This window comes from Cetorhinus maximus, chromosome X, assembly GCF_964194155.1.
Source record: "Cetorhinus maximus chromosome X, sCetMax3.hap1.1, whole genome shotgun sequence".
NCBI classification, from domain to species: Eukaryota; Metazoa; Chordata; class Chondrichthyes; order Lamniformes; family Cetorhinidae; genus Cetorhinus; species Cetorhinus maximus.
The window spans coordinates 15,616,479-15,682,936 of NC_135917.1; the positions used below are offsets into that span (position 1 = coordinate 15,616,479).

The 66,458-nt window shown below is 44.4% G+C and overlaps 1 protein-coding gene across 1 annotated transcript; it reads left to right on the top strand.

Moving 5' to 3' along the window:
• The first annotated feature begins 12,714 nt into the window (after positions 1–12,714).
• On the top strand, positions 12,715–59,337 carry LOC144672610 (transmembrane protein 106C-like). The gene is made up of 7 exons (XM_078534429.1): positions 12,715–13,013; positions 32,505–32,568; positions 34,533–34,692; positions 39,040–39,180; positions 39,608–39,657; positions 41,995–42,048; positions 56,537–59,337. Exons 1-7 carry the CDS (start codon positions 12,815–12,817, stop codon positions 56,652–56,654), a joined length of 786 nt encoding a protein of 261 aa, XP_078390555.1. The 5' UTR covers positions 12,715–12,814; the 3' UTR covers positions 56,655–59,337.
• Positions 59,338–66,458: the final 7,121 nt, after the last annotated feature.

The following is a 66,458-nucleotide window of genomic DNA, read 5'->3' on the forward strand; positions in this document are numbered from 1 at the left end:
ATACTCTGTTCAAGTACCACATTCATCCAACAGTTGTGACCTTCCAGAAAGTATATCTACACCTATCCACCCACCAAAAGTACCACAAGCACACAATGTCCACCTTTTCTATATGAGAAGAAAGTGACCTTATTGATAAACCAGGTCTGCTGGATTTTGAGGGAAACTGAGACATTGATCAGGTGGATTCCTCACAGCTTCCCATCCTACCCAAAAAAATTACTTCCAGGGCTAGAAGACCAGGAATATCCAAGAGTTCAAGAACAAGAGACTCCAAGGAGTCATCACTCCAGAAGTAAGGAAGGACAGAAAAATCCAAACAAAAGAAAGAGGGCAAACTCAATAAACAAGATAGGGAGCATGCAAAATGCAAAGAGAGGGATAGACATGCAAAAGCAAATAAAGAGAGAGGGAAATGTGATCGAGAAAAGTGTAACAGTAAAGAGAGGAAGAAACAGATCAAGTCCAGATCCAGTGGTTGGACCAAGGGAAAGAAGGAGTAATAACCCAGAGGGATGACAATCAACAGAAATCTTATGTAGTACACACTTCAGGAGATACTCTATGTCAAAACCAGAGGAATCTTATTTCTATTCATCAAAGACGACAATCAGTCAATGCATTTGGAAGAACCAGATTTTCAGTCAAAAATTAATAAAGAACCAGATACTATAATTCTCAATGAAGACCATCCAAGTTAAGAAAAAGGAGTTCAGAGAGAGGCTACTGATCTACCAAGTCTAACAAGAACATGATCAGGGAGAGTTGTGAAGCCTCCTGACAGATTGAATCTGTGATGTCAGAGACTTGGGGAAAGATGGGGTTGTATGTAAATATGAATGTAAAAAATATGGACGAAGACTTGAAGAATTAGGGTTTGTAAGGGTTAATGTGTGGAACTGTGTAAATAGCACATCCCATAATGGCAATGTAAGGGTACACTGAACAGGAGAGGAGGGGGAGAATGTTCAAAGCTTCAGCAGTGTAACACCTAGTCACGGATACCTGTACATAGTACAGTTGTTTAAAATAAATAAACATCTCAATAATCATTCTGAAGCTAGACTAACCAACATACAACACCTGGGAGCAGCCTCAACACCTACATACTCAAGCACTCCCAGGTACCCGAGCTTTTCATCACCCCGCGTACCTTCAAGATTGGATTCTTGGTGACAAGGGCTACACATCAAAGAGATGGCTGCTGACAACAGTGAGAAACCCTAGGACAGAGGTAGAGAAGCGATACAACATCTACTACGTGGTGATCCAAGCCTCCAACAAACCAACTATAGGTCTCCTGAAGATGAGATTCAGGAGCTTGGATTGATCTGATGGCAGCCTTCAATGTGCCCCAGGAAGGGTCTCCCAGATCGTGGTGGTCTGCTGCAGAAGGAGAAGGCCCTGTCCAATGAGGATATAGTGGAGTGTGAGGCATCCCCAGGATGATGAGGAAGCTGATAACCAGTGGCAGCATCCAGAAGGACATGAGGGGCTGCATGGAGGGTGCAATGACATAGGCACAAGGAAGGCTCAGGAGGCACTCATACACGCACGATTCAGGTGACCCTTCCTGTTGCATTCGTCCTACTAACCTCCACTGTTGCCATTCACCTCAGTTACAAGCCAATGTTCTCTTACCCTGTGTCACCTGGTGCTTCTGGACAATCGAAAAGACAACCACACACGCTACAGAACGCTCCCAAACAGCCCCTGGGGTGAGCCATGATCCTCCTGCACTTCCAGAGGGCCTCCAACAACAGATGGAGATGGTAAGAAAACAAATAATGCCTTTATTACAAATGTATTCAGACACAAGCAGTAAGACCTTAACTATCTATTCACCCATGGCGTCCATGTGCAATTAGTGTGTATTCTTAAATCTTTTTCAAGTAACTCCACACAGTGGTGCTCCCCCTTTACTGTCAGCTGCAGTGGAGGCAGGTTGCTGATCTTGTTGCCCCCTAGCCTGGGATGATCTTGGCAGTCATTCTCTGACTGCCTCAGGCCAAGAGAGCCCCGGAATACTGAGGGGCTCTTGCACAGGAGCAGGATGCTCTTCCATTGTCGCAGGAACTTGAGGCATAGGTGTCACTGGCAGAGGGCTGAAGAGCCGCTGTCCGCACCAGGAGTGCCCTGAGAGGAGCCCCCAGATGTGGGAGGCAGTCACTCCTCCTCCCTCACAAGGCACACTTTTACCTTCCTCCTAACCTGAGATGGATGAGGAGCCGGTGACGAATCCAGCCGCGTCCCCCTCTTGCCTTGTCACTGCTGGATAGAGTTCATGGACAAGTTGATGGTATGCAGGTCGATGCGTATATCCAGCATCCCCTGACTAGTCTGCTGGATCTGGCTCTCCAGGAGAGTCAGCCATCTCTCGATGGAGGAGGCCACACATGCAGAAGAGAGGGAAATGGCAGCATTCATGACCTGGATGGAGTCCTCTAGTGTCTGAGCCGGGGTGTGCATACCCTCTGTAATCTCCGTCAGATCTTCACGCACCTCAAACTGAACTTCCAATATCTACTGCCTTACTGATGACTCCAAAGGCATGTCATCAGCCTGGGACTCAGCATGGGCCTAGCCTCCCACACTCCTCTGAGTGTTAGTGGCCTCGACTGTCACAGCCTCCGACAGCTGGTCAGGCGTGTGTGTGGTGCTTGAACCAGATTGTGACACCAAATTTCCTCACAAACACATGCCCACCAATGTGAGAGTATCAGTGCTGATGGAGGGTGCAGGCGATGATGTGATGTTGCACCTTCTGAGGAACAAGACGAGGACGAATCTCCCCAGGAGATGGCAGCCCTCTGTTCATGGGGTTGGCATTTGAAATAAAACAAAGGTGATGTATTGAATTACTATCTTTACTGGTCAATATACACATTGGAATTCTTACAGTTCCACAAGCTATAAGATTGGTCTTATCGGCAACCTCATAAATAGAGCCCAAACATTTACTCACCATGCAAGCTCGATGCTGAAATAGGGGCATCAAAGGCATCCTGCAGGATAATGGCTACCCTGATCAGATCATTTTGCGTTGTATATCACACAAACTCATGAACGGGCCTAAGGCCGTCACTTCTCACCCTGAAAAGTGCCCAGTCTACCTCAGATTACCCTGGAAGGGAAGGCATTTAAAAAATTTGAGCAACAGGTTTCACGCTGCTACTACACAGTAGCAACACGAGTGGTATTCACCACTAACAGGAAGCTGCCGTCAAGCCAAAAAGATGTTGTACCTGTCACACAAATGAATAATGTGGTATATGAATTTCAGTACCAGTGTGATGCTAGGTGTGTAGGCCGTACATCCCAAAGACTTGGCGGATTGTACCAAACAGCATGTCCCAGCCACAACAAAAACAAAATTACCTGGAAAAACTCAGCAGGTCTGGCAGGATCGGCGGAGAAGAAAAACTCTTTTCTTCTCCACCGATGCTGCCAGACCTGCTGAGTTTTTCCAGGTAATTTTGTTTTTGTTTTGGATTTCCAGCACCCGCAGTAGTTTTTTGTTTTTATAAGCATGTCCCAGCCGCTGTTCACAATGGGCAGGGTACAGACTGTACCCAACCAGCCCGTGCTTACAAAACTCAAAACACAGTATCCAGCATTAAATGTGATTCTGCGATTGGACAATATTCGCTAAATAATCCTCAGTGTGCTAAAAATTACGCTGACAACCAATTTAAGATTGTCAGTCGGACTCGCAATGTGGGAGAGCAGGAGGCCAGTGGGGGAGAGAGCGGGAAACCAGCAGGGGTTTGCAGAAGGCTAGTGGGGGTGAGCAGAGGCCAGCAGATGTAGAGCAGGTGGCTAGTGGGGGAGAACGGGTGGCCAGCGGGGATGAGACAGAAGGGATAGAGAGGGAGGCTACCAGGGGAGAGCGGGAGGCCTGCGGGGGAGAGCGGGAGGTCAGCTGGGGGAGAGCGGGAGGCCAGCAGGGGAGAGCAGGAGGCTAGCGGAGGAGAGCAGGAGGCTAGCGGGGGAGAGCGGGAGGTCAGCTGGGGGAGAGTGGGGGAGAGCAGGAGGTGAGCGTAGGAGAGTGGGAGACCAGCAGGGTGGAACGGGTGGCAAGCGGGGGAGAGCAGGAAGTCAACGGGGAGGCACTGACTTCTGGGGGTTAGACTCAGACTCAGATGTTTACAGCACAGAATGAGGCCATTTGGCCCATCGTGTCCACGCCGGTCAACAAAGATCTGACAACACTAATCCCATTTTCCAGCGCATGGCCCAAAACCCTGGGGGCTATAGCAATGCAAATGAATATCTCAATATTTCTTAAATGTTACGAGAGTTTCTGACTCAACCACCCTTTCAGGCAGTGAGTTCCAGACTCCCACCACCCTCTGGGTGAAAACATTTCTCCTCAACTCCCCTCTTATCCTTCTACCTCTTACCTTAAATCTATGCCCCCTGGTTATTGACCCCTCTACTAATGGAAAAAGTGCCTTCCTATTCACCCTATCTATGCCCCTCGTAATCTTATACACCTCTATCAGGTCCCCTCTCAGCCTTCGCTGTTCCAAGGAAAACAACCCCAGCCTATCCAATCTTTCCTCATAGCTCAGACCCTCCAGCCCAGGCAGCATCCTGGTAAATCTCCTCTGCACCCTCTCCAGTGTAATCACATCCTTCCTATAACGTGGTGACCAGAACTGCACGCAGTACTCCAGTTGTGGCCTAATCAGCGTTTTATATGTTCCAGCATAAACTCCCTGCTTTTGTATTCTATGCCTTGGCTAATAAAGGCAAGTATCCCATATGCCTTCTTAACCACCTTACCTACCTGCCCTGCTGCCCTCAGGAAACTGTGGATATGCACACCAAGGTCCCTCTGATCTTCAATACTTTCCAGGGTCCTACCATTCATACTGTAATCCCTTGCCTTGTTAGCCTTCCCCAAGTGCATTACCTCACACTTTTCCAGGATGAATTCCATTTGCCACTGCTCTGCCCACCTGACCAGTCCATTGATATCCTCCTGCAGTTTATGGCTATCCTCCTCACTATTTACCACCCAACCAATTTCCGTGTCATCTGCGAACTTCTTGATCATACCCCCTATATTTAAGTCCAAATCATTTATGTACAGCACAAACAGCAAGGGCCCCAGCACTGAGCCCTGAAGGCCCCCACTGGAAACAAACTTCCAGTCACAGAAACATCCCTCTACCATCACCCTCTGCTTCCTGCCTCTCAGCCAATTTTGGATCCAACCTGCCACTTTGCCTTAGATCCCATGGGCTCTTACTTTGTTGACCAGTCTGCCATGAGGGACCTTTCAAAAGCCTTGCTAAAGTCCATGTAGACCACATCAAATGCATTACCTTCATCAACATTCCTGGTTCCCTTCTCAAAATATTCGATCAAATTTGTCAAACACGACCTTCCCTTAACAAATCCATGCTGACTATCCCTGATTAATCCATGTGTATCGAAGTGCAGATATATTCTGTCCCTCAGAATTCTTTCTAGTAACTTCCCCACCACCGAGGTTAGACTGACTGGCCTGTAATTTCCTGGTCTATCCCTTCTTCCCTTTATTAATAATGGGACACCGTTAGCAGTCCTCCAGTCTCTCTGGCACCTCACCTGTGGCCAGAGGGGATTTGAAAATTACTGCCAGGGCCGCTGATATCTCTTCACTTGCCTCCCTCAACAGCCTGGGATACATCTCATCCGGGCCTGCGGATTTATCCACTTTTAAGGCCGCTAAACCCGCTAGTACTTTCTTTCTCTCTGTGCTAACTTCCTCTAATATTTCTCAGTCCTCCACCCTGATGTCTATACCTGCATCGTCCTTATCCATTGTGAAGACCGACGCAAAGTATTCATTGAGGACTGTACTCACGTCTTCCAGGTCCACACACAGATTACCTCTATGGTCCCTAATTGGACCGGCTCTTTCCCTAGTTATTCTCTTGCTCTTTATATATTTAAAAGACCCCTTTGGGTTTTTCTTTATTCTACCCACTAATGCTTTCTCATGCACTCTCTTAGCTTTCCTAATTTCCTTTTTAAGTTCCCCCCTGCACTTTTTATACTCCTCTAGGGACTCTGCCATATTGAGCCCTTGGTACCTGCCATAAACTTCTCTTTTTCCCTTAATCCTAACCTTTATGTCCCTTGATATCCAGGGCTCTCCGGACCTGGTCCCCCCTTTATCTTTTTGGGAACATATTTGCCCTGTACTCTTGCTATTTCCTCCTTGAATGCCTCCCATTACTCTGACACAGTTTTATTTCCAAGTAGCTGCTCCCAGTCCACTTGGGCCAAATCGTATCTCATCTTAGTAAAACTAGCCTTTCCCCAGTTTGGAACTTTTATTCCCGGCCCAACCTTATCCTTTCCCATAACTATCCTAAATCTAACTGAGTTATGGTCACTATCTCCAAAATGATACGCCTTCCACCTGCCCGGGCTCATTTCCGAATATTAGGCCCAGAACTGTCCCCTCCCTTGTTGGGCTTTCAATGTCTTGGCTCAAAAAGTTTTCCTGGATGCAATTTAAGAATTTTGCTCCCTCCCTACCTTGCACACTAAAACTATCCCAGTTAACATTTGGGTGGTTAAAATCCCCTACCATTACTGCCTTATTATTCTTACACTTCTCTGAAATTTGATCCTCTATCTCTTCCTGACTGTTTGGGGGCCTATAGTACACACCCAACAGCGTGTTTGTCCCTTTGTGTTTTTTGCTTCTGCCCATATGGCCTCATTTGATGATCTTTCCAGGATACCATCCCTCCTCACTGCTAGAATCGATTCCTTGATCAATATTGTGACCCTCCCATCCTCTTCTATCCTCCTCTATATCTCAAAGAACAACAAAGAACAAAGAAAAGTACAGCACAGGAACAGGCCCTTCGGCCCTCCAAGCCTGCGCCGATCATATTGCCTGTCAACTAAAACATTTTGCACTTCCGGGGTCCGTATCCCTCTATTCCCATCTTATTCGTGTATTTGTCAAGCTGCCTCTTAAACACCACTATCGTACCTGCTTCCACCACCTACTCTGGCAGCGAATTCCAGACACTCACTACCCTCTGCGTAAAAAACTTGCCCCGCACATCACCTTTATAGTTTTCTCCTCTCACCTTAAATCTATGTCCCCTAGTAATTGACTCTTCCACCCTGGGAAAAAGCTTCTATCTACTCTGTCCATGCCACTCATAATTTTGTAAACTTCTATCAAGTCGCCCCTCAATCTCCGTCGCTCTAGTGAGAACAGTCTGAGTTTCTCCAACCTCTCCTCATAGCTAATAACCTCCAGACCAGGCAGCATCCTGGTAAACCTCCTCTGCACCATCTCCAACGCCTCCATATCCTTCTGGTAATGTGGTGACCAGAATTGCACGCAATATTCCAAGTGTAGCCTAACCAAGGTTCTATACAGCTGCAGCATGACTTCCCAGCTTTTATACTCAATACCCCTGCCGATGAAGGCAAGCATGCCATATGCCTTCCGGACTACCTTATCCACCTGCGTTGCCACTTTCAGTGACCTGTGGACCTGTACACCCAGATCCCTCTGCCCGTCAATGCACTTAAGGGTTCTGCTATTTACTGTATAATTCCTGCCTGTATTAGACCTTCCAAAATGCATTACCTCACATTTGTCCGGATTAAACTCCATCTGCCATTTCTCCGCCCAAATCTCCAACCGATCTATATCCCGTTGTATCCTTTGACAATCCTCTTCACTATCTGCAACTCCTCCAACCTTGGTGTCGTCTGCAAACTTACTAATTAGCCCAGTTACATTTTCCTCCAAATCATTTATGTATACCACAAACAGCAAAGGTCCCAGCACTGATCCCTGCGGAACTCCACTAGTCACAGCTCTCCATTCAGAAAAGCACCCTTCCACTGCTACCCTCTGTCTTCTATGACCAAGCCAATTCTGTATCCATCCTGCCAGCTCACCTCTGATCCCGTGCGACTTTACCTTCTGTACCAGTCTGCCATGAGGGACCTTGTCAAAGGCCTTACTGAAATCCATGTATATAACATCCACTGCCCTTCCATCGTCGATCATCTTTGTCACTTCCTCGAAAAACTCGATCAAGTTAGTGAGACACGACCTCCCTTCACAAAACCATGCTGCCTCTCACTAATAAGCCCATTTGCCTCCAAATGGTAGTAAATCCTGTCTCGAAGAATCTTTTCCAATAATTTCCCTACCACTGACGTGATATCTTGTCTGAATACCCTATAACCAGGAATGTTGAGCTGCCAATCCTTCCCTTTTGGCCAAGTCTCGATCATAGCTATGCTATCATGCTCCCATGTGCCTATCTGTGCCCTCAGCTCGTCTGTCTTATTCCTCAGGCTCTTTGCATTAAAATATATTCCATTTAGCCTTGCTAAACTCACTTCTTTCTTATCCAGCCTATTTCCCCTGCCTTCCAGACTCACTTACTAGCATTTTAACTTCTAATTCCATCTCAGCTTCTCTCCCCTCTAAACTACTTTTCATGATCCCATCCCCCTGCCAATTTAGTTTAAATCTGTCTCAACAACATTAGCAAACTTCCCCGCGAGGATGTTGGTCCCGTTCCTGTTCAGATGTAACCCGTCCGACTTTTACAGGTCCACCTCCCCCAGAAACAGTTCCAATGCCCCAGGATTCTAAAGCCCTCTGTCCTGCACCATCTCTCCAGGTACACATTAATCTGCTCTATACTTCTGTTCCTATACTCGCTACTGTGTGGCACTGGGAGTAATCGGGAGATTACTACCTTTGAAGTCCTGCTTTTCAATTTCCTACCGGACTCCCTGAAGTCTGCTTGCAGGACCTCATTTCTCTTTCCTCCTGTGCCATTGGTCCCAACATGGACCATGACCTCTGGCTGTTTACCCTCCCTCTTCAGAATGCCCGTAACATCCTTGACCCTGGCACCTGGGAGGCAACATATTATCCTGGAGTCATGTCTACGGCTGCAGAAGCGCCTGTCTACTCCCCTCACTAACAAATCCCCTACCACTATGGCACTTCCACACTTCTTCCTCCCCCGCACCTGAGCAGCTGGACCACCCACAGTGCCATGGCCTTGGCTCTGGCTGGCCTCCACAGAGGAACCGTCACTCTCACCATTTTCCATGGTTGAAAAACGGTTTGCGAGCGAGATGCATTCGGGGGGGTTCCCTCACTACTTGCCTGGTCCTCTTCTTCTGCCTAGCGGTCACCCATTCCCTCTCTGCTTGCAATTCCTTAAGCTGCAGGGTGACCATCTCCTGAAATGTGCTTTCCACAAACCTCTCAGCCCTCGTGAATGCACCGTAGTGCCCCCAGCTGCCACTCAAGCTCCAAAACCTAGAGCTCGAGTTGCTCCAATCAGTGGCAACTCCTGCACGCATGGTCATCCACGTCCTTTTCAAACTGAGATCCCCGCCACTCTCCGTGTCCTTTTCAAACTGAAGTCCCCGCCACTCTCCGCACCCTTTTCAAACTGAAGTCCCCGCCACTCTCCACACCCTTTTCAAACTGAAGTCCCCGTCACTCTCCGCACCCTTTTCAAACTGAAGTCCCCGTCACTCTCCACGCCCTTTTCAAACTGAAGTCCCCGTCACTCTCCGCACCCTTTTCAAAGTGAGATCCCCGTCACTCTCCACGCCCTTTTCAAACTGAAGTCCCCGTCACTCTCTGCACCCTTTTCAAACTGAAGTCCCCGTCACTCTCCACACCCTTTTCAAACTGAAGTCCCCGTCACTCTCCGCGCCCTTTTCAAACTGAAGTCCCCGTCACTCTCCACGTCCTTTTCAAACTGAAGTCCCCGTCACTCTCCACACCCTTTTCAAACTGAAGTCCCCGTCACTCTCCGCACCCTTTTCAAACTGAAATCCCCGTCACTCTCCACACCCTTTTCAAACTGAAGTCCCCGTCACTCTCCGCACCCATTTCAAAGTGAGATCCCCATCACTCTCCACGCCCTTTTCAAACTGAAGTCCCCGTCACTCTCCGCACCCTTTTCAAAGTGAGATCCCTGTCACTCTCCACGCCCTTTTCAAACTGAAGTCCCCGTCACTCTCCACACCCTTTTCAAACTGAAGTCCCCGTCACTCTCCACACCCTTTTCAAACTGAAGTCCCTGTCACTCTCCACGCCCTTTTCAAACTGAAGTCCCCGTCACTCTCCACGCCCTTTTCAAACTGAAGTCCCCGTCACTCTGCACGCCCTTTTCAAACTGAAGTCCCTGTCACTCTCCACGCCCTTTTCAAACTGAAGTCCCCGTCACTCTCCACGCCCTTTTCAAACTGAAGTCCCCGTCACTCTCCATGCCCTTTTCAAACTGAGAACTCCGCCGCTCTCCACGCCCTTTTCAAACTGAGAACTCCGCCGCTCTCCGTGTCCTTTTCAAACTGAAGTCCCCGTCACTCTCCACACCCTTTTCAAACTGAAGTCCCCACCACTCTCAGTGTCCTTTTCAAACTGAGTTACTGGGGCTAATTTATAGAAGTTTAAGGTTAAGAAGGGAGTGAGGCAAAAGACGGGAAATTACAGGCCGATTAGCCTGACCTCGGTCGTTGGTAAGATTTTAGAGTCCATTATTAAGGTTGAGATTTCAGAATACTTGGAAGTGCGTGGTAAAATCGGGCAAAGTCAGCATGGTTTCATCAAGGGGAGGTCATGCCTGACAAATCTATTAGAATTCTTTGAGGAGGTAACGAGTAGGTTAGACAAAGGAGAGCCAATGGATGCTACTTGAGAGCTACTTGGACTTCCAGAAGGCCTTTGACAAGGTGCCGCACAGGAGGCACAGTAAGATAAGAGCCCATGGTGTTAGAGGCAAGGTACTAGCATGGATAGAAGACTGGCTGTCTGGCAGGAGGCAGAGAGTGGGAATAAGGGGGTCCTTCTCAGGATGGCGGCCGGTGACTAGTGGAGTTCCGCAGGGGTCAGTGTTGGGACCACAACTTTTCACTTTATACATTAATGATCTAGATGAAGGAACTGAGGGCATCCTGGCTAAGTTTGCAGATGATACAAAGATAGGTGGAAGGACAAGTAGTATTGAGGAGGCGGGGAGGCTGCAGAAGGATTTGGACAGGTTAGGAGAATGGGCAAAGAAGTGGCAGATGGAATCGTGGGGAAGTGTGAGATCATGCACTTTGGTAGGAAGAATAGAGGCATAGACTATTTTCTAAATGGGGAGAGAATTCAGAAATCTGGAGTGCTAAGGGACTTGGGAGTCCTAGTTCAGGATTCTCTTAAGGTTAACTTGCAGGTTGACGCGGTAGTTAGGAATGCAAATGCAATGTTGGCATTTATTTCGAGAGGACTAGAATATAAAAGCAGGGATGTGCTGCTGAGGCTTTATAAGGCTCTGGACAGACCACATTTAGAATATTGTGAGCAATTTTGGGCCCTGTATCTCAGGAAGGATGTGCTGGTCCTGGAGAGGGTCCAGAGGAGGTTCACGAGAATGATCCCAGGAATGAAAGGCTTAACAAATGAGGAACGTTTGAGGACTCTAGGTCTATACTCGATGGAGTTTAGAAGGATGAGGGGGGATCTGATTGTAACTTACAGAATACTGAAAGGCCTGGATAGAGTGGACGTGGGGAAGATGTTTCCATTAGTAGGAGAGACTAGGATCCGAGGGCACAGCCTCAGAGTAAAGGGAAGACCTTTTAGAACAGAGATGAGGAGAAACTTCTTTAGCCAGAGAGTGGTGGATCTATGGAATTCATTGCCACAGAAGGCTGTGGAGGCCAGGTCATTGAGTGTACTTAAGACTGAGATAGATAGGTTCTTGATTGGTAAGGGGATCCAAGGTTACGGGGAGAATGGGGTTGAGAAACTTATCAGCCATGATTGAATGGCGGAGCAGACTCGATGGGCTGAATGGCCTAATTTCTGCTCCTATGTCTTATGGTCTTGAGTTATTAGGGATAATTTAAAGGAGGTCATGAGCATACCCCCATGGCCTCCTTTAAATGAACCCCATGACCACCTGGGAGGTGAGAGGGACTCAGCCTCTGGGTGATGAGAGATGATTGATAACCAGCCTCAAGCTGTACCTGAAGAGGTCGTTGGATGCCGTCTATCGATAAACCACTAACAAGCAGTGCGGAAGGGGGGACCCTCAAGCAAAATTTCTCATTGAAAAATCGCTATGCTTTCCTGCTTGTGGCTCTGGGTGAAAACAAAATCTCCCACACTTGAGGTACGTTTGCTGGTTTAAAATCCAGCTGAAAATCTCTATTGTTGGAACCCAGTGTGTCAATGAAAATAACTGAGGTTGTTAAGGTTGGTCTTACATTTGCAGCGGTAAAGTTAGTGTGGAATTGAGGACTCTGGCTGGGATCTTGTGACAAAAAAAGACTTGGTTCAGTTGTTTTGAAAAAACCGAAACGTCATTGAAACACAAGTCTGGTTTGTGACCTGCTGTGTTCAGTAAACCGGGGTTGTTCACTGTGACTGGACATGTTCTGGGACATGTCACCACATCGCTTCCTACCTTCATCGGGCCCTCCCCCCGGCTCCTGCCATTGGTCACCCAACATGTCAATCACCGAGCCCCACTTTCCCCAAGCTTCCCCAAACAGTCAAAATAAGGCACAACATACAGGATCGCCCATTCGCCTCGGCTAGTCGAGGTAACGGAGGATGGAGCTTCAAGCACTGAGGAAACACAAGCTGAAGACGACGAACTGGAGGATCAGGGCGTACACGTGGACGAAAGTCACGTCATCGCGTTAAGAGCCGGGCGCGCGCGCGCGGAGCTTCCCCCCCCCCCAGTAAAAGGGCTGACGGGACACCAGCTGTATAAAGAGCGCGCCCGGCGGCGGCACGCGCGCAGTGATGGGTTCGCAGTTTTCAGCTCGAGCTGGTGGAGACCGTCTGGGTAGGGAGCGCTTTGTGAACACGGAGAGTAGCGAAGACTTGCTGGGGGACGGCGATGACAGACAGGAGGACATCGCGCGGTTCCCTTATGTGGAATTTACCGGCAAGGACAGTGTCACCTGCCCGACCTGCCAAGGCACCGGCCGCATTCCGAAAGGTAACGGAGGACTGGAGGAGCTTTAATCACTGGCGGCTGAGGAACCGCACGTGCCCCCTGACCCCCCCCGGGGGGGCTGCCTTTCAGCACCGGGTCTAACGGCCTCTCAGCTCCGCCAGTGCAGATTCTAAACACAATACTCCTAGTGGCTAAAGCGGTATGTTGTCGCTGGACTACATGTGGGGTAACACTGGATGTAGTTAGCGCTGCTGCTGCTGCACTTTTGTTAACCTCCAAACATGTCAGCAGTAACCTAAGCGAGTTGCTGTCCCGCTCCTGCGGGTTCAAATCCCTCCCCTGACTTGTGCATAACAATTTCGGCTGACGCAGTACTGCCGGGGTGCTGCGCCTTTCCAGATACTATCTTTCGGATGAGACTTTGAATAGGGCTTTCTGCCCTCAGACAGAAACGATTGCATGGTATTATTTTCAAGAAAAAAAGTTCTTTCTAATATGTGGGTCAGTGTTTACCCCTCCACTGAGATAATGGAAACAACAGGTTATTTAATATTACTGTTGTACTTTGTGCAAATTGGATGCTGTTTCCTAAATTGCAATTCAGTACACGTAAATGTACTTGTTAGCAATAACCCTACTTGTGTTATTACCCCACCATGGAACCTTGACTTTAACTCTGGTATCTCCTATTTCATATTTTCTGTTTCATCAGGATTTTGTGGAACCCAGGTCTATGTGGCTTGAGTATTGCCTGAGTCTATGTGCATATGCACATTTTCACTGCTTCTACAGACCTGAACCCATCAATCCATTTCCACTTTTTTTTGTTCTTTGTAGCTTTGTTTCTCTTCTCTCTTCCCCCCCCCCCCGCCCCCCCCACCTATCTTCATGCCTCCTTTCACCTCTCAAGTACTCTGCTCTCCCAAATCCCTACCCCAATCCTTCAGTACTCCTCCACCTTCCTGCTCTCTTGCTGTCATCCCAGGCTTGCCTCCCTCTTAGTTAACCTTCCCTCTCTGACACTCTTGGCATCCTCTGGCAGGCTTATCAAGACACTGGCTTATAAGCAGCAACTGCCCCATCCCATTCTCTCATTGACCTTCCTGCCCAGTGTCCCTGCTGGGGGCCAACCTTGCTAATCTCCTTCCAGTCCAACTATCCCCTCCTGTTGCTGACCCTGTGAACTCTGGCAGTGGATAAACTCATTGCCCCTCTCAGTATCACCCTCAAGTGTGTTCACTTGTGAACGAGGCCCTTGCCATCCATGGAACTTATTGTGGGTGATTGTGTTGGCATCATGACCCTAATGGCTGAGGGGTGATGACACCTTTCCCTTAATGAAGCCTCCCTGCCTAGCTACATATTTCATTACTTCCACTATCAAGACTGATGTGGTGGCGGTGTGGCACTTATCACCAGAATGCACCTTGGCTTGACTTTCTCGTCCTATGATCAACTCACCTTTTTGCACCCCTCTCAGTCAAATTCATTGTTTTCTACTGCCCTCCCAAGTACAATAAAAAAAATTCTGATTTCATTATTGCTTTCCTCCCTCAGCCTCTGCACTGAATGATTTCTCACCCTTGGTGATTTTAACCTCCATCATGTTCTCTCTCCTTTTGAGTTCACTGCCCTCCTATCCTCTCTAAATCTTTCCTCCATAAACTTCCCAACCCAAATTCATGGTCACCCCTTGATCTTGCCATCTTGTGTAGTCTTGCTAGTCCCACCATCTCAGTCATGGATAAGGCTATCTCTGTCTTGTATCATACTCAACATACACGTTGTTTCCTTGCCTTCTCTTTTCTCTGTCCCTGGGTGAAAAAACTATCTCCCAATTTAGTTGCACTTTCAAAATACTAACTGCCTAGCCTTGGCCTTTCTGTTTCTGCAGCTACTGATTTGTTCTCCTGCACTGTCACCCCTACCTCTGCCCTAGTCCAAAATAAAACTCTTACTTTATTTACCCTGGCTGTTTTTTTCCCCCTACCACAGCCCTCCCCTCTGTTCACTAAAGCCCAAGGGATGTAGACCTGAAAGGCTATGATGGACAACTGGTTTAGCCTCCACCACCAGATCTAGCTGGAAGATGCAAAACACTATTGGGTCCTGCTCTTGTCTGCTAAAACTGCTCACTATTGCAGGATCATTCTGGAATGCAAAGATAACCTGTGGCGGCTTTTCTCCATTGCAAACTATTGTCTTAACCCCTTTCCTCACCCCCTTCACTCTCGCCTCCAGCAATAAGTATGAGGAGCTCATGGACTCAATCTTGGCAACAATCAACTGCATCTGTTGCATCCCTTCCTTCCACTTGCCCCCCTGTTTGAACTTTGCCTGAAGTTCTTCCCTTTAGCCCTGAACACTTTTTTTCTCTGAGCTCATCTTGTCCATGAGACCCACTTCCTGCTTCCTTGACCCAATTCCCACTACACTGCTGACCACCCAGTTTCCCCTCCCTGCCCCCATGTTCGCCGATATTGTCAACGCTTCTGTCGTTCCTCTTCTTAAATCTGCTGTTAACACACTCTCTTCAAAAAAAATAAAATACCCACCATCCTTGCAAACTTACTTTCCCATTTCTAAATTCCCCACCTCTCCAAAGTCCTTGAACATGTTGTCACCTCTCAAGCCTGTTTCCATCTTTCCCAAAACTCCATATTTGAATCCCTCCAATCAGGTTTCTGTCCTGCGCAGCACTGAAATAGCTATTCTCAAAGTCACAAATGACATCCAATGTGACTGTGACAAAGGTAAACTATCCCTTCTTGACCTTGTCTGATGTCTTTGACATGGTTCACCCACTATCCTCCTCCAGCACCTCTGCAGTTGTCGAGATGAGTGAAACTTCACTTGCATGGTTTCGTTCTTATCTATCTAATCATATCCAGAGTATCACTTGTAACGGCTTCTCTGGCAGCCCCTCCTGTTTCTCATCCACATGCTGCTCCTCAGCAGCATCATTGGAAAGCAGTGTTGGTTTTCTAATGTATGCCGGTGACACCCAGCTCTACCTCACCACCACTTCTCTTGATTCCTTTCTTTTTGCTAAATTATCAGACTGTTTATCCAATGTCCAGTACTGGCTGAGCAGAAATTTCCTCCAATTAAATATTGGAAGGTTGAAGCCATTGTTTTTGGTCCTTGCTCCAAAGTCAGTTCCCTAACTACTGACTCCATCCCCCTCCCTGGCAACAGTCTGACACTAAACCAGTCTGTTCACAACCTTGGTATTATATTTGACCCTGATGCTGCTGCTGAAGCCCTCTTCCATGTCTTTGTTGCTTCTAGTCTCCTGGCTGGTCTCCCATATATTCTACCTTCTAAACTTGAGGTCATCCAAACTCTGCCCATGTCTTAACTCACACCAAAGTCCCGTTCTCCTTCCCCGATCACACCCCTGTGGTTGCTGACCTACGTTGGCTCTTGGTCAAGCAACATCTTGATTTTAAAATTCTCATCCTTGTTTTCAAATCCCTCCATGTTCTCTCCTCTATCTCAGTAATCTCCTCCAGTCCCACAACCCTCCAAAATATCTGTGCTCCTCTAATTCTGGTCTCTTGAGTGTCCGAGTTTAATTGCTCCACCATGGGTGGGTGGGGGGGCATGCTTTCAGTTGCCTACACCTCTCCATTTCACAACCTTGCTTTCCTACTTTATGACACTTCTTTGACCAAGCTTTTCGTCATCTGACTTGTAGCTCTGTGTTGCTTGGTGTCATTTTGTTTTAAAGCTCCTGTGAAACACCTTGGGATGTTTCGTTACGTAAAGATGTTACATAAATTAGTTGTTTCTGAAGCATGTTCCCAACCTGAGAAGTCTCTCTTTAAATGCCTTCCTAAAAGTGTGCGCTGCTAGGATGTCTGTGCAGTGCTCTTGCATGTGCTTTTTTTCTCTTTAGCTAAAGAGTTTATCAATTACACATAGAAAGAGACATGTTGAAGCCTTTCATTTGCACTCATCAGAACACTTCCTAAGAATACCAACATAAGGGGAAACAACAATTTATATGTATTCTGGCTGGTCTCCCACATTCTACCCTTGGTAAACTTGAGGTTGTCCAAAACTTTACTGTTGTTGTTTTACCCCTTTTTATATTGGTATTCTTGTGAAGTGTCCTGATGAGTGCAAGACAGAAAGCTTTGACATGTCTCTTTTTCAGCAATACTCAAGTGCTGTACTACCAAATGATTAATGACATGTAGATTAGAAGTTAATGTGTCACTTTCCTATCTTTGACAGAGGTTTGTTTAAATTTGTTTAGCAGGCCTCATTTTTTTATTTGGTTTTGCATATGAGCTGCAATTAAGTTGAAAACTGCTGTGCTCCACCACTTAGTCCAGTAGTATGCTAGAGAGGGTGGGCTAGGAACATGCAATAGCTGGCATTTAGAGTACTTCTTAAAATTTAATAAAATGTCCCAAAGCACTTGAGTATTGTGAAACAAAATTTGACACAGCCATATAAGGAGATGAAAGCAAAAGACTGTGGATGCTGGAGACCTGAATTAATAACGAAATGCTGGAAAAACTCAGGTCTAGAAACACCTGCGGGGAGAGAAACAAAAATGATTCTTCTTTGGAACTGAAGGCTCTGTTTCACTTCACAGATGTTGCCAGACCTGCTGGATTTTCTCTCCTCCTCCTCCTAGCGAGGATCAGTTAATGTTTTTGCGTCAGCATGGCTCTTCAAAGCTCTGAAGAGTCACACAGACTCGATGTTAACTCTTTCTCGCTCCACAAATCCTGCCAGACTTGCTGAGTTTTTCCAGCATTTTCTGTTTCAATTCAAATCCCTGATGTACAGATTTGATTTTAGTTCTATAAGTTTTATTCTTGAGTGGCTTCCAGAGATGGATAAATATTATTTCTAGAGTAAATTCCTGCAGTTTGTTATACTTGTAATATTTGCTGACATCGCCATGCTGTTATGTAGTGAGCACTGCTGTCTCCAGGACTCTCCTCACTGTTGCACTGCTAGTAAATGTAAATGCTACCTGTTTTTTTTATTCCTTGCCCCCCTTCCAGCTGCCTGTAAACAGACTGGCAATGTTTGCTGTTTTATCGACCTTCCCCAGCCATCTGGGAGGGCCTGTAGCCAGAAATTCAAACTGTAATGCATCACTTAAACAATTGCAAGTTGCTGCTCATTGTTCTGTGGCCTATGCCTTGTGGTGCAAACAGGATGCAGATTACATGACACTAAGATCGTCAACATTGTGCTTATTGGAAGTGGTTACCTAGTTATTTAAGTCAAACAGCAGCTTGTAGGTAGAGGCAGCAAATCCAGGTATCATCAATTTTCCCTGATGACTGGACATGGGAAAAGACCTGCAAGGAGGTGCCCAGAAATTGGACTTCTGGAAATGTAATCTGTTTATCATGGTGATGTTAGCTTTGCATTTTGAACTTGTTAGAGCTGCTGCAGTAACTGTGCATAGCTTCAACACTGGAATTAGTTGATGCAAGAGCAGCCCTTGTGTATCTGGTTGAGGTGTTCAGTCCTATACTGCTCCACTCCTGATCTGGTAGATGACTGGTTGAGTTGCACTGCTCCAAAGCGGCACAATTCAGTACATGAGGGTTTTGTTGCAGTTATAATCATATTAAGGCAGAAGATTATCTTGACCTTAGTTGCTTGTTTTTAATGTCTGGTGGAAAAACATTTTTGTAAAAGCGGCTTGGCTGTTGCAACTTGTACTATTTTAAATGAGCTTAAGGAAATAATTCCTTGTTTTGCATGTTGGAACATTTTGTAGCATTTAGAACAGTGGTGGGAATCACTGGCTAGAATTTATTTTTGTTGCCGTGTTGTAGCCAGTATATTGGGTGTCTGGACAAACTTTAAACGTTTCAAGCAGCATGAGCAAACATTGATCTTATTAATGGAGTCAGGTGTTTAGTAATTTGAATTGCAGTTTGATTGAGACTTGGCACTGCCTATTGTGTGCCATTCTGCTAACTAGTGAAGTTACAAGGAAGTGTGACCTTACCAGTAACCACAAATGCAGAAAGTGTTTTGCAACAAAATGATTCCATCAAATGAAATTTGTCCTTTTTAAAAAGCTTCACTGCTGCACTATTTCCATTTTAAAAGAACCTTGAATGTTCTTTTTTAGTCTTTTTTTTAAACAAGTGATTTTTTTTTTCTATCTCAGGGCATTTGAAGGGAATAAAACCTGAAATGAGAACACACTATTTCAGCCAACACACCATGTATGATGTATGTTGTCATGGAATTTTGTCCCTTTTCTCTCTCTCAACCCATAACTTGACATAACTTTTTTCCAAATAACCCAACATAGAAAAAAGGGGTGCTGGTATTTTACTGAAACATCTACAGCATGTGTTGAGGCTGATGGGCATGTTTTACTAGTGGTTCAATTTTTGCATAGGATTTGAGAAAATTAAATTCCATAGATCCCCAAAGATAATTGAATAAAACTGCAGTCTTTATCTCTGCACCCTGATATGTGTCTATCTCCCCTGAACCACCTCTCCAGCCTTACACAAGTAACTAATATTCTTGTGAAACGTGTTTGGCTAGATCTGTAAACTGACGTCCTGTTCTTGCTTACTCAACTGTTAAGCAACTGAAGTTGTTCACTGAGTGTTATTTCTGCACTTCTGTTGTGTTCTGTGGTTGAGGAGATTGGTCTATCTGTCTGTCCTTTCTTTTGTTTTAAATTTTCTAGTGCTGTTCACAGTTCAAGTCAAAAATAGTGCTCGCCATTCTCTCTCCCCCTGTCCTCGTATTCCCTCACGTTCAAGGGCTGTAGAAACTTGTGTATGTGGTGCACGTCCTGCCTGATCATCAGTAGCTTGGTTTTCAGCCTCTCTGGCCAGCCAGAAGTGTTTGCTGGTGTTCCAAGGTCACCCCGGAGGGCAAGGCCTGCCTTTTTTAAGCTCCACTTTTTTTTTCTCTACAACCAACCATGATCTCCACACCTTTTTTTTTCTCTCTGCTGACCCTGAGCATTATGCCCCCAACCTCTCTCTCTCTCTCTCTCTCTCTCGCCCGCCCCCAAATGCAAGTGCAGAAATTTCTCAAGATGTGATAGCATTTGTGCAGCTGTTTGTTGCTATCTCTCCTTACAAGTTCTCAACCATTTCTGATCTTAATTCCCCTGTCTCGGTGCAGCATGGTGTTTGTCCCTTGGTGCTCTGCTTGATGCTGAATTTGAAATTCAGTGTCGATTCAGCACCCAAGACTTTCTCAGCATGAAAATAGTATGGACAAGCAGGTGGGGATCATGACACTGGGAAATCTCCCTACTCGCGAATCCCGCCTGGGGGAAAATCTGGTCCTAGAGGTTACTAATAAATTCCGGTTACAAGGGTTTAAATCCACAAGATTGCAAAAATGCAAATTAAAATTCAACAACTTGTCTTTATATATCTCATATTTTTTTGATGTAGAAATTCTCAAGGCACTTCACCAGAAGCATAATCAGAGTGTCAGCCCAAAGGAGGATATTACAGGGTGACTAAAAGCTTGGTCAAAGAGACAGTGGGCAGAATTGGAAGAATGCAGAGATCTTCGAGGGTTGTAGAACTGGATGAGATTACAGACCAAGGGAGAGGTGGGACTGTAGAGGAATTTGAAGACTGTGAATTGTAACCTGGTTCCTGTAATAAGAGAATATGGGGTGATGGGTGATTTAGAATATGGGTGTGAGAGTTTAGGTGAACTTAGCTTTTTAAATCCCACCATAAACTTATCTATAAAAAAATGAAGCTTTTAATGTTGTATGGATACAGGTGTCACTAGCAAAGCTAGCATTTATTACCCATTTGGGTTCTTGGGTTTTTTGACCCAGTGACTATGAAGGAATGGTGATTTTTATATTCAAAATTGCCATCTGGTTCGCCCAACATGGGGTTTCATTGTTTGTGAGCAGTTGTTTCACTGAGGGTTTCTGCTGATATAATGGTGGATTTTGGCACTGCAGCAGTAATTCTGCCCTGTAAGCTGTCACTGTCCTTCATCTCGCTTGATGTTTGAGAATGTAATCCATTCATTTGAATGTAAGGAACCTTGGGATGTGGCAGGAAACTGCCAGGAACCTTGCTACATAAAATAGGCTTGAGTGAGGCCACACAATGCAGAAGATAGTGGTATGAGTGTGCAAACATGTTCCTCAAACTAGCAAATACATGGCTTTGGAGGGAAATCATTTTGCTTTAATTATGTTTGTAGAAAACCACCCCAGGCTGTAGTGACTATACATACATAGTGCATTACTGGCTTAGTTGTTTAATCGCCAGGTTTGCATTCTGAAGTTCGAACCACGTCATATTCTCAAGTTCATTCTGAAGGGCAACTATATGGTACCCAATCCTCTGCACACCCCATGACTGACTGCAGCTACCTCAGCCTCCCAAAACCATTTTAAATGTGAGGTGTTCATTCCTGGTTTCTTTTAACCTCCCAAGGTAAAAGACTATTTGTGCATTTTCCCCTGCTCTAACTTGGGATTGCTGTCTGCAGTTTTTGCTCTACTTTCTCCCCCTTGCCACTCAAACTCATCTCTTGCTTGAGACATGCCTCCTGCTCTCATTTCTTTGTACCCTCGCTTATTCTGATTACTGCATTCCCTTTCCTGGCCCCTATGCAAACTATCATTAGTGGTTGCCTTTCCTCTATGCTCGATCCAAGTATCCCTTCCAACTGTTTCACTTACCACTTAGATGGTCCTCCAATGTTGCAACTTTCCAACTCTATACTTGCCCCTTGCAAACCTGGTTTGTGTACCACTCGTTCTAGCTTTTGCCTTTATCGCTGAACTGAAAAGGTGCTCTAGTCAGTCTGACTAGTTGTGGTTTATTCCCTTTGCCCCTCTCCATTTTTCTGGATACCTTGAAGTGACTGGAAAAGGAGGAAGACGACCCAGGGCTGTGGTTCATGTTGGACCAACTACTTGAAAAGGAACAAGGCGATCCTGCTGGAGTAGCATCAGGAGCTAAGTGAAAAGGCAGGATTTATTGCCTAAGCGATGTGTAAATTTCCATGGGGTCAATTGGCTTAAGGACGTGAATATATGTTTGAAGGTGTTTGTGGAAAGGGGGAGGTTCCATTTCGTAGGACACTGGCATCAGTGTTGTGATAGAAAGGAACTGAACCACTGGAATGCACTCCACTTAAACCAGGCTGCGACCAAAGTCCACCTGAAAAGGTCTGGAGGGAATAAAAACTTCAGGGATTGGGCAAAAATAATTTCCCTAAAGAAAAGGGTGAGAGTGAAGGCCAGATCATCAATAGTGTTAAAGGTAATATAAATGCCCTGGTTCAAAAAATATTGGAAATTGTAACAAATTTACACCCTTAAATTACTTCTGTTGTAATGTTAAAATGTGTGGAAAGCAATATTATGGCCTCTTGCCCAAATAAGAATTTATACGTTATATGCACTTGGCATAAGGAATAAAACAGGTAAATTTAAAGTGCAAATTCAGTTTAAAAGGTGTGACTTCATGGCCATTACTGAGACCTGTCTACAAACTGGGTACGATAAATATATTAGGTCAAAATAAAAGCAAAAACTGCGGATGCTGGAAATCCAAAACAAAAATAAAAATACCTGGAAAAACTCAGCAGGTCTGACAGCATCTGTGGAGAGGAACACAGTTAACGTTTCAAGTCGGTATGACTCTTCAACAGAACTAAGTAAAAATAGAAGAGAGGTGAAATATAAGCTGGTTTAAGGGGGGGTGGGACAAGTAGAGCTGGATAGAGGGCTAGTGATAGGTGGAGATAGACAAAAGGACAAAGAGGTGTTGAAGGTGGTGATATTATCTAAGGAATGTACTAATTAAGGGTAGAAAGCAGGACAAGCAAGGTACAGATAGCCCTGGTGGGGTGGGGTGAAGGAATCGAAAAAGGCTAAAAGGTAGAGATAAAACATTGGAGAGACCAAACGTAGACTGGGTGACCGCTTTGTAGAACACCTTCAGTCTGTCCGCAAGCATTACCCAGACCTCCCTGTCACTTGCCATTTCAACACACCACCCTGCTCTCATGCCCACATGTCTGTCCTTGGCCTGCTGCATTGTTCCAGTGAAGCTCAACGCAAACTGGAGGAACAGCACCTCATCTTCTGACTAGGCACTTTACAGCCTTCCGGACTGAATATTGAGTTCAACAATTCATGAACTCTCTCCTCCATCCCCACCCCCTTTCCGATTTCTCCCCCCCGCCTTTTTTTTCCAAATATTTTATATATATTTTCCCACCTATTTCCATTATTTTTAAATACATTTCCATCCGTTGTTTTATCTCTACCTTTTTAACCTTTTTTGATTCCTTCACCCCACCCCACCCCCACTAGGGCTATCTGTACCTTGCTCGTCCTGCTTTCTACCCTTAATTAGCACATTCCTTCGATAATATCACCACCTTCAACACCTCTTTGTCCTTTTGTCTATGACATCTTTTGGTTATCTCCACCTATCACTGGCTCTCTATCCAGCTCTACCTGTCCCACCCCCACCTTAAACCAGCTTATATTTCACCTCTCTTCTATTTTTTCCTTAGTTCTGTTGAAGAGTCATACCGACTCGAAACATTAACTGTGTTCCTCTCCACAGATGCTGTCAGATCTGCTGAGTTTTTCCAGGTATTATTTTTATATTAGGTCAAAAGATGCTTAGAAAGGGCAGGGAAATCGGCAATGGAAGCATCGATATTGATGAAGGACACTTCTAACATTAGAAAGGGGGATATTGTAAGAGGAAGCAAGCAGTAGAAACACTCTGGTTACAATTGAGCAATAGAAAAGGATACAAGACTGGACATTGTCCACAATTCTCCTGATAGGAGTAGGGTGCGTAACAATGGAGGTTGCAAAAAGTACTCCATATTAGGCTTGTCAGCAAAATTGAAACCCATGGGATTAAAAAGGAAAATAGCAGCATGGAAAAAAAAATTGGCTAAGGAATAGAAAGCTGCTCTGGGGAATGGCAGTATTTTCTCCAGACTGGAGAGGCAATGATGTTCCTGAGGGTTAATACAAGAACCACTGCTCTTTTTTTTGATGCACATTTAATGATTTGTGGGTACAAAGCATACATTTGAAATTTGCAGATAATGAGAAACTTGAAATTGTAGTAAAGGGTGTGAAAGATAATAGACTTCAAGAGGATTTAGACCAGCTGGTAGAATGGGCAGACATAAGACAGATGAAATTCAGTGCACAAGTGTGAGGTGGTATGTTTTGGTAGGGAGAATGAGGAGAGGCAATACAAGCTAAATGGTACAGTTATAAAGGGGGTGCAAGAACAGAGAGACTTGGTGTTTGTGCATGAACCTTTGAAGATGGTATGATAGCTTAATGAAGCAGTTTGTAAAGATATGGGAAACGTCATTGACCTAAGCTGTTGCCTCTGTTTTTCTCTCCATGGAAGCTGTTTAGCCTTCCAGCATTTTCTGTTTCTATATGCGACCCTCGGCTTGTAAATGCATGAGTACAAAAGCCAGGAAGTTATGCTCAACCTATATAAAACTAGTTTGACACCAGCTGGAGTATTGTATCCAATTGTGAAGTGAAGTCTTTGGAGAGGGTGCAGAGATTTACGAGAATACTTCCGGGGACGAGGGATTACAGTTGCATGGTTAGACTGGAGAGGCTGGGGTGGTTTTCCTTGCAGCAGAGCAGGCTAGGAGATTTGATTTTAAAATCGAGGGGTTTAGTTCCAGTTACTGAAGGATCAAGAACCCGAGGACATGAGTATTAGCCAAAAATCCAGGAGCAACATGAGGGGATTTTTTTTTTTTTAAAATGGAGTGAGTGGTTAGAATTTGGATTGCACTGCCTAGTAGGATGGTGGATGCAAATTTAATGTAGCCTTCAAAATGGAATTGGATGAATGGAGAACTTTTAGGATATAGGGAGAGATTAGGGGGAGGGGGTGGTGACTAACTGGCACTCTTTGAAAGAGTGCTTTGCTGAATGGTCTCCTGTGCTGTGCCATTTTATGATTCTATGAATTGAACCAACAACAGAACAGCAAGTAACAAACCTGGATTAGTCAACTCTAACAGTAAGGGAACTGCTAGTTAAGTGACAGTGATGTGGTGTTTGAGATGGAGAAGGGTAAGTCACAAGTTTTATATAGAATGGGTACAGCACAGGAGGAGGCCATTTGGCTTGCCCTGTCCATGCCAGCTCTCCAAGAGCAATTCAGCCAGTCCCAATCTGTCTTTTCCTCATAGCTCTACAAAATGTTTTCTTCACATAATTATCCAATTCTCTTGAAAGCCACACTGAATCTGTATCCACCACACAGCCATTCATTGCATTCCAGATCCTAACCACTCACTCTTTTGAGTTTTTCCTCATGATGTTATTGTTTTTGCCAGTCTCCTTAAATCCATGTCCTTTGGTTGTTGATCCTTCCACCAATGGGAGCAGTGTTTTTGTCTACCCAGACTCCCAAATCCTTGTAACCTTCTTTTCTCCCAGAAGAACAGCCCTAGCTTCTCCAGTCTACATAACTGAAGTTCCTCATCCCAGGAACCATTCTTGTGAAAATTTTCCGTGTCCTCTCTAATGCCTCAGTTTCTTCCCTAGTGTGATGCCCAGAACTGGGTGCAATATTCCAGCTCGGGTCAAAGCAGTGTTTTATACAGGTTTATCAAAACTTCCTTGCTTTTGAACTCAGTGCCCCAATTAGTAAAGCTTAGGATACTGTATGCTTTTAGCTCTCTCGTGCACATATACACCCAGATCCCTCTGCCCCTGCACCCCTTTTAGCGTTGTACCTTTTTATATTGTCTCCATGCTCTTGCTGCCAAAATGCATCACTTGACACTTCTTTGCATTAAATTTCACTTGCTGCTTATCTGCCCATTTCACGAGCCTGCCTTTTTGAAGTCAATCATTATTCTCAGTTCACAATACTACTTCCAAGTTTTTTGCGATCTGAAAATTTTGAAATTGTGCCCTGTACATCCCAGTCTGTCATTTAACATACTGCAAGAAAAGCAGTGGTCCAAGTACTGACACCACCTCCCAGCACCAGCTCTGTATCTAAGGAGGATTGGAAGATTATGGCCTCTGCAATTTCCACGCTCTTTCCTAATTATCCTTGGATACATCACATCTGGTCCTGGTGACCTAACTAAGTACTGCCAGCCTACCTAATACCTCTTTTTTTCAATTTTTAGTCCGTCCAGTGTCTCAACGACCTCTTCTTTCACTATGGCTTGGGCAGCATCATCTTCCTTGGTGAAGACAGATGCAAAGTATTCATTTAGTGCCTCAGCCGTGCCCTTTGCCTGCATGTGTAAATCCCTTTTTAGGTCCATAATTGGCCACACTCTTACCTACCACCCTGTTACTATTTATATGCCGACGTAAAACTTTTAGATTCCTCTTTGTTATTTGCCAGTTTCTTTGCTTGTTCTCTCTGCTCTTGTTTTTCTCTTCCCCTCTGAATCTTGTATATTCGACCTGATTTTCAATTCTATTATCCACCCAACATCTGTCATATGTACCCTTTTTATTCTTCATCTTACTGTTTTATCTCTTTCATCATCCAGGGAGCTTTGAATTTGTTTACTGTACCTGAACTATCTCCCCTTTTAAAAGCAGCCTATTGTTTACAGTTCTGTGAGGGCAGTCTGAGACCGAGTGAGTATATTTGGGAATTTGGTTCAAAGTGGGAATTCGGTGCATGGGGGAGAGGAGTTTTAGGTAAAGTTTACTGAATGAAGTAGTATGCTGAGTGGGGAGGAGGAGCTATATTTTCCTTTTCCAGTTTCCAGTATTTGATTTCCACTATGGCAGCAGAAGAAACAGGTAAACCAGTAACTGGTATTATTAGTTTTACCAGTATTGTAAAGTTTACTGGCAGTGCCAGGACCTATTGGGAGGTGTAGGCTTTATTAATTTAACTAGCAATTATTAATTAACACACGTTGAGATGGCAGGGCTGGTGATGTGCTGCGATTGCAGGATGCGGGAGTTCCAGGGCAAACACATCTGCAGTTAAGTGTTTGTGGCTGCAGGAACTTTGGCTCTGAGTTATTGGGCTGGAGTCTGGTTCTGCAGATACTCTAGTACATCAGGAGGGGGGAAAGTTGCCTGGACACTTTATTCCAGGAGGCAGTCACACTCCTTAGGATAGGGTCTTCTGATTTGGTCAGGGACAGGAATGTGACTGCAAGTGAGGCAGGTAAGGGGACCCAGAGGGCCGGAGCCTCAGCCCTTACAATTGTCCAACAATGGTTTGAGGTTTTTTCAGCTTGTTTGGATGAGTGGGGGGCTGCAGGGTGGATGGGCTAGCTGGTCATGGCACCATGGTACAGGAAGCCATTCAAGTGGGGGGAGTTACAAGGAATGTAGTGGTAATAGGGGACAGTAAAGTTGGCGGGATTGACACTGTTCTCTGCAGCAAAGAGCGTGAGTCCAGACAGCTGTGTTGCCTGCCCGGTGCCAGAGTTCAGGGCTGGAGAGGAACCTGGAGGACGAGGACCCAGTTGTAGTGGTCCTTGTTGGGACCAATGACATAGGCAAGACAAAGGAGGTTCTGCATAGTTATTGAGGAGCTTGGCACCAAATTAAGAAGCAGAACCTCAAAAGGTAATGATCTCTGGATTATTACCTGAGCCATGTGCAATTTGGCACAGGACAAATCGGATTAGGGAGATGAAAGGCTGGTGTGGGAGAAGTGGGTTCTGGTTCATGGGGCACTGGCACCAATACTGGGGGACGTGGGAAAAAATGAACTGAGAACATGCATAGAAATAAATAAGAACGATTTGAGCCATGACAAAGGTTTGGCTGCAGGAGGACATGGGTTGGGACCTGAATATTCAAGGGTGTGACACATTTAGGAAGGACAGGAAGCAAGGAAGAGGTGGAGGGGAAAGGGCAGCAGACACTGGTTGGAGTTGTTTATCGGCCACCAAACAGTAATGGTAATGTGGGGCATGGTATTAATCAGGAGATGAGAAAAACTACCAGTGTCACTCACCTAATTTAAAGGTAAGAGAAAACCAAAGGCCTAATAGTCTAACATCTGTTGTGGGAAGTTAATGGAACTTGTTACTTTGGGTGACTGAACGCTTGGATGACCAGAGAGACAGCATGGATTTGTAAAGGGCAAGTCATGTTTAACAAACCTAGCTGCATTGTTTTGAGGGGGCAGTTGACGTGCTAGATGCTTGAGGGAGTGGTGTGGAAGCATGATGAGCTTTGCCATGAGGAGCAATTGAGGCAGAAACTCCTTTTTAAAGGAGAAGTGGATAAATGTTTTGAAATGGATAATGCAGAGCTGTGGAGAAAGCTAGGCTGTGGGATTAGTTTTGGATTTGTCTAGCAAAGAGCCAGCACCAATGTGATGGGTCAACTGGCCTCTTTCTGTACTTTAATTATGGCCATAATCTAAATTGTAGAAGTTTAATGTCCAGTTGGGTTGGCTGTGGCTCAGTTGGTAGCTTGAGTCAGTAGGTGCTAGATTAAGTCCCACTTCAGGGCTTGAATACAAAAATGGAAGCTGGCGCTCCAGTGCAGTACTGAGGCAGTGGTGTACTGTTGGATGGGACATTAAACTGATGCCCTATCTGCCTGCTTGGTTGGATATAAAAGATCCCATGGCACTCTTTTGAAGAACGGCAGGAGTTCTCCATGGTGTCCTGGCCAATATTTACTCCTCAGTCAACATCTCAAAAACAGATTACCCGGCCATTATCACATTGCTGTTTGCGGGAGTTTATGTGCAAATTGGCAGCTGTGTTGCCTGCTTTACAACGGTGACTGCACTCCAAAAAGTACTTCATTGGCTGTAAAGTGCTTTGAAATGTCTGGTGACTGTGTGAAGCACTATATAAATGCAAGGTTTTTATTTAATCTCTTGAACTGCATTGCATAGCTGTTCCTATCGATTCAATTCTTGTATTATATGCTTTTTAAAAAAAATCTTCAAGCTTTCCAACTTTTACACTGATGAAAGGTTTGATACCCCAAGAGTAAGCAATAGTAAATGGTTTTTGCATTCTGCAGAAAAAAAAGAATTTGAGATTAACAACTTGACGACTTGGATAAAACAGATTTCCTTTAGGAGGGTTTTCAGATGATAAATCTAGTTGACTTTCAGAGAGAAGTGGAGGCCAGAAAACTTTGGCATCATTTAAGAATTTGAATTGATTCTGCACTGGAGGGAAGATGGGGGTTGGTGGACAGGATATTCTCAATGTCTGAGACAAATGCCCACCCTCCTCCATAATTTTGATCTGTTTTTTAGTCCCAGCCAACTTGCTGTTAAACTGCTCTTAAAGATATTTTAAGGTAGTATCACCATTACAATACATTGTGTTGTGCTGCTTTAATTGCTTTGGCATCTAAAGGAAGTATGCAGCATTAAATGTCATTAGTTGGCAGCTCCAACACTTGATGTGTTAAGGGAATCCCTATCCAATACTTTGAGTTTCTTTGCCAACTTTCCATAACACAGCTGGTTTTGAGATACTACATTTCAGCTCCTTACATACTGTCCAAACTCTGGCATAAATTTGGGCCTCATCCCTCTCCACTTCATGCATAACATCCAAAAACCCCTGAAGTGAAATTGCAGCCTTGATGTGTTCAATATAAAGTAGAACTAGGTAATGGAAAATAGCAACTGTTTAAGTTGGGTCATGGCAACCCATTTTGAGTCCTGTGAACTGTGTTGTTTCCTACTTTCATCAGGAATATTTGCTGAGATTCTCAGTTAACCATGTGATATGGTTATATAAGCTGCAATTAGGTAAACTATTCAATATACTTCAGTTCAAGGCAAAAGATACAAATGTAATTGTTTTTGCCCCTCCACCACAAAAGGGAAGATAGCATTGCAAAAAATGAAGCATAAGAATTCTGGTTACACATAGCTGGCCAGTGCAAACTCGTGAGTGTTCAAGTAAATAATGTTTTTAGGTATGTGGGAATTAAAAGACAATAAAGTCAAAGGTCAATCTAATTCACCTTGTACCACCCTGGCAGTGTAGTTATGCAAACAATAATGTTGTTGCATAATCATGGTTATCTTAATCAATCAACATGAGACAAAGGTCCAAAGTCACTGGTTTCTTCCAAACATGCTACACTTGCCAATTGTTCATTGTACCCTAGATACCAAAACTTACACCACCGCCCCACCCACTAGCTTCCCTGTGCTACCAGTCAACCAATTGTATATCCACTGTCAAATGTTTCTGCTTTTGTTTTTAGACTGTGATCAGTGGGGTTTATCCACTCAGTGCATACTACAGTCAACAGATCTTCCAAGTTGTCTGCAATGAGTGTACCAAAAGGAATTTATGCATTTGCAACCCAGAAATTGACTCAGCTGTTTCCTTAAATCATTAAAATCCTAATTTTGGTGGTGATGACTGATTACCAACATGCAGAAGTGTTTGAAAATCTTCCTTAAAGGGAAGGTCAACTGGAGGTGAAAGGTACAAAGACCAACATAACATCACAGATGCCAGTCTTTGGCCAATTCAATTCATTCCACATGATATCAAGAAACAGCTGAAGGCACTGGATATTGCAAAGGCTATGGTCCCTGACAACATTCTAGCAATAGACTTCCGCTCCAGAACTTGCCATGCCCCTAGCCAAGCTGTTCCAGTGCAGCTACAACATTAGCATCTGCCCAGCAGTGTGGAAAATAGTCCACAAAAAGCAGGACCAATCCAACCCAGTCAATTACTGCCCCATCAGACTACACTCTGAATGTGGTATCAAGGCGCCCCAGCAAAACTGGAGTCAATGGGAATCGGGGGAGGAAAACTCTGCTGGTTGGAGTCGTAACTAGCACAAAGGAAGGTGGTTGTTGGTCAGTCATCTCAGTTCCAGGACATCACTGCAGGAGTTCTTCAGGGTAGTGTCCTAGGCCCAACCATCTTCAGCAGCTTCATCAATGACCTCCCCTCCATCATGAGGTCAGAAGTGGGGACGTTCACTGTGCAATGTTCAGCACCATTCGCAATGACTCAGATACTGAAGCAGTCCCATATCCAAGTGCAGCAAGACCTTGACAATATCCAGGTTTGGACTGACAAGTGGCAAGTAACATTACCTGGCATTGTTGGAGATGGTCATTTACACCATACAAGTGAGAATCTAATCATCGCCCCTTGACATTCAGTGGCATTACCATCACTGAATCCCCCACTAGCAGCATCCTGTGGGTTACAGTTGACCAGAAACTGAACTGGACTAGCTATATAAATACTGTGGCTACAAGAGCAGGTCAGAGACTAGGAATACTGTGGCGAGTAACTTACCTCCTGAATCCAAAGCCTGTCCATCTACAAGGCACAAGTCAGGAGTGTGATGGAACACTCCACTTGCCTAGATGAGTGCAGCTCCCACAACACTGAAGCTTGACACCGTACAGGACAAAGCAGCCTGCTTGATTGGCACTCCATCCACAAACATTCACTCCCTCCACAGGGAGTGCACAGGGGCAGCAGTGTGTACCATCTACAAGATGCACTTCAGGAATTCACCAAGGCTCCTTAGCACCTTCTGAGCCCACAACTGCCACCATCTAGAAGGACGAGGGCAACAGACAAGTGGGAACGCCACCCTGGAAGTTCCCCTCCAAGTCACTCACCATCCTGACTTGGAAATATATCGTCGTTCCTTCACTGTCGCTGGGTCAAAACCCTGGAGCTCCCTTCCTAACAGCACTGTGGGTGTACCTACACCACATGGGCTGCAACGGTTCGAGAGGGCAGCTCACCACCACCTTCTCGAGGGCCGTTAGGGATGGGTAATAAATGCTGGCCCAGCCAGCGAAGCCCACATCCCATGAGTGAATTTTAAAAAAAAAAACTTCTGGTGGATTAAGCTCCTTCAAATGAAGACCTGCTCTGGGTACAATTGTCTAGTCTTTTTTTTTCCATGGAGTTGTTTTATACTAATGCAATCAAAAAAGGAAGTCTCCCTTTCCCTGTACAGCACTGACCATTTGAGATGTTCATCAGTAATTTGTCACTCTTTCCCTGACACATCTGAAACAATGGAAATTATTTGACACAAGTTGCAAGGAGCAATTCTGGGTGGTTTTTTGTTCCATGCTAGACATAATAAAAGGGAGAAATTGTTGAGGGGAACAATTGCCGCAAAGCACTTTTTAAATCATACTATCCTGATAATGGAACTGCAATATTTTTTTTGAATAGCCTCTGCACATGATAAAATGTAGGATGGCATGTGTTACAGAATCTTGTTCTTGTGGGTGATGTCAGGAGCTAGACAAGTTTTAAGCAATGGGGAAAAGTTGAAACATTCACATTAAATAGTAGTAATATCTGCCTTTCTCCAATCCCAGACATCATTCCAGTATTCGATTTCTGGAAGATTTGTGCCAGAGTTGCTACAGTTTCCTCCTCTAGTGCATCCTCCGCACACTAAGCTATAAATTGCAGGAGACATGTTAATGATTGTGGGTAATTCAGCTGGCAATTTCTTGGTTTGTCCTCTTCCAATAATGTTATAAGTTGAACTTATTAAGCTCTTATATTTCCTTTGTTTTACAGGGCAGATAAATGAATTGGTGGCCCTGATCCCATACAGTGACCAGAGGCTGCAGCCACAAAGAACGTAAGTCTTTGCTCCCATTAAAGTAGCTTGTAAATTTTATGTCGCCATTACATTTTACTCTGCTTCCAGTCTGTCTGAAGGGTTGAAAGTAGCAGTACTACAAACTTTCTCTCCACATCCAAGTTATAGCAATATGGTAGAATTAGAGTCAGCTGAGAACAAACTAGAAACTGCACTAATTTCATGCTCTAGTCCCATTCAAAGCTTTAAGTATTTTTTTAATGGGAACTTGTCTATTTGTATGGTTCTTCACTGTGATATTTGGTTGCTAACTGTTATAGTGCCTTTTGTAGTAATTCATTGCGTTGGATAAATGTGTCCTGTGAGCTTAGTTAATACAATCCTGTGATTAGCTAGCAGTAGATATGAATGATGGTAGCATTCAATAATAACAAGCTTTATTTTTAACAGCCCCATAATGTAGAATAATATTCCACGGTGTTTTGAGAAGCATAAAAATACTCAGCACAAGGGAGATTACAGTTGAGTTGGTAGTTTTTGAGGCTGGCTTTAAAGGTGGGGCAAGGAAATGAGGCAAAGGTGCTTTTTTTTAAGGATATGGAGGGTTCATAAAATGCATGGAAACAGTGAAGACTTTGTTATGAATTGTAGGATGATGGTTGGGAGGTTGCATTTTAAAGAAGACTGGATTTGGAGGCATGAAGAGCGTACAATGCAGTGAGATCAGAAGGAGGGATATTTTGGAAAAGTTGATATTTTATGGCAGATGTTGAAATAAATCATTGAAGGATAGACTAATATTTAGTTGCATTGGGAATGCAGTAACTGAACTGAGTGATCAGCTAGCACCGGGTTGGGAGGCAATTCAGAAGAACTACCTTGACTAGAAATTCCTTTAAGGAAAGGGAAGTGGATGAATCTTGAATGTTAGTTTGGCCGGAGAAGAGGGGGTGACTGTGCTTTTTGTTTTGAGGGATTTGTCTGTGAAGGAGCCCTGTGAAGAGAACAGGGGTTTGGAAAGAGGATTGAAGAGCAAGAGGTGTTTATTTTGTGAAAGATGTGAGCTTTGAGAAGGTGGTGTACAGGCTGGGGTGAGGGGGCATAAGTGGAAAGTTAGTGATTAGGAAGAGATGGTGTATGAAAAGAAGACATGATATTGGTAACTGAAGCAGCTGCATGGATGATCTTCAGTTTCATCTGGTATTAGAGAGGAAAAGGTTTGGCAGAGGTGGTCCTTCTTGGAGAAGGATGATACTGAAATGGTGACATTTTGCTGAAATGAGAATAACTAATCGACTGGGATTTTTCCCTGAAAGTTGACTGGAGACTGTGACGCACTTTGAATGTCAAGTGAACAACTTGGATTTGTATGAAGCTGTTTTGGTGGTTTCCAAGTCTGTTTGGCCAGTTGCCTGATGTCTAGAATTTTCAGGGAAATACAAGTATGTGGTTTAAGTAGTTCGTGCTGGATAGTGGTCCTGGTTCTCTTCCCGTGTTGAGTGCATGAATGCATTAAACAAGGCCGTTTTGGATAATTCACTTTGTCTTAAAGGAATGAAATAACTCTTCTGCAGGAAGAAGACTAATTTAAATTGCATCTTCTAGGTTCAGTAAATGGAATTTGCCTTTTTAAGCATCTCGTGCCTGTTTTCCTGCTCTAGACAAAAACTGATAATTGTATAGCTGACCAGTGATGCTGAGCTTGTAGATGATGCTTTGAAATAAGTGGATTTAAATATCCCTTCTGGAGACATGAACTAGGTTTGAAGAGAGTACCGTATAATGGAACAAAAACAGAAAATGCTGGAAAAGCTCAGCAGGTCTAGCAGCATCTGTGGAGTGAGAAACAGAGTTAACGTTTTGAGTCCATATGACCCTTCTTCAGAGCTGAAGAGAAGTGTATTTTTTGTTCCAGCATCCACAGTATTTTGCTTTTACCGTTGTGTAATGGAAACCTTTTAAAACTTTATTGCATAAACCAATGTCGTCTCTTGTATTTACAGGAAATTGTACGTCTTCTTATCCATATTCCTGTGCCTGTTCGTGTCCGGACTGGTTGTATTCTTCTTGTTCCCTCGGTCAGTGGTTGTGAACGATGATGGAATCAGAGTGGTTATAGTGAAATTTGACCACAATAACTCCAGAGTCTTCATTGACATGACAGTAATGAACTTCTCTTAATATATTGAAACACTTGTATTTGGTAATGCTTTCGGTTATTCATTTTGAGCCATATTCCTATCCTTTCCACATACCCTTGTTTATCTCTGATCTAATACCCTTCTTAAAATGATATAACCTGCACCTCAGTTTTTATTTCAAATGCCCATTGATACATTATAACCTTGTCTGTTTGGGCCCTAAGTATGCTGTATGTTATGATTTAAGATGGGCCTCATAGTTAATTTAAATTGTTAGTAGTCCTGTTTTTAATGGGTATGCTGCCAGTTGAACTCTTGGCCATTTGCTGATGTGAAGAGATGTAATTTTTATATTTGAAAATACCTATTTGGGACTCTTGTCTTTTGTCAGTATTTGGATTTCTCATAGGAAATGTTCTGGTGAATCAGGGATTCGACTTTGAATTGCCCAAAATGGGTCAATAACTCGGTTGAGTAAGGAGCAGAGCAAACCCTACACAGAAAATGGGATGTGGTAGAAATCTGGAAGGACTATAAGGAATAAGATGTTTGGGGGGGTGCAAAAAGAATGTTGAGCATGCTACAATAAAAATTATTTTCCAGCATCAAGGAACTTGATAAACACCTTTTTTTATTTGCACCTTTTCACATCTTTAAAAGGTCCAAAGCACTTCAGTGAAAGAATTTGCGTTTTTGACCTGCTGTCACCATTGTAATGTATACAGGTTGGTGGAATGGGCAGACTAGTGGCAGATGAAATAATATAATGCAGATGAATGTGCAGTGATGTATTTTAGTAGGAAGAAAGAAGAGAGGCAACATAAATTTAAACGATACAGTTCTAAGGGATGATGAGACACCTTGGGGTATATGTGCACAAATCATTCAAGGTGGTAGGGCAGACTGGTTAGGAACATAAGACTTGGGAGCAGGAGTAGGCCATTCAGCCCTTAATGCCTGCTCCACCATTTGTTAAGATTGTGGCTGATCTGATTGTGGTCTCAACTCCTTTCCTGTCTGCCCCCATAAATGACTCCCTTGTCTATCAAAAATCCAACTAACTCGGCCTTGAATAAATGCAATGACCCAGCCTTGCTGCTTTTTGGGGAGGAGAATTCCACAGACTAATGACCCTTGGAGAAAAAAAAACTCATGTCTTTAAAAATAAGGGGTCTCCCATTTAAGCTGTCCCATAGTTCTAGTGTCTCTCATGAAGAAACATCCTCTCTGCATCCACCCTGTTTATTTCCCTCAGAATTCTCTTTTGGTAAGATCACCTCTCATTCTTAACTCCAATGGGTACAGGCCCCACCTGTTCAACCTTTCCCCAAGATAACCCCTTCATCCCAGGAATGAGCTGAGTGAGCCTTCTCTGAACTGCTTCTATGTAATTGTCTCCTTATTTGGAAAAGGATATCCAAGCTGTATGCACTACTCCAGCTGTGGTCTCACTAAGGCCCTGTACAACTGCAGTAAACCTTCCCTACTTGTATATTCTATTCCTCTTGTAATAAACACCAACATTCATTTGCTTGCATGCTAACTTTTTGTGATTCATGTGCCAGGACGCCCAGATCCCTCTGTATTGCGGAGTTCTGCAGTCGCTCTCCATTTTAGTAGTATCCTGCCAAAGTGGACAAGTTCACATTTCCCCATGTTTTACTCCATCTGCCAAATTTTTGCCCACTTGCTTAAGTTATCTATATCTTTGTGGCCTCTTTTACCTCCTCATGACAACTTGCTTTCCTACCTAACTTGGAGTCATCTGCAAATTTAGCTACAATACCCTTGGTCCTTTCATCCAAGTCATGAAAATATAGATTGTAAATAGTTGAGGCCCCAGCACTGATCCTTGTGGTACTCCACTATTTACAGCTCGTCAACTTAAAACAATCCATTTTTACTTTGTTACCTTTTAGCTAACCATTCCTTTATCCATGTTAGAATGTTGCTCCCTATACCATGTGCTCCTTTCAAATGCCTTTTGGAAATCCAAGTACACCACGTCTACAGGTTCCCCTTTATCCACCTTGCTTGTTACTTCCTCCAAAGGACTCTAAATTAGTTAAACACTCTTTCCCTTTAACAAAACCATGCTGATGCTACATTGTTGACTCTACCTGATCCCGTTATGATTTTTCTAGCATTTTCCCAATGACCAGTGTTAGGCTAACTGGGCCTATAGCTTACTACTTTCTGTCTCCCTCCTTTCTTGAATAGAGGTGTTATGTTTGTTGTTTTCCAATCTGCTGGGACCCTTCCAGAATCTAAGGAATATTGGAAGATTATAACTAATGCCTCTACTGTCTTTGCAGCCACTTTTTTTCAGACCCTAGGATGCAGGCCATCTGGTGCTAGGAGCTTGTCTGTCTTTGGGTCCAATTTTCATAGTACCTTTCCCCTAAGCAATGGGATCCTGGGCTTTATAAATGGAAGCATAGAATATGAAAACAAGAAAGTTATGGTAAACTTTTGAAAAGAAAAATGCAATGGTTTCTCCATTGGAGTATGTGTCTAATTCAGGGCACCGCACTTTAGGAAGGATGTGAAGGCATCAGTGAGGGTGCAGAAAAGATTAAGAATTATTCCAGAGATGAGGGATTTCAGTTATGAGCGTAGATTGGAGAAGCTAGGCTTGCTCTCCTTAAAGAAGAAATTTGATAGACTTTAAAATCAAAGTTTAGACTGAGTAACTGTTTCCTTTGGTAGAGAGGTTGAGAACCAGAGGGGAGAGATTTAAGGTGATTGGCAAAATGAGACTGTTTGTTTGTTTGTTAAAACAGGAATGCGCTACCTGAGGGGTTGGTGGAGGCAGATTCAGTTGTGGCTTTCAAAAGGGAATTGGATATGCACCTGAAGATAAATTGGCAGGGTTAGGGGGGAAGAGGATGGGGGAATCGGATGGCTGAATTGCTCTTGTGATAGCAAGTGGATAAGGACACGTCTGGCAGATTGGCTACAGCGCACGAGTCAATTCTTTCTAATGGGGTTTTATCTTGTATAACCTTCTTAAAATTTTTACTGTAAAAGTACAGGTTACATTTAATGTAACCCAGCAATAGCCTGGGTAACCAGACTGCAAATGGTTTTTCAATATTCAAATGGTATTGTGCTATGCCAATACTGTCTGCTTTATTTCTAATCCATTTGGCCAAACTATGTTGGATCTGCTTGAAAATGACATGATGTCATTGCTTCAGAGCAAGCTTTTTACTGATGTGCATAGCATATAAGTATATAATTACCAGTGCAAAACTTCAACTTATTTGGAGAAATGCATTACTGCTTTGTACCCCACCGAATAAAAATCTGCAAAGTTACTTTTCTATGGATCAGTCAACATTTAAGATGGTAATTAATAGTTGCATTGCTTTTGACTATCCATGATCTCAGGCTGAGTTTGCCAACTTTTAATAACACCTTTCATAGCCTCCCAAAGTGCTGCACAACTAATTTGAGTATTTTTTGACTTTTTTTGGTCTAAAAAGTACCTGGATCTGCACCTTAAGTGCTGTAGGCTGCAGGGCTATGGGTCGGGTGCAGGAAGGTGGGATTAGAAAGGGCACCTGGGTGTCCACAGGCTGGCATGGACAAGATGGGCCGAATGGCTGCCTTCTGTGCTGTAACTTTTCAATGGTTCAATGCTGCAGCCAGTTTGCACATAAGATCTATAAGGAGCAAGTGGGAGAAATAACCTTGTTTACCTTCATTTTGTGTTTAAGTAGGACCTTTACCTGAACAAACAAGCTGGGACCTTGCTTTTAATTGGAGGGAGGGGAAACCCCCACCAAGAGATTGACATGAGGGCAGGACCCTATTTAAATGTTGCAGGACAGTCTGTCTGAAGCTGACCAGGCTACTGACATCAGGGAGGAGGGAGGAGCCTTTGGAAACTTTGGAGCTGAGGCAACTGTGCTGGGCAAGAGCTTCAGTGAACACTGTTGGTGTGGGAGAAGCCCAAGGATCCCTTGCAGAGCCTGTGGGAAGAGTCCCTGCTTGGCCTAATGGTCAAAAATTTCACAGTTGATCATGATTTAAATATGATCCCAGCCTCTGATCTTTCCCAGTTTGGGAAATTTTAATGAGGGAGGAACGTACCTTTTTTGAAGTTGCACTTCCCACCTTTTATTTTTCTCTCTACTTTCTCCCAGGGTGTGATTCTGAACACTCTGCTTATTGCAAAACACCATGCTAATTGCTAGTAAAAGTGATAACCCAAGTACTGAGATCAGGGTAAGTGGGTCTCCAGCAGCAGAGAAAGTAGTGGAAATGATGTTTCCACCACTTTTACTGCTGTTAGTTTGGAATATTTAACCATTGGCAAGAGTCTTCTCTGATATGAAACCCAGTGTTTTTTGTTGTATTTCAGAGTACCCTCAACATTAGCAATTCCAATTTTTATACTGTTTCTGTGGATTCACTCACCTGCCAGGTCCAGTACATGAAAACTGTGATTGGAACAAAGCAGCTGAACAACATTTCTGTTATACCACCTCTAAGTGAGAAACAGGTACTTGTACTGCACATCATATTTTGCCTTCCCTTTTCACATTCTTGTGCTCTTGGTTATGTAGATGCTCTGTACCCATATTGTGACTCTTGCAACTTAAGCAGTCTTTATACCTTTGCGCAAAGGGAAAAAAAATAGCAAACCGGGGGCCATCAACTATGGATAACTAGAGACAGGTTATAGATCGTTCCAGGAAATCTTTTTGGTTTCCAGTTAATGCTAGAGGTTTGTGCCTCTTTGGAACTGGATTTGGCTGGACCAGCTGTGTTCACACAGCACCCTAGTAGCTGGTGAGGAAGATTTTCAACTGGTTGCTCGAGGTTAGATTTCAAGCCTAGCATCAGAAGTGAAAATAATATTCAACTTGCTGCATCAGCTTTTCAAATAGCATTCAAATTGCAGTTAATTGTTTCTGAATTTTTTTCAGGTGAACTACACTGTTCGAATGGAATTTAGTGGACCTCTAGAATATGTATAGTAAGTTTTTCCTCTATGTTTTGGTGTCCTAAATGCCAGCAGCATTATGGTGTGCTAATCACTATTTATTCAGTAAATTTGTGCTGCAATTGAATTTTTGGATACTAGTCGTTGCCTGTTCTATGATTAAATGACAAAACATCTTCTAAGAGCTCTAGTTTGAAAATGTTATTTGCATATTGAAATAAAAATGCAGCTTGAACAATGCACTACATGCTGGGGGTTGCTGTTTGTGTTGATGTTGCTGGGCTTTAGTGAGGTTTTACTAATACCATGTTGCCTTCGCCTAAGTACTCTGAGGCTTTATTTCCCTATGAAAAACTTCAAATAATTTATTTACAAAGACCTCTGGGTAAGCACTAGTATTCAAGACAGCTGGGTGCAGAATAGTCTCTCTTGGAGCCACTTGGTCATCTGACTACTGATGTCACAATTGAATCATTATTATCATAGTCTTATTAACCCATTACTCTACGTCATTGACCATAACTTAACCAGACTAACCTTTTAAGTACCATGGCTACAAGTGCAGGTCGAAAGCTAGGAATTCTGTGGTGAGTAACTCCCTGCTGACCCCAAGCCTGTCTATCATCACAAGTCAGAAGTGTGATGGAACACTCTCTTGCCTAGATGTGTGCAGCTCAAGGAAGCTTGACATCAGCAAGACAAAGCAGCTAGCTTTATCAGTACCCCATCAACCACCTTAAACATTCACTGCCTCTGCCACTGATGCCTACATATACAAGATGCACTGCAGCAACTCATCAAGCCTCTGCTAGCACCTTTTCAAACCTGTAACCTCTACCACTTAGTAGGACAAGGGCAGCAGATAGATGGGAACACCACCACCTGCAAGTTCCCCTCCAAGCCCCCCACCATCCTGACTTGAACTATATCGCTATTCTTTCACTGTCACTGGGTCTAAATCCTGGAACTCCTTTGCTAATAGCACTATGGGCTGTAGTGGTTCAAGAAGGTGGCTCAACACCTTGAGGGCAATTGGGGATGGGCAACAAATGCTGGTCTTGTTGGTGATGCTCACATCCCATGAAAAGTTTCTTTTTTTTTTAAAAAAAAATCAACTGGTTCAATTTTTTTCTTGAAGCTGTTTGTAGCTCTAACATTTCTCAAATGAAAGCTGCTGAAGCTACTCCATTTGTTGCTGCACGTCACTGGGGGTGGGGTGGAATGTTGGAGATGTGAGAATTTGTCTGCCATACATAATACATTATGCTTTTCTATTGAAGAAAATGAAATTCATTCATTTTTCTCCCCTTGGCTTGTGTGCATGTTAAAGGTTTCTAATATTAAATCTGAAGTGCCTATAGTTTGGGACTAGGTGTTTTGGTGCAAGGTTGGTGGTAATTGGCCACTGTCTAATGTTGTAGATGTATTGCCAAAATTACATTTGTGCAAATAAATAGGACTTTGATTAAGAAATTAAATGTTTTGGAGATCGTTGGGATAAAGTGGATACTGATGGTACTTTAGATGTACACCTTGAGGGGGAAAAAGTATAATTTAAACATTTTTCTCTCTTGCTCCACTGCCTGGATTTGCCAAGATCACCCAACATGAGCCTAACACTATATCATCTAATTGTATGTGAACCCACTGCCAGTGTGGTGCAGGTCATAATGTAAATCATGGCATGGTGCATGTTGTTGCCATTCTTGGGACCTGAGCACTTAGACCACAGAGACCCATTAACAATGTTATACATTTAAAAAAAAAAACCTACTGATTCCCACTTCAAATTTTTTTTTATTCCCTTTTCCCCCAATTACTTAATCCAATTTTCCTCTTTTTAACTACTGTAGTATTTTGGTCTTTTCCTCCTTGGAAATGGGAGGAATTCTAACTTTATTTTTCTAGTTAATCTTCTAAGTCTGTGCCCTCTTAATTTTTGCTGGTCAGTGAGAACAAATTTCGCTTTTCCAATTCTGTTCTGAATTTTGAAAAACACTACTTTCCCTGCCCATTCCTCTTCCCCTCCCAGATTCTACACTTTTTTTTCTGAACTACTCCTGCCATTTGTTTTTTGACTCTAACTTGCCCATCCTCCTGAATTTTTCTATTTCCTAGTTTTCTAATTGCAGTGCATTACTCTTGTGCTTGAAGTTAGATGGACTAGATGTATACTGGCGTACTTAATCACTTTTACTTATGAGGGCATTGAGCTACATTCAACTGTAAATCAAAACTTGTTAGATGAGCTGTGCTGCTGCTGTAACTAATGTTTTACTCTCTCCATTACTTCCAGTTACCATGCTGAAAGGAAAATGCAGTGATGACTTTTTGACATATTGACTAAAGCAGTTTCTTTTTTCCCCACAGTACCTTTTGCACAATGCCATCAATCAAGGTCCACAATATTGTTGTCTTCTTGCAGTAAGTCCTTTTTAAAATGTATTTCACTGGTTGGAACAGAGACTTTATTTTTAAAAGTGCAGAATGGTTTTTGTAAAAATGTTCTGAAGGCATATTTAAAATTAATTCTGTTCTAAGATTTTAAAATTAAAATCTGATATTTCCCAATAAAAGGGGCTCGCCATACTTCAATCCCATTTTGCTGCTTTTTTTAAATTTTAGACTCTAGAATGGTTGGTCAAAGGTAGCCAAGGAGCAGACATTTATTAGAACATTTTTTAAGTGACACGGTGAATCTGCTCAGGTCAGATTTCATGTCTGCAAGTGAGTTCTATTAAGTTTCCAGATTACCTGGTAATAGTAATTCTAAAATGCAGTGTTTCTAGCAATGTATGAGACAGAGTACAAAAGTGCTTCATTTACACTTTTTTGTTGGCTAGTGTGATGTGTATAGTTTCTGACTTAATATGTAACTTACTTCAGGTGAAGTCCAATGCTGCCTGAGCACGGAGCGGTTTAACCAGCAGTATTTTTGATTTGGACAGCAAATAGCTACCAGTCTGGTTAGCACTTGCTTCAGAGACCCTCTCCATGCCAAATAATTTCAGTGCACTAATTAATAAAATTAATGTGGCAACTGAGCTGATTTGTGTATACTAACTGGAAATTTCTCTTCCTGGCATTTGTTGCCCATCCATAATTATCCTCGACAAGGTAATAATGAGCTGCTGCAGATACACCCACAGTGCTGTTAGGGAGTTCCAGGGTTTTGACCCAATGACAAGTGAAGGAACAGTGATTATATTTCCAAGTCAGGATGGTGTGTGGCTTGGAGAGGGTCTTGCAGGTGATGGTGTTCCCATTTGTCCTGCCTTTTGTCCTAGGTGGTAGAGGTCACAGGTTTGGAAGGTGCTGTTGAAGGAGCCTTGATGGCTGCAGTCCATTTTGTACATACGCCACTGTGGGTTGGTGGTGGAGAGAGTGAGTATTTAAGGTGGTGATGGGGTGCTGATCAAGCGGGCTGTTTTGTCCTGGATGGTATTGAGCTTCTAAATGTTTTTGGAACTGCACTCATCCAGGCAGTCTTTCTTTGAATATATCTTTTCACAAAAGATGAGGGAGTACTTTGAGTAACAAGTGTTCCCCATAGGCTTCTCCTTGCTTTTGGGGGTTATATATGAAGTTGATGTCCCAGTGTGCCACTCAGCATTTCACTTCAATCTCTTTACAAAATGGTTGAATGCCAAAGTACAAATAAATCAACAAGCTCTATCTATACTGATCTGTCAAAGGCATTCTAGCACTTGTGACAGGAGTACTGCCAAATGCCCTTGTTCCATAGCTATAAACCAGGTACTTGATCTGTTTTATGCCATCCCTCTTTTACTTTGATTTAAACTTCACTCTCCCACATCATATTCTATACAAAGTGTCTAGGGGCCAAGTAGATGACCATTGATGTTGCTTTAGTGGGATATCAATTCACCAAGCCTCTTTGGACAGCACCTTCCAAATTACACTCAAAATCCTGGAACTCCCTTCCTAACAGCACTATTGTGTACTTGCACCACATGGACTGCAGCAGTTCAGAGCTGCTCACCACCACCACCACTTTCTCGAGGGCAATGAATACTAGCCTAGCCAGTGATTTTCCCCATCCCACAAAGAATAAAGAAAATAGCAACTCTTTTAGTTTCACCCAGTGCCAGATCTTGTTGGTGGCCTGTTGAGAAGTCCAAGTTAATGGCAAAATTTGTAAGTGTTCAGAAGCAAAGTTTGAGGTGTGCAGCATAGCCAATAAAACCTGCTAAATTAAGCCACGGAATCCTCCTACCTAAAACTGCTCTTGGGTGTAAATATAATTCACCTTGATGCATTTTCTCCAATTGCCCAGGTTCACAGATTCGCAGAATCTTTACAGTGCAGAAGGAGGCCATTCAGCCCATTGAACCTGCACTGGCTCTCTGAAAGAGCATTCTACCTAGTCCCACTCCCCTGCCTTATTCCTGTAATCTTGCATGTTCTTTTCAGATAGCAATTCAATTCCCTTTTTGAATACCTCGATTGAACCTGGCTCCACCACCCTCCTCAGAGTTGGTTCCAGACTCCAACAACCCTCTGGGTGAAAAAAAATTGTCCTCCCATCACATTTACTCCTTTTGTTAATTATTTCTGAACCTGTGCCCTCTGAGACTACCTCAACAGAAAGTGTATTGGTGAGTTGAGGAAATCTTAAATTGCTTTCTAAAAAACTAATTGTATAGATTTAACATTAACTGCAAGTGCTGTTTAAGTTCTAAGTCCCATCCAAGGGCCTAAACAGGGAGAGAGCTGCTGCCAATGGGTAGAAGCTGAAATAGTTATTCAGGAAACAGGCTTATCCTGTACCTGGGCTCAGTCCCTTTGCTTCAGAACATATAAATTCAAACATTGTGACATCAACAAAGTGAGAGTTTAGTGAGGAGTGGAGGGAGCTACCCATGCTTTAGTTTTTTTGTAATTATTTTTGATCCTGCAGGAATTGGTTCTTTACTACAAAGGAAGTAGCTAGCTGTTTGGTAAGTATCTGGTGAGTGTCCTATTCTTAAGGTTCAAAATAGTATAAGAAATTGGTAAAATTTATAAATACATAAAATAATTGAATACTAAGTAATTAAAGCACATAAAGATTGCAGGACATGTGGGAGCTCCCAGATGCCAGTGTGATCCAGGCCAAACACATCTGCAGTAAGTGTTTGCCCTTTTGAGGAGCTTCGGCTCAAATCATTGAGCTGGAGGCTGAGCTGCAGACACTCATGTCAGGGAGTGGGGAGAGTTACCTGGATGTGTTGTGCCAGGAGGCAGTCGCACCCCTTAAGATAGGGTCTTCTGATTTGGAAGGTGGCCAGGGAAAGGAGGCTGCAACTGTGAGTGAGGCAGGTAAGGAGATCCAGGGGCCAGGAGTGTCAGCCTCTGCAATTGTCCATCAGGTTTGGAGTTCTTTGAAGGAGTCACGTGCTGTGGTTAAAGGGGACCTGGTGGATGTACTGTACTTGGATTTCCAGAAGGCCTTTTGGTAAGGTGCCACATCAAAGTTTACTGTGGGAAATAAAATTTTCATGGTGCAGGGGGTAACGTATTGGCATGGATAGAAGATTGGTGAGCTAACAGGAAAGAGGGTAGCCATGAACTGGCCTCTTTCTGGTTGTTGGGATGTAACAAGTAGTGTCCTAGACCCAACTATCTTCAGCTGTTTCATTAATGACCTTCCTTCCATCATAAGTTCAGAAGCATGGATGTTCGCTGATTTATTAGCAAATGGTGCTGAACATTGTGCGGTCCTCCAATACTGAAGCAGCCCATGTCCAAATGAAGCAAGACCTGGACAATATCCAGGCTTGCGCTGATGAGTGGCAAGTGACATTCATGCCCCACAAGTGCCAGGCAATGACCATCTCCAACAAGAGAGAATCTAACCATCACCCCTTGACATTTCAATGGCATTACCATTGCTGAATTCCCCACTGTAAACATCCTGGGGCTTACCATTGACTGGAAACTGAACTGGACTAGCCATATAAATACTGTGGCTACAAGAGCAGATCAGAGGCTTGGAATCCTGCAGCGAGTAACTCACCACCTGACTCTCCAAAGCCTGTCCACCATCTACAAGGCACAAGCCAGTGTGATGGAATACTCTCCACTTGCCTGGGTAAGTGCAGCTCCAACAACGCTCAGCTTGACACCATCCGGGACAAAGCAGCCCTGCTTGATTGGCACCACATCCACTAACATTCACTCCCTCCACCACTGATGCACAGTAGCAGCAGTGTGTACCATCTACAAGATGCACTGCAGGAATTCACCAAGGCTGCTTAGACAGCACCTTCCAAACCCATGACTGCTACCATCTAGAAGGACAAGGGCAGCAGATAGATGAGAACACCACCACCTGGAAGTTCCCCTCCAAGCCTCACCATCCTGACTTGGAAATATATCACTGTTCCTTCACTGTTGCTGGGTCAAAATCCTGGAACTCCCTCCCTAACACCACTGTGGGTGTACCTACAACACATGATCTGCATTGGTTCAAGAAGGCAGCTCACCACCACCTTCTCCAGGGCAATTAGGGATGGGCAATAAATGCTGGCCCAGTCAGTGATGCCCATGTCCCATGAATGAATAGAAGAAAAGTGCTGTGTCACAGGGGTCAGTGCTGGGGCCTCAACTGTTTACAATTTATATTTATGACGTGGATGAAGGGACAGAGGGTACGGTTGGTAAATTTTGCTGGAGGTAGGTAGGAAAGTAAATTGTGAAGATGTAAGAAGGCTACAAAGTATATAGATAGGTTAAAGTGAGTGTGCAAAGACCTGGCAAATGGAGTATAATGTGGGCAAATGTGAAATTGTCCATTTTGGCAGGAAGAATAAAGAAGCAGCATATTATCTAAATGGTGAGAGATTGCAGAGCTCTGAGATTCAGAGATCTAGATGTCCTAGTGCATGAATCACAAGGCTCGTATGCAGGTACAGCAAGTAATTGGGCAAGCTAATAGAATGTTGGACAGAAGGAGGCCATTCGGCCCATCGTGTCTGTGACAGTCAACAAAGATCTGACTACACTAATCCCATTTTCCAGCACTTGGCCCATAGCCCTGGAGGCTATGTCAACACAAGTGAATACCTAAATGCTAAATTGTTATGAGAGTTTCAGACTTGACCACCCTTTCAGGCAGTGAGTTCCAGACTCCCACCACCCTCTGAATGAAAAGATTTCTCCTCAGCTCCCCTCTTATCCTTCTACCTCCTTACCTTAAATCTATGCCCCCTGGTTATTGACCCCTCTACTGATGGAAAAAGTGCCTTCCTATCCACCCTATCTATGCCCCTCATAATCTTATAGACTTCCTATCAGGTCCCCTCTCAACCTTTGCTGCTCCAAGGAAAACAACCCCAGCCTATCCAATTTTTCCTCATAGCTCAAACCCTCCAGCCCAGGCAGCATCCTGGTAAATCTCCTCTGCACCCTCTCCAGTGCAATCACATCCTCACCATAATGTGGTGACCAGAACTGCACCAGAATAGAACTCCAGTTGTGACCTAACCAGCATCTTGTACAGTTCCATCATAACCTCCCTGCTCTTGCCTTTATTAGCCAAGGCATAGAATACAAGTATCCCATATGCCTTCTTAACCACCTTATCTACCTGCCCTGCTGCCTTCAGGGATCTGTGGATATGCACACCAAGGTCCCTCTGATCTTCAGTACTTTCCAGGCTCCTACCATTCATAGTGTATTCCCTTGCCTTGTTAGCCCTCCCCCAAGTGCATTACCTCTCTCTTTTCCAGGTTGAATTCCATTTGCCACTGCTCTGCCCGCCTGACCAGTCCATTGATATCCTCCTGCAGTTTATGGGTATCCTCCTCACTATTTACCACCCTACCAATTTTCATGTCATCTGCAAAATTCTTGATCATACCCCCTATGTTTATGTACAGCACAAACAGCAAGGGCCCCAGCACCGAGCCCTGCGGAACCCCACTGGAAACAGACTTCCAGTAACAGAAACATCTCTCTACCATCACGCTCTGCTTCCTAAACAAAAATAGAATTACCTGGAAAAACTCAGCAGGTCTGGCAGCATCGGTGGAGAAGAAAAGAGTTGACGTTTCAGGTCCACATGACCCTTCAACAGAACTGAAGTATAGCTAGGAGAGGGGTGAAATATAAGCTGGTTTAAGGTGGGGGGCGGGGGGAGAGAGAAGTTGGGGGGGCGGTGGTTGTGGGGACAAGCAAGCAGTGATAGGAGCAGATAACCAAAAGATGTCACAGACAAAAGGATCAAAGAGGTGTTAAAGGTGGTGATATTATCTAAGAAAAGTGCTAATTAAGAATGGATGGCAGGATACTCAAGGTACAGCTCTAGTGGGGGTGGGGTGGAAAGACTAACAAGGTATTAGTTGTAGATTTAAAAATAATGGAAATAGGTGGGAAAAGAAGAATCTATATAAATTATTGAAAAAAAAAGAAAAAAGGGAGGGGGAAGAAACGGGGTGGGATGGGGGGAGGGGGAGTTTAAGATCTAAAGTTGTTGAATTCAATATTCAGCCCGGAAGGCTGTAAAGTGCCTAGTCGGAAGATGAGGTGCTGTTCCTCCAGTTTGCGTTGGGCTTCACTAGAACAATGCAGCAAGCCAAGGACAGACATGTGGGCAAGAGAGCAGGGTGGAGTGTTAAAATGGCAAGCGACAGGGAGGTTTGGGACTTTCTTACGGACAGACCGCAGGTGTTCTGCAAAGCGGTCACCCAGTTTGCGTTTGGTCTCTCCAATGTAGAGGAGACCGCATTGGGAGCAACGAATGCAGTAGACTAAGTTAGGGGAAATGCAAGTGAAATGCTGCTTCACTTGAAAGGAGTGTTTGGGCCCTTGGACGGTGAGGAGAGAGGAAGTGAAGGGGCAGGTGTTGCATCTTCTGCGTGGGCATGGGGAGGTGCCATAGGTGGTGGTTGAGGAGTAGGGGGTGATGGAGGAGTGGACCAGGGTTTCCCGGAGGGAACGATCCCTACGGAATGCCGCCGGGGGGGGGTGAAGGGAAGATGTGTTTGGTGGTGGCATCATGCTGGAGTTGGCGGAAATGGCGGAGGATGATCCTTTGAATGCGGAGGCTGGTGGGGTGATAAGTGAGGACAAGGGGGACCCTATCATGTTTCTGGGAGGGAGGAGAAGGCGTGAGGGCGGATGCACGGGATATGGGCCGGACACGGTTGAGGGCCCTGTCAACGACCGTGGGTGGAAAACCTCGGTTAAGGAAGAAGGAGGACATGTCAGAGGAGCTGTTTTTGAAGGTGGCGTCATCAGAACAGATGCGACGGAGGCGAAGGAACTGAGAGAATGGGATGGAGTCCTTACAGGAAGCGGGGTGTGAGGAGCTGTAGTCGAGGTAGCTGTGGGAGTCGGTAGGCTTGTAATGGATATTGGTGGACAGTCTATCATCAGAAATTGAGACAGAGAGGTCAAGGAAGGGAAGGGAAGTGTCAGGGATGGGCCATGTGAAAATGACGGAGGGGTGGAGATTGGAAACAAAATTAATAAATTTTTCCAGGTCCAGACGAGAGCATGAGGCAGCACCGAAGTAATCATCGATGTCCCACAACTCTTTCTCCGGTACATCGATGATTACTTCGGTGCTGCTTCATGCTCTCGTCTGGACCTGGAAAAATTTATTAATTTTGTTTCCAATCTCCACCCCTCCGTCATTTTCACATGGCCCATCCCTGACACTTCCCTTCCCTTCCTTGACCTCTCTGTCTCAATTTCTGATGATAGACTGTCCACCAATATCCATTACAAGCCTACCGACTCCCACAGCTACCTCGACTACAGCTCCTCACACCCCGCTTCCTGTAAGGACTCCATCCCATTCTCTCAGTTCCTTCGCCTCCGTCGCATCTGTTCTGATGACGCCACCTTCAAAAACAGCTCCTCTGACATGTCCTCCTTCTTCCTTAACCGAGGTTTTCCACCCACGGTCGTTGACAGGGCCCTCAACCGTGTCCGGCCCATATCCCGTGCATCCGCCCTCACGCCTTCTCCTCCCTCCCAGAAACATGATAGGGTCCCCCTTGTCCTCACTTATCACCCCACCAGCCTTCGCATTCAAAGGATCATCCTCCGCCATTTCCGCCAACTCCAGCATGATACCACCACCAAACACATCTTCCCTTCACCCCCCCCCGGCGGCATTCCGTAGGGATCGTTCCCTCCGGGAAACCCTGGTCCACTCCTCCATCACCTCCTCCTCAACCACCACCTATGGCACCTCCCCATGCCCACGCAGAAGATGCAACACCTGCCCCTTCACTTCCTCTCTCCTCACCGTCCAAGGGCCCAAACACTCCTTTCAAGTGAAGCAGCATTTCACTTGCATTTCCCCTAACTTAGTCTACTGCATTCGTTGCTCCCAATGCGGTCTCCTCTACATTGGAGAGACCAAACGCAAACTGGGTGACTGCTTTGCAGAACACCTGCGGTCTGTCCGTAAGAAAGACCCAAACCTCCCTGTCGCTTGCCATTTTAACACTCCACCCTGCTCTCTTGCCCACATGTCTGTCCTTGGCTTGCTGCATTGTTCTAGTGAAGCCCAACGCAAACTGGAGGAACAGCACCTCATCTTCCGACTAGGCACTTTACAGCCTTCCGGGCTGAATATTGAATTCAACAACTTTAGATCTTAAACTCCCCCTCCCCCCATCCCACCCCGTTTCTTCCCCCTCCCTTTTTTCTTTTTTTTTCAATAATTTATATAGATTCTTCTTTTCCCACCTATTTCCATTATTTTTAAATCTACAACTAATACCTTGTTAGTCTTTCCACCCCACCCCCACTAGAGCTGTACCTTGAGTATCCTGCCATCCATTCTTAATTAGCACTTTTCTTAGATAATATCACCACCTTTAACACCTCTTTGATCCTTTTGTCTGTGACATCTTTTGGTTATCTGCTCCTATCACTGCTTGCTTGTCCCCACAACCACCGCCCCCCCAACTTCTCTCTCCCCCCGCCCCCCACCTTAAACCAGCTTATATTTCACCCCTCTCCTAGCTATACTTCAGTTCTGTTGAAGGGTCATGTGGACCTGAAACGTCAACTCTTTTCTTCTCCACCGATGCTGCCAGACCCGCTGAGTTTTTCCAGGTAATTCTGTTTTTGTTTTGGATTTCCAGCATCCGCAGTAGCTTTTTGTTTTTACCCTCTGCTTCCTGCCTCTCAGCCAATTTTGGATACAAAGTGTCGCTTTGCCTTGGATCCCATGGGCTCTTGATTTGTTAACCAGTCTGCCATGAGGGACCTTATCAAAAGCCTTGCTAAAGTCCATGTAGACCACATCAAATGCATTACCCTCATCAACACCCCTGGTTACCACCTCAAAAAAATTCGATCAAATTTGTCAAACATGACCTTCCCTTAACAAATCCATGCTGACTATCCCTGATTAATCCATGTCTTTCCAAGTGCAGATATATTCTGTCCCTCAATTCTTTCTAGTAACTTCCCCACCACCGAGGTTAGACTGACTGGCCTGTAATTTCCTGGTCTATCCCTTCCTCCCTTTTTTAATAATGGGACAATGTTAGCAGTCCAGCAGTCCTCTGGCACCTCGCCTGTAGCCAGAGAAGATTTGATAATTACTGCCAGGGCCCCTAATATCTCCTTGCTTGCCTCCCTGAACAGCCTGGGTTACATCTCATCTGGATCCGTGGATTTATCCACTTTTAAGGCTGCTAAACCCACTAGTACCTCTCCTCTCTGTTAATTTCCTCCTAATATTTTACAGTCCTCCACCCTGATGTCTATACCTGCATTGTCCTTTTCCATCTATCACTTGTCTGCCCAATCTACCAACATATCTATGTTCTTTTGAAGTTCAAGACTATCCCCATCACAGTTGACAACATTTCCAATCTTCATTTCATCTGCAAATTTTGAAATCTCTTACCATCTGCACACCACAATCTAGGTCATTAATATATATCAGGAAGAGCAAGGGTCCCAATGCTGACCCCTGAGGAGCCCCACTACAAACCTTCCTCCAGTCTGGAAGAACAACCAGTTATCACTTTCCCATCACTCAGCCAATTTCTTGCCTACTTTTTTATTCCATGAGGGTGGTGGGTGCCTGGGATTCACTGCCTAAATTGGTGGTTGAGGCTGAAACCCTCAACTCATTTAAAAGGTTCCTCTCTGCACCTGGAGTGCTGAAAAGTGGGATTAAATGAGCAGCTAGTTTTTTTTTGGCTGGTGCAGACATGATGGGCTGACTGGCTCCTTTCTGTGCCATGACCTTTTTCTATGGTTCCGTCCTTTTTGTCAGGGTTACTGATGTGCATGTCCAGGTTGATCTTAAGGCCTCAACGCTGTAAGACACCTGCATTGCATGTGAAAATCTGGTTGTTCAGAATCCCACAGTATGCAGGGCACGCTTTCAAGGATTCGGCTTCTTCAGTGGATGCTGGTTTGTGGTGGGATTGTTGCGTAGAGGAGTTTGAACTCGACAAATACCTCTTCCCGTTTGATTTAGGATGAAGGCACACCAAAATTGAAACTATGTGCAAGAACAAACTCCTCGCTTTTGAGAGTGCATGGTCTGAGAGATTTGTTACATGTTTAGTGGTGGTGTTAATTGCATTGCCAAACTGCTTGCATATCAATAGCAATGCTGTGTCCATGTGCTCAGCCTATTCACCAATGTTCCATTTAAGGAAGCCATAGATATTTGTGCTGCAGCACTATCATTTGAACTTATGAACTCGGCTACTCGCACAGTTTTCAGCTTTAATGACACCATGTATGCCCAAATAGATGGTGTTGCCATGGTATCCCCTCTTTGTTGGGCTCTGAGAAACATGTCTTCAATGAAATGACACCTAACCTCCTACCCCTCGCATATTTCCAATATATGAATGATATGTTTGCTATATTTAAATCTGCAGCTGCATTTAACAATTTCCTTGCACGTCTTAATGGGCTCCATCCTGCGCGCAAATTCACCTTTTGAAATGGAGCAGTCAAATGAGCTCTCCTCCCTCCCTTGACGTACTGGGTGAGAAATGCTAGGGTTTCTCTCCACAAGCCTGTCTTCACTGGTTAATATACGTGTTGGGATTCTTGCAGTTTCACACGCTATAAGATTGGCCTTATCAGCAACCTCGTAAATAGGGCCTGAGCCATTTGCTCACCATGCAAGCTTGATGCTGAAATAGGGGCATCAAAGGCATCTTCCGGGATAATGGCTACCCTGATCAGATCATTTCATGCTGTATATCGCGCAAGCTCATGCCGTCACTTTAGGCACTGAAAAATGCCCAGTCTACCTCAGATCACCCTGGAAGGGCAGGGTATCTCAAATTTGAACAACAGATGAAGCTAACTATTTCACACTGCTACTATGCAGTAGCAACACAAGTGGTATTCACCACTAACAGGATGCTGCTGTCAATCCAAAAAGACTTTCTGCCTATCTCACAAATGAGGAATAATGTGGTATATGAGTTTCAGTGCCGGTGTGATGCTAGGTATGTAGGCTGTACATCCCAAAGACTGATGGATCGTATCAAACATGCCTATTGCATATAGAAGGGACAAGGTACCATACTCGACTAGCCCATACATGCAAAATTCAAAACACAGTGTCCAACATTAGATGTGATTCTGCGATTGGACAACATTTGCTAAATAAGCCTGTGTGCTGAGAATTACACTGACAACCAATTTAAGATTGTCAGTTGGGCTCGCAGTGTGGTGCATTTGCGTGTACTGGAAACTGCATACATTAATACACAGGGCCCTGTTCTTTGCAGACAAAGAACATGTACACACTGCCTGTTTCAGCTAAACAAAATAAGTGACAGCCACTCACTGGTTCATTTCCCAGGGTAATGTCTTGACCAATCGGAGTCTAGTTGCCTGGTTTAAATTTCAAATAAGGTTCGGCAGTTAACTGCCAGTCACCATCAACTGATGCATTCTCCATGGCAACACTTCTACCAATCAGAGCCCACTTACCAACCACTTGGCACTCTCTTCTCCATACAGTATAAATATGTTGTTTCCCCTGATATTGGCATTTTCTTGCGGATTGTTTTCACGAATGCAAGGCGCAAAGTTTCGACAAAATCTTTTTCTGCAATGCTCAAGTTCTGTACTGCCAAATGATTGAGTAAATGTTTTTGTGCACAGTGAGCACTTTCCATACCTGGTTTCTTTTAAGTCTTGAATTATGAATTGTAAGGTTTATATTAAAATGACTGCATTTAATTTCCCCAGCTGTTAAGAGAATGCCTAATGTGCACACATTTTACTAGGCTCACCATAAAATGCTTATGTAAATTAATCTGTTTTTTGATTAGAGGGATGTGGGTGTTACACTCAAATTTATTGCCCTTGAGGGGATGGTGAGTCTTGAAAACCCTTCAGTCTGCATGTAGGAGGTAGTCCCACAATGCTATTGGCTGGGGATTTCCAGACTTGACGCAGCACTGATGTTGGAACAGCCGATCTCTTCCCATGTCGGTGTAGTGAGTTTGAAGTGGTGGTGTTCCCTTGGGCCTGCTGCCCTTGTTCTAAGTGGTAAAGATAGTAGGCGTGGGAGCTGCTGTTAAGGAAGCTTGGCTGAGGTGTTACAGTTCATCTTGCAGATGGTATACACTGTTGCCACTGTGCATTGGGTGGATGGGTTGCCAACAAGTGTTGGAGCTGCATTTGTGCAGGCAAGTGGCAAGTATTCCATCACACTCCCGTCTTATGCCTTTGTAGATGGTGGACAGGCTATGGGGAGTCAGGAGATGAGTTACTCACTGCAGGAATCCTAGCCTCTGACCTGCTCTTGTAGCCACAGTATTTGTTGCTGGGTCTGCTCAAGTCTTGAAGGTCACCCCCAGGATTTTTTTGGGGGGCAGGGGGGTGGTTGGGGTTGTGGTGCAAGGGTCCTGGTGGAACCCAAACTGGACATCAGTGAGCAGGTTATTGCTGAGCAAGTGCTGCTTGATAGCACTGTCTGACACCTTCCATCACTTGCTGCTGATCAAGAGTATACTGGGGTGGTAAGTGACCAGAATGGATTTGTCCCACTTTTTGTAGACAGGATATAACGTGGGCAATTTCCCACATTGCTAGGCAGATGCCAGTGTTGTAGCTGTACTGGAACAGCTTGCCAAGAGGCATGGCTAGTTCTGCAGTACAAGTCTTTAGTACTATGGAGCTGTTGGGACCCATTGTTTTTTGGTTTTAAATTTAATTCTTTCTCAGGATGTGGATGTCGTTGGCTAGGCCAGCATTTATTGCCATCCCTAATTGCCCTTGAGAAGGTGGTGGTGAGCTGCATTTTTGAACCACTGCAGTCCATGTGGTGTAGGTACACCCACAGTGCTGTTAGGGAGGGAGTTCCAGAGTTCCAGGACCCAGTCAGTGAAGGAACGGCGATATATTTCCATATATATGGAGGGGAGCTTGCAAGTGGTGGGTGTTCCCATGCCCTCTAACTTCTAGATGGTAGTGGTCACAGGTTTGAAAGGTGCTGTCAAAGGCACTTTGGTCAGTTTCTGCAGTGCATCTTGTGCGTGGTACTCGCTGCTACCACTGTCGGTGGTGGAGAGAGTCGGTGAATGTTTAAGGTGGTGGATGCGATGCTGATCAAGCAGGGCTGCGTTGTACTGGGTGATGTCAGGCTTCGAGTGTTGTTGGAGCTGCACACATCCAGGCAAGTGGGGAGTATTTCATCACACTCCTGACTTGTGCCTTGTAGATGGTGGACAGGCTTTGAGGAGTCAGGAGGTGAGTTACTCGCTGCAGGATTCCTAGCCTCTGACCTGCTCTTGTAGCCACAGGATTTATATGGTTGGTCCAGTTCAGTTCCTGGTTAATGGTAACCCCCCCCGCCCCCCCAGGGTGTTGCTGGTGGGAGATTCAGTGATGGTAATGCCATTGAATGTCAAGGGGCGATGGTTAGATTATTTCTTGTTGGCGATGGCCATTGCCTGACGCTTGTGGCATGAGTGTTACTTGCCACTCATCAGCCCAAGCCTGGATATTGTCCAGGTCTTATTGAATATGGACATGGACTGTTTCAGTATCTGTAGAGTCTTTGTTTTATCCAGTCATTTCTTAACGCTTGTGGAGTGGATTGAATTGGCTGAAGACTGGCATGTGTGATTGGGATATCGGGCGGCAGGTGGCGGAGGCTGAGATGGATCATCCACTTGGCACTTCTGGCTGAAGTGGTTGAGAATGCTTCAGCCTTACTAGGCAAAAATAAGATATACAACACAGAAACAGGCCATTTAGCCCAACTTCCATGCCACTCTGCTGTCTTTTGAATATGGGGCTTGGTGGAGCTGCCACCTCATGTTGATGGTTTAAATTTATGTATCACCTTTCACAAGACTGCAGAGCTTTGGTCTGATCTGTTGTTTGAGAGATTGCTTAGCTTTGTCTATAGTGTGCTACATCTGTTGATTAGCAAGCATGTACACCTGAATAGTTTCATTTAAGGTTGGCAGCTTTTTTTGGCATGTACAGTGCTGCTCCCAGCATGTTCTGATAAAGTAATTGATTTGAAATGCTAACTTCCTCTTTCCACAGATGCTGTCTGATCTAGTATTTCCAGCATTTTCTGTTTATGCTCATCCACACTCTTCATTGAAGCAGGGTTGGTGCCCTGACTTGATGGTAATGGTAGAATGAGAGGCTATGAGATTGCTGATTGTGGTTGAATACAATTCTGCTGAGCCCACAGTGCTTCATGGATGCCCAGTTTTGAGCTTCTAGATCTTTCCTGAATCTATCTTTTATTTAGCACAATGCTGGTGCCGTACAACAGAATGGAGAATGCCCCCAGTATGAAGATGGGACTTCCATCTCCAAGGACTGTGTGGTCACTCCTACCAATATCAATGTAACTCCACTCCTTAGTGTGTGACCAAGTCAACTTGTGACTTATCTGCAGTTTTGAATTCCCTCTTATCTTTTTCAGGACCACAGTGAAAAGCTCCTACTTGGGACATCCATCGCAGAATTCTCTGGAAGCATACCGCTATCTAGATTGTGGGTCCAATTCTACAGCATACAGGAGACCACCTTTGAATCACTGAAATCACAGTAGTCTTGATGGGAATAATGGTTCAAAGCAGCTTGTAATTTTGTTTTCATTAACACTGGACTTGTCCACACTTTTGGTGGACAATGACTGCAGCTCATAAATTTTCTGCACCCTTATCTTTATGCATGGTGGCCATGTCTGACACCTTTAACTTGTTTTTTTTATCAAGAACATGGTGTTTCAACCTCCTGAGTACCCACTTTTTCCACCTCATTCCTCCCGAAGTAAATGTACTTTTTCAAAACCTACCTCCCTTGAGAGTCATCATGCAGTCCACTCTCCAGCTTCTCTCTCAGCTCATTATTGGGTGAGACTGTTATGCAGCACAACCAAGCATACAAATTGAAATACTCCAGCAGCACCTGACCTGGAATATATATAAAGCTGAGTTTCACTTTCCTCTTTGCATTAGTCCCAACTTGGTTGCTTTTCCTTCCTAGATTTAGAGTCTGGATCTTGCCTCTGGTGCTTTCCCCTTTTTTCTATATACAAGGTTTTAAATGTGCTTGGCCTTAACATGTAGGCAAAAGACAACCTCCATTCAAAATAATAATGGACTTATTGACTGACTGCAAGTGAGGGTTAAGGATGTGCAAGAGCTTGTGCACAAGCTATTGCATGTGAATGATAGGTCTGTTTTATTTGCACCAGTAAATATTTTAAAGCTTTCACATTTGAATTACAAATTGTTAACTAGAGTACATAAGGAACTGAGGATTGCAAGCCAAATACTTAAAGAACAGAACCAGATGTAGTACATAAGTTAACGCAATCACGGGAGATGAGCTTTTATATCTTAATGCAACGTATTTTTCCAAGTTGCATAGTATTGTTTGCATTTCTACCATAGCAATTATTTAAAATATGAACTATTCACTTGTTGCATAGCTATAAAACACTAAATTTGATCATATAGCCTAATGCAAGTTACCTTGATCATTTCGACCCCTTCTGGTTTGGCTGTTTTCTCCCTAGCCTTGGATAGATCTTATTGCACCTGCTATAGCTATTGACTGGCTCTTCAAAAGCTATGTTGTATGTTTAAATGGCCCCACATTTTTGTATGGATGCAGAAAGTAAACCAAGACAGCTGAAGCTGTTCAAATTAGAAAAAAATGAGACCTGGACTTCAAACTAGCTCCATTGGCGACTGATTACAAGCTGTTTTTGTTTTAAATTTAAATAACTTCATTGTTTGGCTTGCTGACCCTCAAGGTGACTTGTATGAATGTTGGGCAGACTTGACATGCAAAGGGAAGACTAGAGGTATATGTTTTTATTCTTGACTCAACAAATAGGAAAACAAATCTCTAACAGAGAATGGATTTTATTTTGTGTAATTTATTCCAAGATGTTTTTGTACTGGGTGTTGTATAGGATAAGACACAGATTCATAAAAGTGGAGCAAAAAACAGCCACTGGCAGCTTGCTGTGAGTCAATTAAACTTGAAATTTAGCCTCTACTTGACTTGCTGCCAAGTTTCAATACTGCTAGGTATTAATGTAGCTGGGTGGTGCCTTTATTTTTAAGTATTGATTAGTGTTTCATTCATTTTAGACCATGACCTTTCATCTGAGTATTATGCATTCAAATCTTCCCAATCCGTAGCTAGTTCTTTCTTAGTCGTGCACAATATAGCAGAAGCATTGTTTTTGGGGTTCCAATCCACCAGTGTTGAAAACATGAAATACTGGTATGTGGTGGTTGCTTTTTACTTCAGAAGTGGAGAGGGGAAAAGAATGCAACATAAAATCTAATTTGGTGACTTTCCTAAACTGTAACTCTTCACCCACTACTGCTTGTGGTTCACCAGTTTGCAACTGAACTTTTATTTTGCTGTATGTCAATCCCCCCCACTACTGCTTTAAGCCAGTATTGTAGCATTGTAACAGTATAAGATTGATTTTGTTCTGCTCCAAGTGCACTTTGAATTGACCCATCTGTTCTAGCACTCCTACAAATGTAAAGCTAACTTGGCAGTTTGCTTCGTTTCACGAACTGTTGGAGGCTGGTAAAGTGTTCCTGATCCTCTGCCACTGTAAGTCTAAAGCATGAGTTGATGACCTGTACCCATGGCTTCACACGCATGGTTAATAAATGTTTTAGTAGAATGTTATCCTGAAATGTGTATGGGTTGTGCTTTGAACGATTGGCAGTATTAACAAGGGCTTTTTTTTTTCTGGCACTGGTAAATGAGACACTCAAACTTTAAGTGACCCTTGGTCCGACACACTGCCTCACCATTGGAAGAATGCTGGAACTTCTGTGGGAGCTTTGGACAATCCTATCACCAGTTTCCTGTTTTAGTGGCTGTTTTTTGATTCTACTTCCAGAAAGACCATGTTTTATTATCAGTCCTGTATTGTGCTGCATTGTATTTTTCTTTCGAGGAAAAGAAATGGGGGCCTGACCAGGCTGGAATGTCTTAGCACTCTGAACTGATGTGCATTGTTTAAATGTAATGCTGTCAGTTAACTAGCACTTTTTCAAATAAATGTTGATTAGAGGACTAGTGTACTGGCTTATAATTTTGAGTGGTGATGTGAATAGCTGCTCCTGGCTTTTCAAATGTTTATTGCTACTGTACCATAGTGCAATTGCTGGATTGCTAGTCTAGTGCCATGCCTTGATCATGTAATCTTTTTAATGAGCTATTAAAGTAAACATCTGGAAATTTTGCGCAAAAGATTTATTCATAGCTGGGCTGCTTAATGGTTGCTGCATGGTTTTCATTTTGTACGCAAGCACTAAAATTTCACAAATCTCAAGTATATGCATGCACCATGATAAATGGTGCAAGTTGACATCCTTGGATGGGGCATTCTACTCTAAGATGTAAAACTTTTAGATTTTTTTCCAGAGAAGAAGAATCATCTCCAGCAGCAGAAGTCATTTTTCATCCTCTGTGCTTTGGTTCTTGTGATGACCTATGTGCTGGGAAAAGCATGTACTTTTCTGTACAAAACATCCCTTTTAAGACCAAAGTGGGTTGGGGAGTATTCTGAAAGAAGGTTCATTGGTTTCCTGATTATGACATCATAAGGTTCCAAGAAATGCCCATGTGACTGGAGGTTGCTGTAGGTATGAACAACTAAGGAGCAAAGCTAGTTGCAGTGAGGTTGGGTTTCAGCCTGAGTTTTCAGTTTGGCAGTTTAGAACACTGAATTTGTGTAAAGAGGAAATGAACAAGTTTCTCTCTGACTGGAACAGCTTTCAGTTTCAGTCTTCAAACAGGTCTCTGAGAATAGAGCAGAGACTGTTAACATGTATGCTATACAGTTGGACAGAACGGAGTTGAAGACAGGAAGGACAATGGACTGTGAACTGGACAAGACCCATTGCTGTTGTGTTGCCAGAGCCCCAGACTGTTTAAAGGGATGGTTTAAGAGTCTCTTGGGGTTCTGTGACATCGGGACTGTCGTCAGAGTGAGAGAGGGGTTCATAAACGTGCACTTTGTCAGTGGTAACCATGTCCTGTGTCTTTGAAAGGAATACAGCTGTTGGTGAATGCAGCTCAAGGGCTGAAAATGAGTGGGAAGTGAGATCTTACATGGTGGCTGAGTTGGAAAGACCATGAGATTGTATGTGGAGCCATATTGTGTGGGATGTAATGTGAATGCTAGTAATTGTGAGGCACACCTTTTTGTATTGAAGTATTGTATTGTGTGAAGCCCCACATGGGGCAGGATTGTTTTGGCTCAGGATTCTAATGCTGGGGCCAAATGGGGACCCTGACTCCTCAGAGGAGCAGTCAGCTGACATTAAATTTTAGCTGAATGGCCAATTAGTACCAGAGGGCATGCTCTCCCTCTTGGGACTGAGGCTGCACTGGGCCGTCAGCTTAGATGCCAGTGTTTGTAAAGGGGGGGGGGGTAGGGGAAAGCTGCCTTATCGTTTTGAGCTTTTTTAAAAAAAGAAGCCACAGCTGATGAATCGCTGCTGTGGAGGCAGGACCCTTCCACAGGGCAGCCTCAGCTATGACCAGGCAGATGGGGGTGCCTCAGACATCTTGTGATGCTGGCCTGTGCTCAGACTGGCTGTGGGCAGATGCCTTGCTCTAACTGTGGGGAACAACCCTAGGGCTCATTGGCAAAATTTTATATTCCTTCCTGCCTTCATTTCCACTTCTATATCGAGGTGCAAACCCTGCCCATGGTTTCACTTCCATATCTCCAGTTTATTCACCCCGTCCACAGCACTTTTTTCACCTCCCCCACAATTGCATTCCTTTATCTGTTCTTCAGTCGTCTTGTTGTTTTATCCCCCCCAACCTCAGTGGCTGCAGAGTATTGAGCAGCTTTTGATTCTGTTCTGTAGGATTCCAGTCTTGATTGATCATCTTTGCATGATGGGTTATTAAAGGTGCAAATTCCATCTCTCTACATATTATCCAAAGCTTTGACTGAAACCTTCCAGCACTGCGCAAAATGCAATAGCTAGTAGTTATTCCTAGTGGGCAAGATGAGCACTGTTGTCTAAACATAACCTTGCCTTTACCTCTACACCCATCCTTGGGCTGAATTTTGCCCTTGATGGGCGGGCGGGCTCCACCAGCTTGGCTGCTGCCAAAATGGGCCCTGCCGCCATTTTAAGTGGGCGTGCTGCCTGATTGGAAGTGCTATGCGCTTCCTGTGCGGGCAAGGGTTGGGGGGGGGGGAAAAGAGAGAGAGTCCCCCAACTGTCAGTGTGCGCTCTTTCGTGCATGCGTGCAAAAGAGCGCACATCTCCCTGGGGCAAAGTGCTGCCACAGGGAGATCGCTGAAAGGCTGGCAAATATAAAAAATAGAACAATAAAAAATTCATTGACATGTCCCCCTCACGTAAAAATGTCACACGAGATGGGACATGTTAATGAAATAAACAAACACTTTTTTTATTAAACGTTTTTAAAACCGCTATCAAACTTCATCCCGCCACTGGATGAGGTTTGTAAAAAAAAAATAAATAAATAAATTGCCTGCCTGTTGGGCCTGTGTGCTGAGCTGAAGTTCACACGGGCCCCTCAAAAGCATCGACGATTGGCAAGTTAAGGGCCTTAACGAGGCCTTTAATTAATGGCGGGCGTGCGTCCCGCTGCATAGCGTACCCCCTGACCGAAATATAGCAATGCCGCACGCTGATGTCAGGACGCTCGCGCGATGTCAGCGTGTGACATCTTAAGCGCTGGCATGTGGGCTCTGCCACCCACACACCAGCCAGAAGATTCTTCCCCTTGTTTTGGAGAACAACTGTGTTCTGAATAAAACGTGGTAAACCAGCAAGAAGGCAGCTACAGCCTGTGTCCCGAATCTCTGGTAGCTGGCTTTTTATTTCTGTCAGAGGCATTGCTACCCCTGGATGATGCTGAATATCATTAAAAGGGAGGTTAGCCTAAACCCCCCTCTAGAGGAACCAAGACAGGCAAGTGTGAAGTCCCTTCCAGCTGTATTCTTTTGAGCTCAAAATCCTAATTGTTTGGCTGTAAGCAGCGCTGTGGTAGTAAGGTGAGCCAGCCTTCCATCTAACCATACAGGCTGGATTCCTTTGTCTCTGCCCCCCTCACTCCCTACCCTGCTGCTGAAAAACAAGGGTCCGTTTTAAGCAGAATAAGGCCTTTTCAGTGCTCAAATCGAGATGATCTTTGCTGATAACCTGTTGGCCTTTTTGAACATTGCACTGTTGGAATAGGTCAGTGTGAAAACCAAACTCGTGTCAGCCACTTTATGGTATCACAACAGGCAAATCGGCATCCGAGCTTGTCGTGGTGTTTATTACCATGAGCTTTTCAAATGCACAGCGCTCACTTTTGATGCGGTTTAAGTGCACAAGTCACATGATAAGCATCTGCAAATTGAAACAAAACCAAGTTCTTGCCTTGCAAGTGGAGATTGCCTGGCTTCTGTGGTCCTTGCTGGTGAAACAACAAACACCCTTCCCCAGCTAACCGTCCCTTTTGTCTTTCAGACTCTGCTCTTTAATTTTCAAAGCCTGATTGCGACTCCACCAAAGGACTAAGAGATTGAATTGTCCCCTGTCTTGTGTACAGCTGAGGTGGAGGTTATCCAATTAATGCTTTGAATTTTTAGGCTTCTCTTGTAATACAAACTGCAATTTGGGCTTGCTGTTTTTTTTCCCTGAGTCCTCCACCTTAATTGAGGCCATGTGAAAGTGCAATTACTGTTATATTCAACCATGCTTCAGTTGGCACTGATTTGAAGCTTCCACAATATGCAATTGTTTATATTGATCTCTTGCAGCATATCTCTGTGGCTGGATTTCTGCATGCTTGAATGGTCCTGCTCTAAAGACCAACAATGAGCACTTGTTTCCCATTTTGGTTTTTGGGTCCTGTATCTGTGAATAAATTGTAACATGCCTTTGATTTGAGCTACTGGTTCTATTGCTGCATTCATTTAATATTGGAACAACAGCTTTCCCAACCAGCTTCAGTCTGGCAGGTTTGGATTTGAGGTGATTTCAATCCAAGCTACTTATAACTATGTAAAGAATTTGGCTTAGTGCCTACCTCACATGGAGAATATGGTACCATTAAATCCTACCAGAGATCCCTGAGCAGCAAACTGCTCATTGGATGGAAAGCCTGAGGCTGGGGGTGTGCAATTCAGTGATTATATGCTTCTGGAATTCATCAGAAATGTAGAAGTGAAAAATTTGGTTTTTTGACAAAATCTGTTACTTGTACTATACACAAACTTTCAATCTCATTTCTGGGGTCTTTGCATTTGCACTTCTTTTATTGTTCACTCTGTGTCCTCTGCCCTATATTACGATAGTGACTACAATTCAAAGTACTTATTTGACTGTAAAGTACTAAAAGTGCATCCTGCGATTGTGAAAGGCAAGTCTTTTTTTTCAATTATACATTTGATTGAGCATGACAACAAAGAGCCCTAGCAAAACAAGTCCATGGGAATCTTGGGGGGAAAATTCTCAACTAGAGTCATACCTAGCACAATGGAAGATGCTTGTGGCTGTTGGAGGTCGATCATCTTGGTCCCAGGACATCACTGCAGCAATTTCTCAGGGTAGTGTCCTAGACTCGACCACCTTCAGCTGCTCCATCAATGACCTTCCCTCCATCATTAAGATCAGAATTGTGATGTCTGCAGTGTTCAGTTCCACTTGCAACTCTGCAGATAATGAAGCAGTCAGTGTCGATATGCAACAAGACCGAGACAACATTCCCACTTGGACTGACAAGTGGCAAGTAATACTCACGCCACACAAGTGTCTGGCAATAATCATCTCCAACAAGAGAGAATCTAACCATCTCCCCGTGACATTCAGTGGCATTACCATCACTGAATCCCCCACTATCAACATCCTGGGGGTTACCATTGACCAGAAACTGAACTGAACCAGACATAAGTACTGTGGCATCAAAAGTGGGTCAGAGGTTGGGAATCCTGCAGTGAGTAACTCACCACTTGACTCCCCAAAGCCTGTCCACCATCTACAAGGCACAAGTCAGGAGTGTGATGGAATACACCCCACTTGCCTGGATGAGTGTGGCTCCCGCAACACTCAAGAAGCTCAACACCATCCAGGACAAAGCAGCCCACTTGATTGGCACTCCATCCACCGTCTTGAAACTTCAAAACCCAATGGCAGCAGTGTGTGTGCCACCTGCAAGATGCACTGCAGAAACTCAACAAGGCTCCTTAGACAGCACCTTCCAAACCCACAACCTTTCCCAGGTAGGAGAACATGGTGCTATTCCCATGCAGCTGCTGCTCACCTAAGTCACACGCCATCTTGACTTGGTGCTGTGCCTTCATTAAATTGAGATGATTCCAATCTGCATTTATAGAGTGACGAGGAACTGGATTTGCTGTGTGACACCTGTTTCTAGCCTGTTTATTTGCTATGCTGCAGCTTGTTAACAGTCAAAGGGCAGTAAGGTTGTTAATTAAAAAAGCCTTTGGCAGGGCGCCCAGCACAAAAGCAGATTTGGAGAACACACCTTGTGCTGTTGCTATTTGAAACCGATGCTTGGATAGGAAACTGCTGGCTAGCATTGCCTCGACACCTTTTCTCAAGTCCGTCACCACCTTCCTTTCATAGTTACAATCGGGTTCTCTGGGCATTGCAGAGAGTATTACCCTGTTCAGCTGCCAGGAATTGCAAATGGCTCTTCCTTAGGGAGGGTGTCCTGGAGTGCCATTCCTTTGCTTCATCACATGCATCATAGGCTCAAGGGGATCAGGCTGGCTGGAGCCCACAATTAGTGGAAATTGAGGCTCTACACTCCTTCTTCTGCTTATACCAAAAAGGACCCTTTTAATTTGTTGCAACTTGCAATGAATACCTGGCGAAGCACCCATGGTTTGTTCCCAATGGCAACAGCACAACCTAGAATTTTTACTTTTAAACACTGGTCAGGTGTTTCCCAAGTTGAATAGTCATAAATTCAGGTGGGGATTTTTCAATCCTTCTACCACCTGTTTGTTTGACCCTGGCCAGTGTTGCTGATTCACTTTTAGCTCTCGAAGCACAAACTGTAGCCTGTTTGTAAGATTCTCTGAACGCTTTTTTTTAAACAAAAAAAAGCACTTCTGAGCTATTTATGGAATTTGCTTGTGTATACAAAATAATTGCTGAAATTTAAGAGCAACATTATGGGCAGAATTTTTCGCCTGGTGTGTGGGCATGCCCGACATGCTTGAGTGTAAAATACGCGCAATGACATTGGGTGAGCATCCCGACATTGTGCACTCGCGTGATATTTCGCTCGGCGAGCGGGTGCCGGAGCTGCGCCCGCCATTAATTAAGAGGCCAATTAAGGCCGTTCAAAAGCTAATTGATGCCGATTTTGCGCTCATTGCCCGGGCAAAATGAGCAGGCGGCCAGCCGACGTTTTCAAAAACCACATCCACGGGCAGGATAAAAAAGATCAGCAGCATTGCTAGTGTGAGGAGTCTGGTAGATAATTTGCTGCTGGTGACTTATTGGTATTTGGCAGCTTCATCTCCGTTTGGGGCTTCTTTGTTAGCATTTCCAGGCTTCATTTCAGGGCTCCTTGGTGTCTACGAGTACCCTGGAGAATGAGACTACACAGGAATGTTTGCACAATCAGAAACTCTCACCTCTGTGAACTGCACTCTTACCTTTGTTAGAAACCCCAGCCTCTCCGCGATTGGCTGACCGAGGTGTGTGGCACCTCTCCAGCTCTAAGGCACCCTGCTCGTATCTGGAGACGATTAGGAGGTTTGGAGGGCCTCCGTCTGTCGGCGACCTCTCAACGTTGTTGTGGGCCGTCTTCCCCTGAAAAGGCAGGAGCTTTGATAAGTCCGCTCTTTATCTGCAGCGCCACTGCAGCCTGGCCAACCCCGCCTGAGGGACTCCTTGTAGACCACTTCCGAGATGTGGCCCTCCAGCTGCAAGGCACTCAGTCCAAGTGGCCAGGGCTCACCCCCTTGGCCAACTCCAGCGTCATTGACAGTTGGCACTCAGACTCTAACACCCCTGAGCTCCACGGGGGGGAATGGCTGCCCTTAACACTTCACCACACTGACCCATGCCAACATGGCACTCACCCTCCCCGAGCGCAGGTCATTAAACCGCTTGCGGCACTGGACCCAGGTGCGCCGCACCACATCATGGCTGCTGACCAGCGCTGACCCATCCTCCCATGCTCTCTTTTGTGAGGTGCGGTGGCCTCTTTTCTCTGCACTCCCCCTAACCCTGGGTACAAGGGTGTCTCTCCTGGCAGCCGCCACCTCCAGAAGGACTCTGAAAAACGGGGGAGGGGACTGAGTGCCCATCTGACCTGCCCTCCTGCCTGGCGTCTGCAGC

Coding starts and splice junctions, on each gene's coding strand:
- LOC144672610 (XM_078534429.1), top strand. CDS start 12,815: ATGGGTTCGCAGTTTTCAGCTCGAGCTGGTGGAGACCGTCTGGGTAGG. Junction 39,181..39,607: donor CACCTCTAAGTGAGAAACAG/GTACTTGTACTG, acceptor AATTTTTTTCAG/GTGAACTACACTGTTCGAAT. Junction 42,049..56,536: donor AATATTGTTGTCTTCTTGCA/GTAAGTCCTTTT, acceptor TATCTTTTTCAG/GACCACAGTGAAAAGCTCCT.